General features: G+C 36.5%; 4 protein-coding genes, 1 long non-coding RNA gene and 1 other non-coding gene across 6 annotated transcripts; 3 read left to right on the forward strand and 3 right to left on the reverse strand.

Annotated features, from left to right (window-relative positions):
- Nucleotides 1–10,793: 10,793 nt before the first annotated feature.
- LOC145141569 (small nucleolar RNA R71) lies at nucleotides 10,794–10,900 on the reverse strand. The gene has a single exon (XR_013722764.1). It is a non-coding gene; the product is annotated as a small nucleolar RNA R71 (small nucleolar RNA).
- A 10,889-nt stretch (nucleotides 10,901–21,789) lies between these two features.
- Nucleotides 21,790–23,641, forward strand: LOC145140767 (co-chaperone protein p23-1-like). Its single transcript, XM_079074156.1, has 5 exons — nucleotides 21,790–21,969; nucleotides 22,701–22,887; nucleotides 22,978–23,137; nucleotides 23,226–23,263; nucleotides 23,347–23,641. Exons 1-5 carry the CDS (start codon nucleotides 21,965–21,967, stop codon nucleotides 23,497–23,499), a joined length of 543 nt encoding a protein of 180 aa, XP_078930282.1. The 5' UTR covers nucleotides 21,790–21,964; the 3' UTR covers nucleotides 23,500–23,641.
- Nucleotides 23,614–25,469, reverse strand: CPB (Subunits of heterodimeric actin filament capping protein Capz superfamily). Its single transcript, XM_079074155.1, has 7 exons — nucleotides 25,219–25,469; nucleotides 24,785–24,855; nucleotides 24,589–24,702; nucleotides 24,374–24,459; nucleotides 24,099–24,292; nucleotides 23,905–24,000; nucleotides 23,614–23,832 (listed from the first exon to the last, which is right to left on the reverse strand). The coding sequence occupies exons 1-7, from the start codon at nucleotides 25,345–25,347 to the stop codon at nucleotides 23,740–23,742; spliced, it is 783 nt and encodes a 260-aa protein (XP_078930281.1). The 5' UTR covers nucleotides 25,348–25,469; the 3' UTR covers nucleotides 23,614–23,739.
- Nucleotides 25,470–30,466: 4,997 nt separating this feature from the next.
- Nucleotides 30,467–31,127, forward strand: LOC145139415 (uncharacterized). Its single transcript, XM_079073245.1, has 2 exons — nucleotides 30,467–30,575; nucleotides 30,661–31,127. The coding sequence occupies exons 1-2, from the start codon at nucleotides 30,467–30,469 to the stop codon at nucleotides 31,125–31,127; spliced, it is 576 nt and encodes a 191-aa protein (XP_078929371.1).
- Nucleotides 31,128–34,550: 3,423 nt separating this feature from the next.
- LOC145135548 (WD repeat protein) lies at nucleotides 34,551–35,955 on the forward strand. Its single transcript, XM_079069808.1, has 2 exons — nucleotides 34,551–35,064; nucleotides 35,565–35,955. The coding sequence occupies exons 1-2, from the start codon at nucleotides 34,687–34,689 to the stop codon at nucleotides 35,784–35,786; spliced, it is 600 nt and encodes a 199-aa protein (XP_078925934.1). The 5' UTR covers nucleotides 34,551–34,686; the 3' UTR covers nucleotides 35,787–35,955.
- Nucleotides 35,956–42,736: 6,781 nt separating this feature from the next.
- On the reverse strand, nucleotides 42,737–43,860 carry LOC145138439 (uncharacterized). Its single transcript, XR_013721528.1, has 2 exons — nucleotides 43,291–43,860; nucleotides 42,737–42,815 (listed from the first exon to the last, which is right to left on the reverse strand). It is a non-coding gene; the product is annotated as an uncharacterized LOC145138439 (long non-coding RNA).
- Nucleotides 43,861–72,089: the final 28,229 nt, after the last annotated feature.

Below are 72,089 nucleotides of genomic sequence, written 5' to 3' on the forward strand. Positions count from 1 at the left end.
TTTTGTAACTCCATAAAAAACTTTGAATCAATTTTTTTAAAAACCTTTTCATATCCATAACTTATGGGGGTTTCAAAAAAAACTCTTTAGATCAAACTTTTAAAACTAATAAAATAATCATATCATTTTATCTTTTACTAAATTTGACCTAATTCAACTCATATAGCAAATGATTCAAATTTTACAAATAATTAGTTTTTCACAAAAACAAGTAATTATCTTAAAATTTGACAAACGTCATGTTTATTTTTCTTTTTTTTCCAACTTTGAAAATAAAACATTTGCATCAATATAACAGAAAACAACCCATGGCTCTGATACCACTGTTGGGTTTTGAGCATTCTAACACTCCTATGGTGTACATGCAACCCTATAAACCTTGGATCTATGTTTTCTCTATTATACATGCAAATATTAACTATTCCAAGGTTTCATCCTAACTAGCATATTATGAAGCACCTATACTACAGAGTTCTAGTTAGATGACATACCTTTTGATGTAGCTTGATGTCTTCAAGCTTTAAGAGCTTAGCCCCAATAGTGTGGAAGCCTCAAATGGAATCACAAATCACCAAAACACCTTGGAAGAACTTGAGAGAATATGTATGCACACTAAAATCGGCCCACTCTTATTTTCACACACTTGTGTCAATTTTATGAGCCAAGGAACCCTTTATATATTATGGAGGATTAGGGTTACATCCATGTAAACCCTAATACCCATGACCTTTCATTTACATAGGATCCATGGGTTAAAAGCTCCATGGACCATCCATGAAAGCTTAGCCCAACCTAAATGAACTTGGCCCATTCCATATATATAAGAGTCCATATTTAATTAGTTCTTTTTGATCACTTAATTAATTCTAAATTAATTCTTGATCAATACTAATTAAATAATATGATTCCATATTAATATATTAGAACTTATAATATATTAATATAAATCATAAATATACTATTCTCAAAAGACTATCCATATAAATTGTGCCCGTGAAGTGCAACCCAAATGGACCATGCCGGGTCGGGTCAAGTACATACCAAATATAGTTATGGACTTAGACATTAATCCAACACACAGTTCATCCTGCTCGTCGAGCAGGACGTCTACTTGGCGAGTCCATATTGCAGATGCCAGTATTTTGATGTTTTTAATTTTTCTGTGTTTTGTTTGTGGTTTTCGTGGTTTGGTTTTGCAGGAAATATGTCTAGGCGGCTATGGGGACCTCCCATGGTTAACTTTTCCGCGAATGACCTCCAAAATCTTCACTTGCTCGCGCGAAAAACAAACTGGAAACAATAAAACGAAAGGAGATTTATGTGCCCAACGCAATCGACTGGCATTGGGTGGGTCAAACCGGGTTGGAGGAAGAGTCGACTCCTTATCTGGTCAAGTCTTTCGAAAATGATGGGATGACAATAGTTTGTGACGGTTGGAGTCGGTTGTTCAAGATTCAAGAGCCAGTTTACCAAGAACTGTGTTGGGAGTTCTTTTCTACCATCTCCTTCAAAGGTGGTAGTGATTATTATAGTCCAAATGTTATTGCATTTTGTCTTGGAGGAGAAGTGCGCCAGTGTAGCATGGTGGAGCTCGCATGGAGATTGGGAATTTATGATCAAAATGTGATCATGTCTGAAAACTTTGAAACATTCCTGGAACATTGTCACAAGGACTTGCCTGAAGAAATGGTTGCATCTACTTGGTGGAATACAATTGCAAACCGGGTCTACATTCCATCGTCTGCTCAAGAGGGGAGTATCCGTTCCCCAATTCATCGTCTGATACATCATCTAATCGCAAGTACTATTAACATGCGAAAGGATGATGATAAGGTCCCTACTCTTGACATTTTATACATGTGGAACATTATCACTCCCGATGTTTTCTGCAATTTGCCATATTGTTTGGCAAAATATTTAGCAGAGGGGGCGGTTAAGGAGCAGATCACTTCCAAAATCAACGGGGGCATGTTTGTTACGAAGCTGGCGAGGTCGTATGGGATCTTGGATCAAGGGGAGGCAAGAATGTTGACAATGATTCCTTCTCCTCCTTTTACCACCACTTTATTCAGGAGGGCAAGGATCATTGATGATTATGGTGGGGGACACATTGGGATCCCGAATGCTGATGAGGTATTGATGCCGGAGGAACCGGGAAGGAGGGTAAGGCCAAGAAGGGAGCACGTCCGTGAAGACCCACCGGTCGACCTTGGAAGAAGCATGAACTACAACAACGAATCATTTGTTTATTTATTTGAACAAATGAATATCGCACCAAGGCCCGGACCCGAATTTCCCTATGTGCCAAGTTGGGAGGAGAGAGTGCAAGCAAGAGGGAACCAAGCTGGTGGAAGTGGAACCCGAGGAAACGAATAGGATGATGAAGATTGATGTTATGTTTTTAATTTGGATGTTTGAAAACTATTTTTATTTGTTTTTTGGGTTTTGAACTTTTAGGACGTTAAAGTAGGAGTTTGTTTTTATCACTTGTGTTTGCTCTTATTTTTTTCAGATTGAAGCTAGGATGCATGCAAGAGTCTCTAATATCAAGGCTGGATTAAGGGTCGAGTCTAGATGAGAATGTGCAAGTTTTGAGTTTAAGGTCGAGTCCGTTATCAAAGAGGGTTTAAGAGTGTTATTTATTGAAGAAAAATGAAGGAGAGACACTAAATTTCCATACCCAATCACATCAGAAACGGACTAAAAAACAGAAGATTTATTTATCACTCAGCGTTGTACTCGCCGAGTGCATAAGTTGGGCTCGGCGAGTCCTCTTACGATACCACGACTTTTCTGCTAAAAGACCTTCTGCTTGCCGAGCAGCCGTAGTTACTCGGCGAGTCACTCAATATTCCACTACCAACACTTGGATTTTGACTACATATGATACGGGTTTTGCTCATATTCTTTGAAGATTAATTCCTGAAGATTTTCGAGACTATTTTCCTGCATATTTGGAGCTGTACCACACGAGATTTGACACCCAAGACATGGATGAGCTGTTCCCATGTCTAAAGCCAATTGAAGATGGAGCTTTCAATGAAGAAAATCAACCTCGCGACTGCTATCCCATGGGAGTTTGTTCCAATTCTCTCTTTACTTTTATGTTCTTTATCATGCATAACATGCAATGGGGACATTGCATAAATTAAGTGTGGGGTAGGGGGTTGGTCACATTAGTTGAATTAGAATCTTAATCATAGGCTTAATTTTTTTAAATTTTTTTAAAAAGCAACTAGGCATCATGCTAGTGTTATGTTTGATGATTGCATGAAGATCCAAATGTTTAGTTGAGCCAATGTATGCTCTAGTGCATTTGTGCCCCCCTTTATTCTAGTGAAATCATGGGACAAAAACACAACCTCGCTTAGTTTGAGGGATGCAATATGTTTAACATCGTGTACCAGAAATGCATCCAGGAAAATTTTTATCTTTAATCAATAAAGGTTGAAGTTGAGCGCCCCTGCTTAAGCATGTAGGTATTGAGTGAAAAGAAAAAAAGTGAGTTACATGTGAAAAAAAAAAGAGAGAATTACAAGTAAAAGTTGTAAGAATTTTAGAGCAATCAAAGTGAAGATCAAAAGATCAAAAATTCCAAAGTTCAAAAGTGGAAGATACCAAAAATCATAAAGTGGTGAATTCAAAGAAATCAAGATCAAATATCAAAGAAGTGAAGAATTCCAAAAGAGCTCCATAGTGGTATCGAAAAAGTTGTAATTGTCTAGATTATGTATGCTTGGGTTGCTCAACCAAAAATACCTTGAGGCTAGGAGGTTTTCTGCGGATGGATTCGGAGGGATGCATAAAATGAACATTGTTCAAAAGAAGTGGGCGAGTGTTTATGAGGATTGTGAGTATTTAGAATTGAGGGGGGTCCTTAGGAAAAACTTTAGACACAAATGCATGCGTTGCGGTCTTGGCATAATGGCTGGGTTTAATTGGGATTGTCTTATGTAATATTAGTGTGCTAAAATTCAGTTTTGCTTGGGGGCAAGCAAAAGTCAAGTGTGGGGTATTTTGATATGTGCATATTTAGCTATATATTTAGTATAGATTTTTATTATTTATTGGCTAATTATTTGCAAATTATGGACAAAAGGTGCTTAATTGTGTTTAAATTGTATTTTCAGTCCAAAAGATATGCTCGGAAGCAAAAGGACGCAGGAGATGCATTTGGAAGCTCGGAAATTGAAGAAGGAAGAAAAAGAGCCAAAATCTTGAAGTACTCGGCGAGTAGGGACGTCTACTCGACGAGTGGGCACGCATGTTCACGAAGTAAAACACAAAGTCCTTACCATACACAGATTCTTCAAGGGGACTCAGCGAGTCGGTTTGCTACTCGACGAGTAGCCTCTGTTTTCTGAAAACTATAAATAGAGGTGAATTCCGAGTCCAAAACTCTCTCTGGCTTTTTGGAAGATTACTTGGCGACTAAGGATGTGACATCCCCAAATTTTCACGGCCAGAAAAGACCAATTTCGTTTATGCTTTTTAAAATAAAATCAGAGTAATCTTTCAAAAGGTGTTGCGGAATTTGTCCCCAAAACAAAATATAATAAATATTTACCAAAACATTTCTTAAAGAAATGTATTTTCGTTTTATTACAAAACTCGGGATGTCCACATCGATACAGACCAAAAGCATAAACAGAACATACATTCATTTACACTAGTGATTTACATCTCCTTTAATCTCTCTGTGCAAAGCAGCTTCGTATCGACACCTGTGATACAAATAAATTGAGTGGGTCAGGCTTGGGAGCCTGGTGAGCATATAGGGTTTTCAACCCACAATAATATAATTATTATTAATTTCAATCATCAAACAGTCAACCCAATTACCCATCCCCATTATCTTCTTTATTTCTTAAGGTTTTACCCTAAGAATCAACTATCCTTCATTCATTCATTCCTAAGGATTGACCTAAGGAATTGACACAAAATCCATTGCTACATAAGGCGCATCTGCCAACTTTATCCTTTAAGCGCCTCTGCCAGGATTACGACATTCACTATTAGGCCCCACTGCCTGGATTGCGACATACACTATTAGGCGCATTTGCCGACATTATCCTTTAAGCGCATCTGCCAAGATTACGACATTCACTATTTGGTGCATCTACCAATTTTATTCTTAGGCGCATCTGCTAGTATTTTGAGATTCTCTATTTGGTGCATCTGCCAATATTATTCTTAATTATCTTTCATACCTCATCATTTATCTACCCATGTTTTACCCAACATATTCGTAGATATATAATGCATATACAGTTTAACTTATTTAAAACCTGTACCAAACATTGCATTCAACACCCATCTCAAATAAACAAACAACTTATTTAACACATATCACGTATTTTATAGCCAAAACTTCATATTAAACACCCTTCTCAGATAAACAAACAATTTATTAACACATAGTACGTATTTCATAGCAAATACTTCATATTTATGTGTTAGAAGAAAGTAACTATACACTCACCTGATAAGACGGTGATCGGACAGCACCTCATGTATTAAAATAATAATCTTCGATGAAACCGGGATGTTTTCTCCAAAACCGGGCTTTACGCGGGCAGAGTTTCGGCTCGGAAACTTTACTTCTCGGGATCCTCGGGGCTTCAGGACTTGCTTCGGGTCTCGGGAATGATATTGGGGCTTCGGTGTGACATCCCCATTTTCACGACCATAAAAAAACGATTTTGTTTATGCTTTACAAAAATCAGAGTACTTCTTTTAACAAAAATGTTGCGGAATTTGTTCCCAGAAAACATGATAAATAGGTTATCAAAGCATTTCCGAGGAAATGTATTTTTATTCATTTTCAAAACATTGGAATGTCATTGTCAATACAGAAACATAAGCATAAACAGAACTTACATTATTTATACTAGTGATCTACATCTCTTTTAAATCTCTTAGTGTAAAGTAGCTTCGTATCGACACCTGTGATACAAATAAGCTTGAGTGGGTCAGGTTGGGAAACCTGGTGAGTACATAGGGTTTTCAACCCACAATAATATAATTATTATGTTTAAACAACAAACAATCAACCCCATTTACCCATCCCTATTATCTTCCTTACTCTCAAGGGTCTACCCTAAGAGTCATCTATTCGTTTATTCCGAAGTCCCTTGCTTCCAGGGTTATAAGGCCGGCACTAAGTCCATAGCTGCCAATGCACTAATTCCATAGCTGCAAAAGTTCCTTCATAGGGTACTAAATCTATAGCTATCAGTGTAGGTACTAAGTCCATAGCTACCAACGTTTATCTAACAGGTACTAAGTCCATAGCTACCAACACCTAACAAGTACTAAGTCCATAGCTACCTATGTTTACCTAATAGGTACTAAGTCCATAGCTACCATCGATTGTCCAATAGACACTAAGTTTATAGCTGCCAATGTTTACTCACATCATCTTTTATCTCTCATCATTCATCTACCCATGTTATACCCAACATATTTGTAGATATAAAATACATATACAGTTTAAATCATTTAAAACATGTATAAAATCGTTCATCCAGCATAGATAGCAAGTATACAGTTAATATGCACACACAACACGTAATTTATATAAAATACTTCATATCTATGTGTAAACTGAAAGTAACTATGCACTCACCTGATAAGGTGGTGATTCTGAATTCGGACAGCGCTTCGTTACTTCTTAAAACAATTTCCCTCGACAAAACCTAGTATCATTACCACTAGGGTTTAGCTTAATATTCACCGAGACTAATTAATAGTCTAGCTATTATTATTATTATATAAGCCTTAAACAACACTATATAACTCATAATAATAGCCCAAATAATTATTATAAGGTCCTAATAACATTACTATATTAAAACATAAGCTATACTAAAGATAGGTTAGGCGTAGCGCACTTACAACGGGTTTTTCTCAAAACCGGGCTTCGCTGGAGCAGCGTTTCTGAGCCGAAAGGCTCTTTTCTTGGGACTCCGGGAGCCTCGGGGCTTCCTTCGGGTGCTAGGGGGTTTACCTAGACTTTAGGGGGGTTTGGGGGCTAGAGAGAGAGTCTTGAGAGAGAAAGAATGGTTTGGAAAGGTGTGAAGAATGAGGGAACCCGACACCTCTATTTATAGGCTGGAAAATAGCTCTACTCGTCGAGTAGGTCCTCCTACTCGTCGAGTCCATGCCACATGTCACCTTCTGGTGGCTTGCCTTGGGGAGAAAGCCTTGGCCCATAATCAGCCACGTCACCCGATTTCGCACAGCACCCTGCCGACTTCTAAACCCCGTAACTTTAGCATACGAGCTCCGTTTTTGACGTTCTTTTTTTCCATGCGTAGGTAAAAACAAGATCTACAACTTTCATTTAGACTCCGTCGGGTAATTCTCAACCGATCTTGAATTTAACAGTAGGAGGAGATTAGACCGTTAAATGACCGCGAACAATTCGTAACTCCTTCATACGAACTCCGTTTTCGTATGTCTTTTTACCGTTGAGTTCCTATTAATGAGATCTTCAACTCTCATTTAGGTCGTGTAAGCCAAAAACCGCTCGAACTAAAATTCGAGTTTCGGGCCGTGCACTGCTATGCCAAATCTTAGAAAATTCATAACTTCCTCATACGAAGTCAGATTTGTGCGTTCTTTTTTTTGTATGTTCTCGGTTTAACGTATACTACAACTTTTGTTTAGATTACTAAGGCTAAAAACTCCTCTATTGAAAATTTACTATTTACGTCTCCCGGTGCCGTGCCGGTTTTGCCGAAAAACTTCGACGGGCCATAACTTCTTCGTTATAACTAGGATTTCGGCGTTCTTTATATGTACGAAACCTTTGTAACATATACTATCACTTGGCTAAGATTATTACTTCTTAATAATATCCCATCACAAACTCATTTTTGATGCTCATTGTCTCTAAATTGACTAGCCCGGATCTACGGGCGTTACATTCGGGGTATAAGTTGCACGCAAAACGAGGCAATAATGAGAGAGAGAGAAGAATTGAGCAACAAAACTCGGCAGCCCTTGAGTTCTATTTATAGGGGCTGAAACCCTGATTTACGATGGGCGTAAATCCTGATTACGCTGGGCGTAATGCCTCTACAAGCTGTACGCTGGGCGTACGAAGATCTACGTGGGGCGTAGTTCGGATAAGCTTTGGTATGCGTGCCTCGAACTTCAAAAATTCATAACTTTCGCATACGAGCTCCGTTTTTGACGTTCTTTATATCCACGCGTAGGTGAGATTATGCTCTACAACTTTCGTTTAGACTCCGTCGGCTAATTTTGACTTTATTATTTTTATATTATTTTTAGTAGGCCGGGACAGGAAAACTTCGTTATAAAATCATAACTTCTTCATCCGATGTCCGTTTTCGTCTGTCTTTTTACCGTTGGACTACTAACGATGAGATCTTCGATTCTCGTTTAGATTGTTTCGGCCAAATATCACTCGATCTTAATTTTGAGATTTGGGCTGTATACCGTTAAGTCGAAACTTAGAAAAATCATAACTTCCTTATACGAAGTCAGATTTAGACGTTCTTTTTATGCACGCTCTCGGTTTAACGTATTCTACGACTTTCGTTTAGACCACTAAGGCTAAATATCACTCTATCGTAAATTCACTATTTACGTCGCGTTGTGTCGTGCCGTTTCTGTCGCGAAACTTCGACAGGTCATAACTTCTTCGTTATAACTCGGATTTCGGCGTTCTTTATATGTACGAAATCCTTGTAACATATACTACAACTTGGTTAAGACTACTCCTTCTAAATAATATTCCATCAAAAAGTCATTTTTGACGCTTAACGTCTCTAAATTGACTAGCCCGGATCTACGGGCGTTACAAAGGAGACTGCTGGAGATCTGAGAAACGTGAGAAGAACCCTAATCCTCAATTCTAAGAAGATTAAGGCAACATAAGTATACTTTTCCACTTTATCTTTGAATAGAACCATGTTTGGATTGATTGAATTCGTTTTTAGGTTTTTATCTGCTGTAGCTATGAACTAATTTCGTTAGTTTCTGTTTAGGGTAGATAAGTTTGCTCCTATGGATTAATTTATGTTTGGATTGATTGTTATTTGGTGAATTTTTGTTAAATTAAGCTTGTTAAAGACCCTTATGCATTAACCACAACTATTTTCTGTTAATTGCTAAGTAATTAAGCTGCATGAACATCTCTTAATTGCTTATCTCATGTGATTTTTGTGAACACATTGTTATGTGCCTAGGAATAGTGAATGTGAAACTAGGATTAACTAGAGAATGGATAAATTAATGTGTGATCTTGTTTGATAAACCATCAACAAGGGGTTAATTGAATTACTAATTTAATTAGCTAATTACAAGTCTTATTTAATCCGAATAATTAAACTAGGAAATTCGTTAGTTTAGTCACTTGATCACTGCTTAAATTAATTTGTTTCTTAAGGATTGGTAATAGCGGATGTGAATCTAATCACTTTAGTCGGTGACCAATAACAATTAATCCATTGCATTGCCATAAAATTAACCATAGGAGTAAATGAATCGAACCTAAACAGAAACCCTTTTGATTATTGAATTTAGTTGATTTTTACTTGCTGCTAGTTAAGTGTTAGTTAAGTTTCAGTTAAGTTTCTAGTCTTGCAAAACTAGAGAAAACCCTTCCATTTTACTAAATTGTTTTAGATAATTCTAGTAGTTAGATTAATTTCCGTTCCCTGAGTTCGATACCCTACTTGCTAATTTATACCACCAATTGACAGGTCCACTGCCTTTTGTGTATCAAATTCATAATTAAAAGTAGGATAAAACCAGTGCATTTTTATACACATCAAGTTTTTGGCGGCGTTGCAGGGAAACTGTTTAAAAATTAATTCTAAATTCTAGTGTTATCGATCATTTGTGTGAGATTTATCTTGCACAAAGTTACTGTTTTAGTAATATAGTAATTAGGATAAGTTTTTAGTTTTTCTGTTTTTAGAGTTTTTGTTTAATTTTTGTTCTGTTTTAGCCTTGAACTCGCCGAGTGCAGTCGAAGCTACTCGACGAGTCAATCGCTGAATACATAGTTTCGTTTTTATTTTATTTTTGTTCTTTTTACGCGTGTTTCTTGCTTTGGCTGCAGGTATTACATGACCCGAGGATCCAACACACCTTTGGTTCCTCCATTTGAAGACCCGTAATCCGCACTTAGGAAAAACAAGGATAAAGTACTTGAAGACACTAACCCGCCAAAGAAATCACCGTTCAAGGACCTCAAATCAGTCTTTGGAAAGAAAAAGAACAAGAAAGCAGGTGAGTCTAGCAGTCAAAAGAGCGAAGGAAGCAACCTTGGAAATCTTGGAGACGATACATTCCACAAAGAAACCGAATTAGAGTACGAGTACAATTCAGAATATGAAGAAGGAAGCGACATAGAAGGCGAACGGGCTGCCAACATGGCTAACATCGATGAAGTTCCCATGGGTGAATGGAAGAAAAGGATTCGTGACGACACCGGCCCGGGACTTGTGCAACCCACGATTCCCGCAACTGCCACCTTTGAACTTAAGGGCCACATACTTGCTCAACTTAAAGAAATCCCATTCTACGGGAAGGATCATGAAGACACATACAAGCACCTAGACGAGGTCACCGATATAGCCGATTACTTTAATGTTCCGAATGTAGCTCGCGACACTGTTTTGCTTCGTATGCTACCAGTCACATTCAAGGGAGCCTAGAAAGATTGGCTGAAATCACTCCCTCCAGGTTCCATCACTACTTGGACTAAAATGAAAGAAGAATTCATAGATCAGTTTTGCCCTCCATCAAAGATAGCCAAATTGAAGAAAGTCATTGCCAATTTTGAACAACAAGCTGGGGAATCACTTTATGAAGCATGGGAAAGATACAAGGGTTTACTAAGGAATTGCCCACATCATGATCTAAACAGCCAACAAGAAGTCCCCATTTTCTATGATGGAGTAAATGTAACAACCAAGCAACTCCTTGACTCGCAAGGACCACTCACAAAGAAACCACCCCCAGTGATAAAGGCTTTAATTGAAGAATTCTCTAAGCACTCTAGAGAATATCAAAACCCAAGGAATGACATGACTAGAGGGGCGGTGAATTCTATTACGGATGACATGGCGGCAATGATGGCAAAATTGGAAAGCATGGACCGAAGAATGACTAAGATGGACCAATCCATCCATGCCATTAGAGTGGGATGTGAAAATTGTAGAGGACCCCACCTTACTAAAGATTGTGACCTTGATGAGAACGGGAACTGGAAAGTGCAAGTGTGCTATTTAAGTGGTGATAGGTATGATGACAATTAGCGAAAACCCAAGAAATAATGGCTACCATATGAAGAGTATAAAAAGACAAGGGAGGAAAAATATAAGCAAAAAGATAGAGGCTTTTATCAAAAGGAGGAACCGGTTTATGAAAAGAAATCAGATTTGGAAGATATGCTTACAAGATTCGTAGCCGCGTCCGAGAAAAGACATAGTGATACCGATGCTGCAATCAAAGATCAACAAAATATGTTGAGAGAACACCAAATTATGACGAAAGATCAACAAGCTCTGCTTAGAAATCAACAAGCATCCATTCTCAACATAGAAAAGCAGCTGGGCCAACTTGCACAACAAGTAAACGAGAGACGACCGGGTGGACTTCCTAGTAATACCGAAAGTAATCCAAAAGGTGCATATATAAATATCATGACGACTAGGAGTGAGAAGATTATAACTCATCTGGCCCCTATTCAACAAGAATATCCTAACCTGGTGCAAGAGGAGGAAGCAGAAAATGAAGAATCACAAATACCCGATCCGACTCGCCGAGTCGACCTTACGGACTCGACGAGTCCCCCAACCGAACAGAACAGAAACCCTCCTGTGAAGCCATATCAGCCTCCACTGCCATATCCAGCCCGAGCTAGACAAGAAAAGAATGAAGCTGACTACCAGAAGTTCCTGGAACACATAAAGGCTCTTCAAATTAATATGCCATTCATAGAGGCGGTTGCACAAATGCCCAAATATGCAAAATTTCTCAAGGAGCTTCTAACGAATAGAAAAAAGATGGAAGAAGTGAAGAAAGTGGTACTAAATGAGAACTGTTCAGCTGCCATGTTGAATAAGCTACCTAAGAAGAAGGGTGATCCAGGAAGCTTAACCTTGCCTTGTTAATTCGGGAACTTAGCTACCATTTATGCATTGGCAGATTTGGGGGCAAATGTCATGTCGTACTCATTCTTCAAGAAGTTAGATCCTTCGGAGCCAAGGCCCATTCAGATGGCAATTCACCTAGCAAATAAAACGATCATGTTCCCAAGGGGAATATGCGAAGATTTATTGGTGAAGGTTGATAAGTTCGTTTCCCCCGCGAACTTCATAGTATTAGACATGGAAATAACCGACATAAAAGGAATTAGCCCAGCTTATTGTTCTCACAAGATTAACTTAGAAGATGGAGCTAAAGCTGTAGTACAACGCCAAAGAAGACTTAACCCGAACATGCAAGAAGTTGTGAAAAAGGAGGTGGTTAAACTACTAGATGCCGGAATCATTTACTCAATCTCCGATAGCCCATGGGTGAGTCCGGTGCAAGTGGTACCAAAGAAAGGAGGAATGACAGTGGTGGCCAATGAAAATAACGAGTTAATTCCAACAAGAACAGTAACCGGGTGGCGTGTTTGCATTGACCACAGAAAATTAAATGATGCCACATGCAAGGATCACTTTCCATTGCCATTCATAGATCAAATGCTCGAAAGGCTCTCCGGTCATCTATATTATTGTTTTCTCGATGGCTTTTCGGGATATTTTCAAATTCCAATCGACCCACAAGACCAAGAGAAGACCACTTTTACGTGCCCGAGTGGAACATTCGCATATAGACGCATGCCTTTTGGGTTATGCAATGCACCGGCTACTTTCCAAAGGTGCATGATGGCCATTTTCCACGATATGATTGAGAAGTTTATGGAGGTTTTTATGGATGATTTCTCGGTGTTCGGGTCATCTTTTGACGATTGCTTATCTAATTTGGACTTGATGCTAGCTAGATGTGAGAAGACAAACCTTGTCCTTAATTGGGAAAAGTGTCATTTCATGGTGAAGGAAGGAATTGTATTGGGTCACAAAGTTTCAAAGAATGGGATAGAAGTGGATAGAGCAAAAGTGGACACAATAGCTAAGTTACCCCCTCCAACAAATTGAATTACTAATTTAATTAGCTAATTACAAGTCTTATTTAATCCGAATAATTAAACTAGGAAATTCATTAGTTTAGTCACTTGATCACTGCTTAAATTAATTTGTTTCCTAAGGATTTGTAATAGCGGATGTGAATCAAATCACTTTAGTCGGTAACCAATAACAATTAATCCATTGCATTGCCATAAAATTAACCATAGGAGTAAATGAATCGAACCTAAAAAGAAAACCCTTTTGATTATTGAATTTAGTTGATTTTTACTTGCTGTTAGTTAAGTGTTAGTTAAGTTTCAGTTAAGTTTCTAGTCTTGCAAAACTAGAGAAAACCCTTCCATTTTACTAAATTGTTTTAGATAATTCTAGTAGTTAGATTAATTTCTGTTCCCTGAGTTCGATACCCTGCTTGCTAATTTATACCACCAATTGACAGGTCCACTGCCTTTTGTGTATCAAATTCATAATTAAAAGTAGGATAAAACCCGTGTATTTTTATACACATCACAAAAGATGAAAAATGTGGTGACATGTGATGAGATGCACCAGAATCCAATATCCACAAGGATGAAGGAATACCTGACGTGTTGGATGAAGACATACCTGAATGAGAAATGGAAGCTGACATGGAAGCTGACGTGGCAGTTGAATTGGCAGCTATGAATTGTCTGAACTGCTCAACAATCTGTGGATCCACGGCTGATGGTGGTGTGAAATCTGTTTCATTCTCAACTGAAGGTGTAGCAATAACGTATTGTGGTGACCTAAAATATGGAAATGAGGGACGTGACTGTCTAGAAGACATGTTCTGTTGTGAAGCCTAAGACTGTGTAGGTGATCTCATTGTTGTTGCTGCTGGTTTCCCTTATTTGTCAGCAAAGGACAATTTGCCTTCCAATGGTTCTTCTTTCTACGGAAAGCACACTCATCAAATGCAACTTTAGGACGATTCTGGTTTGAAGAATGAGGTTGTTGTGGAACAGCAAAAACAACAGGAGTGGCTGTCTTGAGACCTTTGTCAGCATGGGACTTGATACGAGTTTCTTCAACAATAAACTCGTGAACAATTGAATCAACAGTGGGAAGAGGTGTGCGATGCAAGATTGATCCGCGCAAGCCTTCAAAATCTGAACGTAATGTCATCAAGAACTGAACCAAACGTTGCTCTTCCCTTCTATCAATATAAGGTTTAAAAGCCTTCAACACATCAGGTTCTGTTAGAGCCAACTGATCCCACAAATCCGACATAGCTGTATAAAATTCCTGGACATTGAGATTGTTCGGTTGGGGGGCTCGAATATCAAACTATAACTAATACTGCTTTGCAAAGTTAGACTGAGTATACAGCCTAGCCAGGTGATCCCAAACCTCCTTTGATGTGTCATACTTCGCCAATTGAATACCAATAGACTGGATAACAGAATTATTGATCCAAGTAATGATCTTGGAGTTATCAGTCTCCCATGAATCCAGTAAGGTTGCATAATTATTAGCCTTCTCGTCTGTTGGTTTCTTATTGTCACCTGTAACAATCCCCCACATAGTCTTGCCTCGCAATAAATTTTTCATAACATAACTCCAATAGACATAGTTTTTGCCATCGAGTTGAATACTATTGGACTGAAGAGAATCATATCTTGGGGTCATATTTCAATATCAGTCAAACAGTAAATACGAGTAGCAGTAGAAATAATCAAGATCTCGAAATCAACAAAACCAACAGACAAAACGAAACCCTCGAAACCGACGAAACGAACAAATCAAATCAAACTGAATACAAAAACGAGCAAAAAACCATACCCAAAATTGCGATGAACAGTAACGTGAACAATGCGATGAACAGTGTCGTTAACAGTACCGATGAACAGTAACTCGCCCCCCAAAACGAAAGTACAGACGATCAACCGAGCTCTGATACCATGTAAACGAAAGTACAAACTAACAAAATATAGAACGGTTAGGATTTCATATTATTATCAAATGAGAAGTACAAATACAATGAAAGGGAAAGACATAATATATAGAGAAGCTAATTAGGGTTTCCTAGCTAAAATGCCCAATCATAAAGCCCAATACAAGATAAAGCCCAAAATCTTATTAGGCTAACAGACACAATCAATTCTTGAAAAACTCCATGTGTAACAACTTTACCACCTATCCCAAACTTTATTGCGGTTGAAACACCAAATTTTGTGAGGGTCCCACGTATATCAGATGCCATTATAGATGAAGCATCCAACTCATGTTTTGGAATTAGTATCTTTACAGATGATTTCACCATTTCAACATCTGGTGGATTCTCAACCTTACAAAACAGCAGAATCAGTTTTAAACTGAGTTTTATGTTTTTTGTAGTTAAAAAGTATGAAAAAAAACTAATAGTTATTGTGATTGCCAACTGCAAACAGCCCCTAAGTTCTATTTATTTAGTAAATCACATAGGTTTTTGGTTTTAATTTGGAACAACTTAAAAACCAAAAACCTAAGGTAAAATACTAACTCACTTAATTAGTAGTATTTGGAACTTTGAAACTCACTTGATGAAGTTAGAAAGAAAAGCATGAAACATCAAAAGAACTAGAATTTGGAATGATAAATAAATATATACAATGACATAGTTAATAAGTATGAAGGATTGAAAATCTACTCTAATAAATGAATTTTTTTTGTCACCTGTCACATTTTCATTCAATTTGCTAAATGTCATTTTGTGGTTATTTTAAATTAATTTTTTTCCACATCTCATTTTATGAGTTTTTCTATTTTATAAAATTCTATATAATATTTTAATGTAATAATTACAATAAATGGATATCAATTTAATTAATGAACTTACCTTTTAATTTCAAAATTCCTAAAATTAAAAATTATTAGTTTCTTTTGTTTATTTATTTAAATTATTTATTTAAATTTAAAAGATAAAAATATTTTAATTATAATAATTCATTATTTTTTTTTATTTTCTTATAAATTCGAAGTTCTCAAATATTTAGACCTTTATATTTAACTTTTTTATAAATTAACCCATGTAATACATGGGTCTCATAACTAGTGTGTACAAATAAAATATTTTAAAAAGTGATATGACGTTTTAAGCATCATGTTCAAATTTTGATGGCAAATTGGATCCTAGTTCCCAGATAAGATTTTAGTGGATAATAAGAATAGAGAAAGTTAAAGTAATTCATTAATGGAACATGATAAGATTGCAAGAAATATAAGGCTGGAGGGAGTGGTGCTACCGAAACCGCACTCCCTTTACTGCTACATATGCGTCACCTCACTTTTTACCACACAAGTGTGGTTTCTTGCCACACCAAGGGAGTGGTGTCACACTTTTAGTTTCTAAAATTTTTGTTTTTTTAACTATTTTAATTTTATAAAACTTCTTTTTTAATAAAAAAAACATAATTTTTCATTACTTTAAAATTAAAAAAACATTACATTGAAAATTCAAAAAACATTACATTGCATTACGAAAAAAAACACACATGACATTAAAATAATCCTAGAAACTTAAAAAAACACAAATAAAATAACTAAAGCATACTACATAAAGTCGTTCTCCGAGAACTCGTCTTCCGAGTCATCCGGTGGATCCAAATTAAAGTTAATGTGTTGAATCTCGTAAATGTGTTCCACCAAGTCATTGTGAAGATTATGAAATGTTTCAGTGCAACGTATCTCTGCTCTCCTGTTCATATACTCTTCGCCACTAATTTCTATTGGTTGTGTCTCTGGTATGGTTTCTTCCTCGTCAAACGCACATATCGCTCTTCCTTCGTCTTCACTAATCATGTTATGCAATATGAGACATGTATACATGATTTCTTAAAGTTTTTCCTCGCCTAAATTAATTGCTAGTTTTTTCAATATGAACCACCGTTTCTTCAGAGCTCCAAAAGCACGCTCAACATCCTTCCTAGCTCTTTCTTGAGCTCTCTTGAATTTTTTTCCGTCTAGAACTATGTGGACATGTAAACGATTTAACAAACACAGCATACTCAGGATAGATTCCATCGACCAGATAATAACCATACTTATATGGCGTTTCACGCACTTCAAAAGAAGAATCTGGTACAAATCCATCATATATGTTGTTAAATATAGGTGAACGATTAAGAACGTTGATGTTGTTAATCGAACCAGGAGAACCAAAAAAAGCATGCCAAATCCACAGATCTTGTGATGCAACTGCTTCAAGTATGACCGTTGGGTGACCATATCACCTCGGGTAAATTGCCCATGATATGACGTAGGGCAATTTTCCCATGCCCAATGGAGACAATCTAAACTTCCTAGCATTCCAGGAAACCCATGCACACTAGCATGATGAGCTTGCAATTGTAAGATGTCATTACGTGTAGGCTTACGTAAATATTTTGGACCATAAAAATTAATCATAGTTTTGCAGAAATAGTGGAGACTGTCTCGTGCGGTCCTAGCCAGTGTTACAAAAATCGGATTACTCGGCCGAGTACTCGGAATCGGGCATCTACTGAGGCGAGTAGTGTCGACTCGGCCAAAAAAATCGGATATAGTCAAAGTCGGTCAAAACTCGGTCAACCTCGCTCCAACTCGGTATTACTCGGGATACTCGGTCAACAAGTCAAACTCGGTCAATAAATTCAAAGACGGTCAACGAGGGCAAAATTTGACAACCCAATAAAACTTATTTTTGACTTTTAAAAAAATAACCCTAAAACCCAAAAAACAAGCGGCATTCCCAAATTGGTTCCCCCATCTTTTCTACGACCTGATCCTCTCTCGTCTTTCTCTTCTACTGGCGAATCGTGATACCAGGGCACCAGGCTACCAGCGAATAGCGATACCAGGCAATGAATATCGATGTTGTGTTCCTGACTTCCTCTCTTCCTGAGTCGTGATTGATTTCTTCCTGAGTCGTGAATCGCGATCGAGGTTCTTTCTCTCCTACTCTCACTGTATGTCGCTGTGTTGATGATTTGATTTCTTCTTCAAGAACTCGTTTTTTTTGTATTTAAGTTTGTATATCTATCCCTGTTTCTCATTTTTCCTGTTTCTTCAAGAACTCGATTTTGGATTTCTATATCTCTACTTTTACAATGTTAATCTATCTCGATGTGGATTTCCGATTTCTTCATCAAGAACTCCCACAATGTCCTACTGTTAATGTATTTCATCTATCTCGTTGTGTATTAGTGTATTACATCAAGAACTCTGTCCCTGTTTCTCATTTTTACCTTAAGATTTTCGGTTTGTGTGTATCAGTGTACTTATTTCGTGATTTCTTTACTGTTATGGTGTGTATGTATTTAGTATTTTAGTGTATTTCGTGATTTCTTTTCAAGTGGCAGGTGATATGTTATATGTATTTGATTGTCTCTGTTTCAGAATTCAGATTTCACAGTTTGTATGTATTTTTTTTCCTGTTTTCTGTGTACAAGACTTATATTAGTTGTATATTATTCTGTTTTATCACTTTCTGTGTAATAGAATAATAGAGTGATCAATGTATCATAGTATGTAATATGATTGTATGTTATTTTGTTTTATCACTTTGTTTGACAATATGATATTATTCTGTTTTCTGAAACAATGCGTGTGTTTTAGACTCACTAACTCACTTTGTGTTAGATAGATTTCTAACTCCACAACAACCCCGTCTACGAGATCAACTGCAGCTCAAGAGAATCTTAAACGCAAATCAATGATCCTGGATGGGAATATGCATTGTGTGTGAATCCTAAGAAACTGGAGCGAGTGAAATGCGTTTTATGTAATAAAGAGATGGACGGGGGAATCAATAGACTAAAACAACATATTGAACAAATTAAGGGAAATGTTTCTTCATGCCCAAAGGCCACAAAAAATGACCAAATAAAATGTAGAGATGCTCTTCTTGATAACCGAAATAAAAAGAAGGGGAAGGTAGATGAAAATTAGTCTTTAAGAGCACAAGTGAATATTAGAAGTAGTGAGAATGAAACCATTACCATCGATGATGATTTGATGGAAGATTCATTTGGCTCTATGAAGGCTAAACGTTCTTTTGGGCCTATGGATCGGTTTCCAAACACTATCAACCCCCAATATGTTTCAAACATGGGAAAGAGCAAACAAGAAAATATGTCAAATGCTATTCGTAAGGAACACATGATTCGTGTGAAAGAATATATTTGTAGATGGGCCTATGAATGTGCCATTCCTTTTCATGCCTTTGAAAAGGATAGCTTCAAAATTATGTTGGAGGCGGTTGGCATCAACGAACAAATCGGAGCTACATCAACGAACAAATCGAAGCTACATTGGAAGAATTTGTGTCGGGGGATGAGGAAGAATTAAATGAAGATGTTGAATATGAATCGGATGGAGTTAACATCAACGAACAAATCGGAGCTACATTGGAAGAGGAAGATTAAATGATTAATCTAAATATATAATATTAAAGAATGGTGTCTATTTTTGAAACAATTTAACATTTAAAAATGTATCTTTTGTTGATATTTCACCTAATTTTGTAATGAATTTACATTAACTAATATTTTAAATTATGATCTTTGACATGTATAATTTCCTTTAAAATATTTTTCTACATGATTTACCGTATCCAAGTACTCCCCGAGTAATCCGAGTACTCGCTACTCCCCCCTCGGCCGAGTAGGTACCGAGTAGCGAGTTCTCCAACCTTGGTCCTAGCAGACATCCTAAAACTCTCGTCTACCGCATCAGGCGTAATGTCATATGCTAACTGACGAAGTGCAACCGTGCATTTTTGTAAGGGAGTGAAACTGGGTGTACCTCTAGCATCGTAGCGTTGTTGAAAAAAACTGAAATCCCTCGTTACATCTTCAACTATACGTTCGTATAAACGTTTGAACATTCTGAAGCGCCTACGAAAATAGTACCTTGATAAGTGGCATTCTCTTGAAAATAGTCTTGTACCAAACGTTGGTTGGCTTCTTCACGATTTCTAAAAATATATCTTCGTGTTCTCCGTTGAGAACTTTCAGGTGCGTTATTGCATAAAACATCATATGTTTGTTCCGCCATTTGAGCACACGCAACAGCGGCATCAAAAATAACTTGAAATTCTTCAGAAGATGAAGAAGATGACATTTTTGAGAGAGATTGACGAATTTTTTTAATAAATTAGAGAGAGAAGGGTGTTTTTTGTTTGAAAAAAAAATGAAGTGTATGTAGTATTTTATAGGAAAGAAAGAAAAAAGTACAGAAAAAAAAATTAAACGGTCAAATTTTTGACCGTTCAAAGATTCCCTCCTCAACCAATCAAATTGCACGGCGAGAAATGGCCACACTGTGGCTTAAACCGCAGGAGACCGCGGTCAGCGGGCGGTGTGCGCGGCTGAGGTGGCAAAACCGCGGCCACTCCCTGCAGCCTAAGTAGGTATCAAAGCAAGGAATGTTTCCGACACCCTTGGTATAAATAGGAAAGTGATTATCTTATTGGTCGGAAATGAAAATAAAGAATTCAAGTATGAATGACAATAAGGGAGTGATGAGATAAACTTATGGATTGGATCATTGGAAATTAGAATGCCTCATAGCCAGATGAGAATTGAACTAGTTTAAGAAAATTGGATAAATGGACAAAAATTGAAGATTTTTTAAAGAAAATTAAAATTCCATTAAACCAAATTAAAAGTAAACTACGAAAAATGAAAATAAAAATTACATTAAAAAACTTTAAAAACATAAAATTAAAAATAACGTTATGCTTAAATTAAAAATTACATTAAAACCTACAAACTATAAATCATTGTACTTGTCTTTCATCTTGCGTTGGAGCATGCTGAAAAGTTCGAGAGTTGATCGAGGGGAAGATCCGGATGAAGCGGTGTTTTTCTCATTTTCAAATCGTTGATTGACTAACCCAAATACGATCGGTTGACCCGACTAATACCTCAACATATAAAAAAGATTTTCTTCGAGTGTCCGAGTAGGTTTCAATTGTAAGGTGTTCAAAATATTCAGAATCGCAAAACTGAAGCTAATATATATCCCAAATTCAGTGGTTTGTAGGAATTGTTGGCTTAAGGGGGAGAGACGTAACAACAATGAAGATTAATGTACATGATTTGCGGGTGAAGACGATTTAGATATGGTCAAGATGTACTTATCCTTTAGCCAGACATTTGGTATAAAAATATATTATATGTTTTTTTGCATTATTACACTTTATTAGCAAACTAACAGATACTACCATTAACGTATTTGATGATATGAACAGTTGGTATAAAACACTCTAAAATAAAATTAATCTAGACTCGATTCTCATTTGATTCAATTTTAAAATGTTATCATATTTTTTTAAAATTGTTGTATAAAATTCATCAGTAACGACACCTATCGAGATTTCATCAATATTTAATATTGATATCAAGTTACAACTATAGAGGGAGTCTTCTATAGTAATGAGATTTGATAAAAATAATAAATCATTGGTATATATCTAAAAAATTAAGTTAATAAATATGATATGAAACACATAAATGAAAAGTATAAATGAATGAGGCATAAATATAAGCATTGTATAATAATAATATAATAAAAAGATATTTTACGGCTGCTAAAAAGTTTATATCTATATTTTTGTAACAAAAGTGATCAAGTTTTCGGTTAGAGAGTCGGAAGCATCTAGATGCCACGGCCTTATTCTATCCGCACCCTAGCTATAAATACTCGAGTGAATCATTTGCAGTTTCCATATCTAATCGCCAAGTGCAGATCAACGATTGCTTGTAAAGGATTATCGTTACAGTTAGGAACCGCGAAAATCAATCAAAATGAGGTATGAATTCTGTCCGCTTTCTGTTTTCCTTTTTAAATTACTATAAACTGCTAAATGATGCACTCGATTTGATGAATAAATTTCGTTAGAATTGATTTCTTCTCTCCGCATTAAGTGAAACGAAACTGTAGAATTACTCTGAATTTGATGATTCGATTCATCAAGCGATCGCACATTAGTGTAAATTGAGCAGGTTGTTATGGATTGACGATTTTTCGGTGATTTTTTTTTTCAAATTTAGTTTGGTTCAGCAATCTACGTAGATCCGTCGATAAATTGATGTGTGTATGTTACGGTTTTTCATGATATTATTCGTAACTAACGGACTGGAGGAATTCGACCAGTCATGATCATACATGCACGCTTGTTTATAGTAACGGATTTTTTTAATTCTGTTATTAAAGATATAGTAGCAGTTTATAATTCTGGTGTGATTTTAAAGTTCTATTGTTAACTTCGTATGTGTTATTCTGTTCCAATCGCTAAGCCACTCATGTTTGCTTCCGATTACGATTTTCGTAGCTCTATTGATAATTTTGGAGAAGTAATAATATATGTCTCCAATTTTAGGGTCTTAGTACCATTACAACTTGTGTTCTTTTGTTCTGATCGGATCTGCAGTGTTCATAGTTGTAATCCATGCAAGCTCGTTTACAAAAAAAAAAAAAAAAAATGGTAATTTGTAAGTTATTAGCCTTTATAATCTGGTTCTGTTTCTATGTGTTTATTAGCCGACATCCTACCTTGAAGTGGGCCCAGAGGGCTGATGTGCTTTTCATCACCATTGACCTGCCTGATGCCAAAAATGTGAAGCTTAAGTTGGAGCCTGAGGGTAAATTCTACTTCTCTGCAACTGCTGGAGCTGAGAATTTACCTTATGAAATTGACATCAACCTTCATGACAAGGTGGACGTGGATGTAAGTGAATAAGTGTTTTACTTTTACAAATTACATGTTTTATCTGTTTAAACCAAAAGCAAAATGATAATTAATCGAATAAAATTACAGAAAAGCAAGGCAAGCGTTGGACCAAGAACTATTGTTTACCTTATAAAGAAGGAAGAAAGCAAATGGTGGAACAGGCTTTTGAAGGAAGAGGGAAAAACTCCAATGTTTGTGAAATGTGATTGGGACAAATGGCTAGATGAAGATGAACAGGAGGATAAGGGTTAGTCATAACTTTCTATTTTGTGTTATTTTTCATTTCTCTAACTAAATTCCAAATATTCTAATGTTGTCTTTGATTATATATACAGTTGGAGGTGATATGGACTTTGGTGACATTGATTTCTCCGTAAGTATACCAAAAACAACTGATTCATTTCAATTTCTTTCAAGAGTCTTAACATTTTGATGATTATATCATTTGTGATGCAGAAACTTAACATGGGAGGTGGTGGAGAGTTTGATGAAGATGATAGTGACACAGAAGAAGAAATCAACAAGGAAGAAGAAGAAGAAGCAATTGAGAAGAAGATGGAAACTGCAACTGCACTACCTGTTAGCAATGGAGTTGAGGCAACAGCTTGAGCTATTATCATAGGATTTGGTTAGCATTTTAATCCAACTGTTTTGGTTTAAATTTGATGCATTACTTCTAGTAGTGTTATTCACTCACTCTATCTAGCAAATTACCTTGAAACATAAATGAAGATTGTACAATCTTTTACTACTTGCAATGATGAAAAAAAAATCCAAACAAAATGTTTAAATGAAGAACAACCAGAAAGTAACAATTTAAACATCTCAAACAGAATCTACATTAACTTTTCATGGCTTTATATTCTCTGGTAGTGCCATGGATGGTAGGTCAGGAGAAGGGCGCAAAGTGCATACCATCTCCTTTGTTTTCCCAAAATACACCTGAAATTGTCATCATGATTAGTATCATGAACCATGGTTGGGTTTAATTGATGGGCAAAATTGGAATTTTACCTGGTCAAGTTGATTCCTGAGCTTTCCTTCCAACTCTTCTATCATCTTACCCATATTGCATAGATGACCATCTTCAACAGGAAGGTCTGCTTTCATCTATTCAACAAAAGATTAAAAGAAATAAGAACATACTTCACGCATTTTACCAATATAGACAATTTACTTTATTTTTTAACCTATAATAACAATATTACCTGTCTCCTTATTGATCCTGACAAATTGAATGTTCCAGATTCATCACTATTTGTAGTGAGTGAGAGCATTATGGTACTTGTTAAACAGTAGTTAGCATTTCCTTCCTGTTCTGGGCCCACCTGGATAACATGTATAGCTTCCCAACCACCTTCGTTCAGATACCCTCTTTTACCATGTGCATCTTTTGATCCATCTGAGTAGGTAGTAACAAATTTTGCATAATAGTTCATGTGAGATGAAAGATGGAGTAATTAATTTGAACAAAATTTGGAACCTTTTTTAATTAAAAAGCATGCGACAAAGCCTTGTTTGTCATCTTCTTCCCACAAATAGACTGATGAAATACCACCTTCGTAATACCTGACAATAGATTAGACACAAATATGTAAAGTTGGGTAAAAGGAATAAACAATGATTTAAGGGATTAGATTTTTAAAAAGGTGAGGTGAGTAGTGAGTAGTGAGTAGTGAGTAGAGTAAAGGACCTCACTGGTCACGATATATAGTAAAAATGTCATTTGCTTCGATTTCAAGTTTCCTCAATTCAGCAGATGGAAGCATCCCGTCTTCCAATGAAGGATGGTATTTGTTTGACCAAGGTGACCTGCATAGTTAATAAGATGTGAGATTCAAAACTCAAAAGGGAGTAGCAAACAAAATATGATGATTGATGAGGAATAGGATACCTGTAAGAATCAGCATCTCTGTTGTACTCGCATAAGATGAACTCTTTCTCATTTTCCCCATCACGTAGGACCTGTTTTGCATAGTAACAAGACCGATTGAGATTGATTGACTACATACATCCATCATCCATGAACATTCTTATATTAGTTTAATTATTATGTTAAAAATGAGATTGGGTGCACATCGGCAAGTGTTCTATTTAGTCTCTGTAATTGCACTGTTTATTATCCTCTCTATAAAGAAGTCAACGCGAACAACTCGGGCGGGGCGCCACCAACTCTAATCTAACCCACCCAAAATGCTATAACTTAAAAGAATGAAAAAACACAGAATAGCAGATTTACGCATGCAAATCCACCGGAGATCGGGACAGATCATCAATGGAATGAACACAGAAAGTTAGGGTTTAAATGAATTTGTCAACAAACCAAACCTTAAGAGGCTGATCAACTTGAGAGAGTAGATCGGAGGAGTGGCCGGGCAAGAGGCTGAGGAGGGCGGTGAGAGCCGTCTCTGTGTGTTTTGGAGGCATCCTTCTCATCAATCCCATTGCTGCTTCCATTAGAACCGAGGACAACTCAACTCAACAAAATTAATCGTTTTGATCTAAAACTCAAACTTTCCCTCTCAGGACAGGGTAGGATCAGGACAAAGAATAAAAATAGGTTGGTGTGTATAATCTGGCTATCATTTGAATTTTTAATTGGGTACTTATTTGTAAATTATCAAATGGTCCCTGGCTACTCCTCCTTCACTTTTTACTCCTTTAATATATATATATATATATATATATATATATATATATATATATATATATATATATATATATATATATATATATATATATTTTTCTTTTTCGAAAATAAAATATTTTTATTACAAATTTGGTTATATAATATATAACTCCGCATATATTTATCATTTTTGTTATAAGATTCAATAAAAAGCATCTAATCTAAGTTTGAATACATTATTAAAAATTACAGAAATAATTGTTGAGACTTGATACACTTTTTTTTTTTTTTTTTAAATAGATTTTTCAAATGTTTTCATCGTGAATTTGTAATGGCCGAAAAAACACACAATGATAGGATTGTAGTCTCTAGATTAGCTATATTCAATATACAATATGGTTTCTATGCGAAGAAAACTTGTTTTTAACAATTCTTTTTTCCATCATATAGTAGTGTCCTTTTGGTATTCTATGAAAAGTATAGTGTCCAGTTTATAAGAAAATTTATGAAGTTGTTGAATGCTAGTGTTTGTTACTTCTTCTATATGTATCATGTGTCATAGAGAATTTAGTGTATGGTGTTTGGTGATGATTGGAAACCAAACCCACTACATGATGATGTTGATTGCTTGCTTGCTTTCAAAGAGATCCAACCTTCAATCTAATTTTTATTTTGTTCATACTATTTTCAACTAATACAGTTGCATAAAATATAATTGACTTTACATAGGGTTTTTTTTTAATTATTATTATATACTTGCAAAATATACTTTAAAACTCTTCTCTCGTATGTTCATGTTTCCCCATTAAATTAAAATAGTTGAACAGAGTATAAAATTGTGCATTCCCGTCGACTTGAAGTCTATATATAATAGTTCTAATTTTGTGTATTTAGTAAATTATAAACTCTATTCGGATCATTTTACTAGTGTTAACTTTTTTCTTCTGACAAATTATTAAAGTTCTATTACATTAATCATGTGCTATCAATTATTTTGGGAAAAAGTAGCATAAATTCGAAATTGCAATTATAGCCAACACATGAAATTGTCAACCAAACATGTTCTATGATTCCACTTTAGTCTTGCTAAACAAAAAAGGATCCAAAAACACTTCTTCGCCAATTTTGTAGTACCGTTTAATTTTCACGTTTAGTTTCAATTTACTTATATAAAATAAATAACATAAACTGTTCGTATGTTTTATAAAAAATTGTAAGTTTGGTTTATGATTTTAAAATATTTGAAGATTTTCCACTTTTGTTGCATAATGATTAATGATAGGAATATATAGAGTTACATCTTACAGAAGTGCCCTTATGCTATACAAACATATATAAATGGCACATAAGTGTATAAATCTAACACCTTCGTACTTGGAATATGAGGATCTCGAATGTTCGAACTATCTCTAAAATCTAAGAATAGTTGCATTGATAGACCTCAGGGCTGTCCCAAAACGATTTGAGGTCCGAAGCAAAATAATAAATGGGGCCTTGCACGATAGATATATAGATATAATATTTTTTTTTGGTAAATGACGGTAGCACCTCGCAAAATTTTATTAATCAGAAAAAAAAATTACAATTGCAAGCTGGGGACTCAACACATATAAAAAGGAAAAAAGCTTCGGGACAAAACAAATAAGTCAAACAACCTAAAATTATTAATACAATGCAACAAAATAAAAAGGTTATAACATGCTTTGAACCCTATTACATACACATAACAAAGAAAAATTACAAAAATTTACATTTACAAGCTTTTTTTAGAAGCAAAGTTATCATAAATAGTATCAAGGTCAATTTTGTCCAACATGTCTTTTTTGATGCATAACATAGTCAAACAATTCAATCTTTCTTGTGACATAGAAATCTCAAATAGCTTTTCAATAACTTTAATTTGAAAAATTTCTTCCCATTGATGCTATAGTAACATTCATAATTAATAATATTCGATATGCAATGAAAACATTTGGATAATAATCTTTAATTTTAACAAACTCTAGAATTTCAACAGTGGACATAAAACGTTTGACAAAGTCATTTGCAATATTTTAAGTTCAGAAACCAAATAGTTTGAATCTACATCACACAAGTTATTATGAGAAAACTGTTTTGTGAAATGAGTACAACTTTTTTTAAGTTCAATGTCTCCAATGGCTTTAACTTTTTTGAATCATATAAATCCAAAAATATTTTCAAAAACCGCTAATTGCTCAAAGATACTCTTTAATGAAACAATTGTCACATCAACAACAACCACAAAATATTCAATTCTAAATGATTCTTCAGATACCTGTAATTCTTGTGTATTATTATTTTCATCTAATTGTCTCTTTCTAGTAATTTAACGTCTTCTTGAAAATGTAGGTTCGACATCCATATCAATTGTTATGGTTTCATTATCTAAACTAAGGGCAAATCTTTCATTTCTATATTTCTCAAAAAACGACATTATACTTTTTAATTGATTTTTTTTTTTGAAACGACAAACGTTTTAACTAGAAGTCTACTTACAATATTTCAGTGAGTATCCCGCGTTCAAGCTCCTTTATAGGGCAAACTCAATCCTCATAGGGATTTCCAAGGAAAAATTCTCCACGTGTGGTATCACAAAAGGTAATTTAAAGGAATCGAACTCCCAACCTCATGCCCTACATGTGTATAAAACTCATCAACCTAGCTAGGCTGGATATCACTTGCTTTTAATTGATTAATGATGACATCAATACACATAGATTTGGTTTGAAACTTTTTACTTTCCATATTAATAACAAATAAAATGTCATACCAAATGACTATTCCAAGTAGAAATTCATAACTTTCTATGGCACTAACTAACCTTTATGCTTTACTTTTTGATTTAGCAAATATACTCCTAAAAAATTACTATTATTGTCTTGATTAAACTTCTCGTTAGACCCCCAAAAAGCCAAATTGTATTTGGATAAATAATTCACGACAACACTTAGGGACTGTTTGAAACTCGTCTGACCGGTCTGAGTCAACGATTTCAGCTGACTCGGTCAGACAGGAATCTGTTTGATGTGGGCTGATTCGGTCAGCATGTCTGGCTGAATTGGCTGAGTTGGTCAGCTTCCAAGACCCATCTGACTGGCAAAAAAGACCTCACTACCCCCGATCTATTCTTCCCTATCGTGACCTAAAAGAAAAACGGCAACGACATCTTCCAGGTTCTTGTCGGCAGCTTGCAAGATCGCCATCCCAATCACCGATCTATACTTCCCCTTACGTCCGTCCACACAGATACGTTGTTTCCCTCCTCTGTTCAAATCGAAGTTCGATTTTGACTTTATTTAGTCAAAACTCCATCTTCTTGGCCGATGATTGAGCCCCTTACTGTTGCTAATTGAATTAATGGGTCGGTCCCCTCTAAATACTAGAATGGTAATGCTTTAATTGAATTAATGTTAGGTTACAGCCCCTTATCATGAATCGTCCCTATATGTGTATATGTGCTTCAAATATTCAAATAAAAAAACCACTATGCTTGGTATGTTATGTAATATGTCAAACTTTCATTAAGAATCTTTCCCCTTTTCCCATACATAATCTGAATCCTTTTTGTTGTAATGTTATGAAAACTGAAATTGTGTATGAATAATCTCTGAAATCTGAAATTGTGTGTAATGTATGTAATAGATTATGAAATCAGATTTTTTTTCTTTGTATAAGCTATTAAATCTGATTTTTTTTGCTTGTATAAGCTATGAAATCAGATTTTTTTTTGTATGATGTTATTGTCTAATGTTATGAAATCTCAAATTGTATATGTATAAGCTATGAAATCAGAATTTTTTTCTATGTATAAGCTATGTAATTGGTAGAAAATTGTTGACTTTGATTTAGCTATTACTATTTAGGATTATGTTGATCTCATTGGTAGAAAATTGTTTTATGTTTAGATATTTATGTTAGCTTGTTATTTATGTTTTAGGATGTTGGTTTGGAACGAAAGTGAGGACAAAACTTTTCTTGATGCATGTATTCATGAATTAACCACTAATGGTCGTGAGGGTTCTGGGCTTAAGGCTAGTTCATGGAAGATAGTACGCGAAAAATTGATGAACGAACACGGTAAAGAGGTTGATCAGAAGCAAATGAGAAACCACTTTGACTACTACAAATCAAAGTATGTTGCTTGGGTGAAACTGAAAAACAAAACCGGCAATATATATGACCCTATAAAAAATAAATTTAACCTGACCGATGAACAATGGAAGGAAGAGGGGAAGGTAATATTTTTATAACAAATACTATTATAATTATTTTTATAAAAAATACTAATATTTATAAAAATTGTAAACAACTGAACAAGTTCGTGTTGTCATTGAAAACTAAACCCCTGTTGTTTCCTGGTCTTTGCACCCAACTATTTGAAGGGTCGACCTCAACCGGCTTTCTTTTACTTGTGTTTTATTGGTTGAGGTCAAACCGACGCAGGCTAATCAGAATTCATAGAATTAGAGATAACAATTCAAGCGGGTATGCGTATACGCAAGATTTGATGTATGGAGACCCTACACAATGTTTCGATATGATGCGTCTTACACAAGAGGCATTTGCTTTATTATGCAACCACTTTACCCAAAAAAATTGGTTGCAAGCTAGTAGGACAATAAACATTGAAGAGAAGATGGCTATATTCTTACATGTTATAGGACATAATGAACGTTTTCGCGCGGTTAAGGGAAGATTTCAACACTCCACACAAACGATTCATCAATGTTTTCATGAGGTCCTAACATCAATGATGTGTTTTGCAAAAGAAATTATAGTACCAACAACTCCTAATCCAACAAGACATAACTCGGAACTACATAGACGGTTAAAAAATATTTTTTCCGGAGCAATAGGTGCACTCGTTATAGAGGAAGAGGAAAAGGAGAATGTTTTCAAAATGTAATAGGAATTTGTGATTTTGATATGATATTCACCTTTGTTTGGGCTGGATGGGAGAGTATAGCACATGATTCAAGAGTTTTGAAAGAAGTTGCATTCAATTCGACTTCTGGATTTCCATTTCCTCCACCAGGTTTGTAATCTTTATATAATTTTTATTATCTATCTTCTTTATATAATATGTGTCATTATATAATATGTGTCACATTCATTTGCAGATAAATATTACCTTTGTGATGCCGCATATACAAACACTCGTGGGTTTATGGCTCCATACCGCAATACTAGGTATTGCTTAGCCGATTTTCGAAGAGGCAGACCTTTAACTAGAGAAGAAAGGTTCAATTATGCTCATGCACAACTTAGAAATGTTATTGAGCGTGCTTATGGTGTTTTGAAGGCGAGATTCCCAATCTTAAAACAAATGGCTCTTTATCCTTTTATAGTGCAAAGAGACATAGTCATTGTTTGTGTCGCGGTCCATAATTTTATAAGGAAATACAATATAGAAGATGACTTGTTTAGAAATTTTGAGGAGGACACTACGGTTACTCCTGACGTCCAAAGTGGGGGAATTGATAGAGAAAACATACAAGGCATAGAATGGGGTCCAGAAGCCGTTGAATATATGCGTGTTTTCCGTGATCAGATTGCAAATCAACTACTTTCACCTACTTTACGTTAAATTATTATGTTATTTTGAATTTCATTATGTTTTTATTTGGATATTAAATGATTTATGTTTAATTTACATTTTGTATGACATTTTTTATTTGTGTGTAATTTACATTTTGTATGACAATATGTATGTTTTTATAATTATTCAGCAACTTAATCCATCACTATATATAACAGAAGGGTAAAATAGTCATTTTTCATCACTCAGCACATTCAGTCAGATGTACAATCAAACAACAAGATTTCTTACTCAGTCAGGATTTCTTACCCAAACAGACCTTTCCCAGTCAGCACTTTCTCAGTCAACAATTATCAAACGGGGCCTTCTCTTATTCAAACTTGTCTCCAATGTTTTTTTTCTATTATATATTTTTGTTGTAAGTTCTTATCAATAGTTTCATTCTTACCCAATCTTACTCTTAAGTCGTTCCAAAATCGCAAACATAAAATATGTTGAGCACTATTTTTATATTCATAAAGTCTTTCGAAAAGGTGTTTCCAATTATTAAATATATTATTTGCCAATGAAATTTGATTTATTATTATTAATAGGTTTAAACAATTTACAACAAAAACAATAAACTTTATTTACTTGTTTAGAATAAATTAACCATTTACGATCTTAGTTGTTTCACCATTACTTCGATTTCTAGTATAAGCACTATAAAAAAAATGTCTAGATAAACAATCGTTAGGAAACACAAGATTTAAATCTCTAGTTGGTCCTGTTCAACTAAAAATTCCTATAATTTATTGTCAATATTATACCAATTACTTGGATCATAAATATTTAATCGGATTCTTGTTGTTGTCTTTTTCCTCCCAGCGCCCTAGATGTAGATCGCATCTTCTTCCTCAATTTAGACCGGCAAAAACCTGATTTTTGTAAAGACATTTGATCCCTACCCTTTTTGTACTCGACCCTTGGCTATTATGATGCATTTTCCGCTCTCGTTTGAGCCATATAATCGAGAGAAACAATGTAGAAAAAAGAAGCTATCGGTTAGGTTTTTTTATTTACTTTTTAAAGAGACTTCTAATCTTGTTTCTCCGAGTCTCTGACCACCACAGGTATGAATTGACATTCCCTAACTCATAGTTTGTCTATCCTCCTTTCCCCGCCAATGTGGAGGCCGAGTTGCCTCCGGCAGCCCCAAAACTGTCGGAAAACGCAAAGTTGCGGGATTCCCCTATTCTAAAATGTTTATGTCGAGTATGTTGAGTTATGGACCTTATTAGATACTGTTAAAGTTGCATTATAGTACCTTTAACATCTGAGATCTAGTTTTGACAACTAGAATAAAGAATATCACCTGAAAATATATTAAAATCTCCATGTGAACTCATATTTCAGGATTTTCCTAAAATGTATGATTTTGGTTCTTTTTCTGAGCTTATGGATCTGTTTTAGACCTTATTGAAGGTTGCTAGGACTAGTTATTGTCATCCTTAACTTCTTTAGTCTTGTGTTGAAGTCTTGAACCAAGAAAAAACACATTTTACTTGAGTTTTGTCCCATAGAAGCCGAAAAGCTACACTTTTTGAATGATTTTGGTTTATGAAATCTAATTTTGAACTAGGTTTTGTTGTTAATACATAAATCACATCATGTATTACAAGTTTGGTTGGGTGTGTATGTGTTTAAAAGAAGAAGTAAGTCCACAATTTAGGGTTATGTGTGTGTTTAGTGTGTGTAAACCTAAGAATATGTTTGGAATCATACATACCCTAATATTTGCACAAATGATGAATAAAATATGGAGAAAATGTGAATAAAAGGTGTGTGTACAACATAATAGTACAAGAAGGATTCTGGAAGTAAAAGTATAAATAAAGTACAATATACATATTATCAGGAAATAATCTAAGTAGAGTTATTGGTATGGGATGTAGGTGTTCGGAGAGGGAGAAGTTCATCTAGCTCACATCAATAGTGTTGTTAAAATTTTGCTTGTTGTATTCGGGTGAGTCTTCTTACTATACTCTAGGACACTAGGTGTCATTGTATACTCGTTTTCTTTGTGACTCTTGCATGAAAGTTTATATTTTGTTAGGCGAGGCCCATTTATATATATTGTTAGGCAAGACCCGCTTATATGTTTGTTGGGCGAGGGTTGTTTACATGTTTGTTGGTCGAGGCTCGTTATGGTATCTGATATATTGGGAAACTCGCTAAGCTTTGTTCTTACAGTTTTAAGTTTAAATGTTTTAGGTACTTCTGGCAGTAAAGGGAAGGGCGTGACTTGATTGTATCGCATCCATTGGAGATTCCACATTTTATGATTTTGTGTTTATTACTCTGATATCTGGTTTTGGGATTTGAACTTATATGTTAACTATCTTTTATTAGGTTTGAAACTTGAGATGGTTTTTATTATGTTTTAAAAAGATAAATTTGCCTTTGAAAATTTGGATGTTTCATTTACTCTATAGTCTGAAACTTATTTTTGAGTCTTTTACTTTAAATTAGAGAATTCCACATGAAGCCATACATAACTTTAACTTCTCTAAATTCACTACCTTGGTGAGCATATCTTCATGGATTCTTTGCACCAAGGATTTTCATTATTTTGAGCATACCTTCGCAAATCACTTATCTGATAAAATGGTTTCTCATTTGGATATGCGTCATTTGTGAATGGAATACCATATTCTTTGCGAGATTAATGTCCGGGTACCAAACTTCGTAACCATGTGTTCCTCAGTGAAAAGCGGCTACGAATGACCAGTAACATATTATATTGACGGCTACGGTTGGTAACTCGACGACTAAGATTTAACTGGTTAGAACCATGTTTAAGGGTTGTTTGCTACTTGTTGATTGAGTAAATGTCTGACTGACTGAGCCATATCCAACTTTTTACCAGACCCAATCAGAAGCATATTAGAGGTTATAAGGCCAAATTAGATGCTTCTAATTATGATATCAAATGATTTGAAGCTTACAAGTCAAGAGACTACTTTGAAGCTTACGAGACACTGCTTTGAAACTTACAAGTTATACGTTTCTTCTTAGCACACCAATTAAAAAATATATCAAAGAAAACCCTATGTACTATACATAATTAGGGGTGTTTGGGAGAGCTTATTTGAAATGATAAGTGATTTTTAACTTATTAGCTTATTAGCTTATAGTGATATCAAAACAGAGTTTTAGAAAGAATGTTTGGATTAGCTTATACGATGTTAAAACGTTGTAAGTTGATAAACACTTTTTATTGTTTAACAAAATGACCAGAAAAGGCTTTGATACGATTATAATTCATAAAGAGTTTTGATAAGTAAGTTATCAAAAATGATTTGATTCATAAATCATAATGCTATAAACTATTTTTAAAAAGTTTTAAAACACTTATTTTAATTTATACCTATTTAAAATAGATAATAAATTCTTAGCCAAACTTACGGGTGCTCCCATTTTGGAGATTTTTGAAGATTTGTGGAGTGTGATCCTCACGTGACGAAAGCGGCTACCTCCTAGGGGTTCTTTTTACTGTACATAATCATTCCTCAATTACTGCTTCTTTAGTCCTCCTCGCTTGCCTGCCCAAGGCACAACCACAACAATGGTGGAAATTGAAGATGCCGATGACACGCCGAAGACCGCAACCGCCACCATCACGGAAGAAGAATCACGTCCGCTGTTAAATAGTTCAGAGTCAAAGCCGCGTTCTAAATCGGTAAGGACTAAGGTCCCTGAGGTGGAGGTACATCTTTTCCGGCGCGGAGAGGGTCCGATCGATGTCTTTAAATCGAGTTTAGGTGGATGGGATCAAGATCAGCTCGAAGTTGGAGATATATTAGACAAGTATGGATTTAAATCGGTGTATGCGTATAATACACAATCCGGTAGGGGTGTTCCGATCCGGTTTAACGCTAGAAACGGTCGATCTATGCTACCGTACAAGGATGGATCCGTAATTTTCATTGACGGAGAGCCCAAGGTACTCGATACTTCTTTTCCCCTCTGTTTTACCCTCAGTTATCGATGTTCACTGTATCACTAAGTTCTAATACATCTTGCTGCTGAATTTTCTAATTTATGCTTCTTCCAAACGTATAATTTCGGAATTGTGAGACGAAATACTGTTGTTATCAAACCCAATTTTGGTACTATATTCCAACAAAATCTTAAATTTGACCTTAAAACTGATTCTACGACCTTAGAATATCATAACATCATTGGCTTCAAAACAGGTGATAGGGATAGATGTTTGCCTGTAGACTTTAGTGTGATTTAGAAGAAAATTAGGGCATCACAAGAAGGTAAATTAGAGGCATGAAGGGGGTTTTGATCCTATACTTGTTAATTATTTGTTCTTGGTATCAATTTGATTCTAAACGCCATTTTATAACACTTGGTGAAGTAATGGTGTTATTATTTATCATCGTGTGTAGATTACTTATTTTGTAGATTATAATGACTATGATTTACTTATTTCAGGACTCGTTAATAAAGCCAATCACCAGGATCCTAGTAGGGGTTGCAATATTAACTGCAATGATAATTTTGGTGATGAAGGAGACACCTGAATGGGTTAAAAAGTTGAAGTTTGCAGGAATCAACTTCAACTTCAACTTCCCTCCATGGGTTCTCGCATGTGTTGTGATTGTTTTCACACGTTTGAGGAAAAGAACCAGAAATTTCTTCACAAAACGCGCTTAACATTTTCTGCTTTCTTCATTCAAATCACACATTTCATAAGATACTTCTCTCATAAATTTTGTGGTTTTGCTGCTCTGCTTTAAAGAATCCATGTTTTGATCATGATTTTTGTACCAATATTTTTTTGGATGCTATTATGTTTTATCTATAAATGTCTCTGATCGTATTATACCTTTCTCTACTTTCTACTAATTTCTTAACATTTGCTCGACTCTTAACTTCTAAGAAAACATTTGAAAGCCATTGTTGTATTAAAATGATCAAAGAAAATCTTTACATGAAAAAGATATAATGTAGAAAAGGATTATGTGATCAAAGAAAAATTTGAATGGATTTGATCGGATTATTAATATATAGCTTTTCTTGTGTTCTGTTGACTTTGATCCCTTGCGTTTTTGAACAACTTTAGACAAGTGTTTTTTCTTATTACTAAAAAAGGCTTGCATAGAATCATAATAATGTTTCTTGACAAAATTGCAAGAATGGTCCCTGTGGTTAGGTCGAAATTGCCACTTTGGGCCAAACAGGTTTGGACTAGCACTTATGGTCCAAAGATTTTCATTTTCTTGCCACTTTGGTCCAATTTATTTTAAACTTTTTTTAATGACGATTTTGCCCTTGGTTTTGTTTTTTCAGTTATTTATTTATTTATTTATATAGTTTAATATTTAAAAGAAAAACAAAAAAAGAAAATACCTCTCTCTCTCTATCTCTCTCTCCTACCTATATTCCTCACATCTTTTTGCTAGAATCCTCCAAAACCACCGGTCATCGCCGCCACACCCATGACCACCGATCAACTCCACCACCACCATTGATCAACGTCGACAACAACACCTGTGAGCACCTCCACTAACACCCTAGATCATATGAAAGTCGGATCAAGCTACAGATCTAGACTGAGAAGGCTACAACCACCACTACCAGTCAAAATGTATCAAAAGTGTTTGTTGATCTGAAAACAAAAGAAGGGTGGCGGCGACGATATAACGAATGAACTACGAAGAACATATATCTCCAGCGATGACGGGCGACGATACGACCGTTGGAGCTTCTCCAAACGAAGCTAGGTTTTTAATGAAAGGGGTCAGACGGAGCTAGGGTTTGCAAACCCTAAACTGGTGAAGGTGAGAGCAAGGCAGCGACGACGTAGTAGTTGTCTGCGGTGGCTTCCTACGCTCGAGGTGGAGATCTGGTAAGATAGGGTGTTCAACGGATCTTCACCTTCAAACAACCACGGATCCGACAATGTTGCAGATCTGGTAGGACGACGCTGATCTACACTATTACAACGAACACAACGACGTTGAAAACCCTTGGGGGGTTTTGATGCCTTTCCAATCTTCGTCTTTGAAGCCCTTCCCTGCCGCTGCAAACCCTAGCAACTCGACGAAGACGATGGTTGAGCCGCTGCAAACTCTGAAGTTAGGGTTTATTGGCGGCTTGGGTTTTCATTTCTTGGTGGCTAAGTCGATTTGTCGGAGCTGGGATAGTCAATTTGTCGGAGCCGAGAACAACGGAACAGTGGGTGAAGGGATGGGTGTTTGGTGGTGCTACACGACCGGAGGGAGGCGGGGAGGGGCTGTGAAGGTGGTGGTCGGCAGCCTCCTTTCTTCGTCGGAGGAAGAGATGGTGAGAAATGATCGGGTCAACTGTTTTTTTGTTAAGAGAGAGAGAGAGAGGTATTTTTTTTGTTTTTCTTTTAAATATTAAACTATATAAATAAATAAATAAAAATGAAAAAGCAAAAACCAAGGGCAAAATCGTCATTACAAAAAAGTTTAAAGTAAATTGGACCAAAGTGGCAAGAAAATGAAAACATTTGGACCATTAGTGCTAGTCCAAACCTGTTTGGCCCAAAGTGGCAATTTCGACCTAACTACAGAGACCATTCTTGCAATTTTGTCATGTTTCTTTCAAGGTTTCTACCAATTCCACAAACAAATGATAAGCTATTTGAATAGAATATTGTAATTAACTATTTGCACCTTGAGATGCAAGAGCAAAAATTCTATTTAGTTTAAAAAAAAGGGGAAGACGTTATAAAAGTTCTTATAATCAATTTAGTTTTTATATGTTTTTTTTTCAATGAAGTGTCAAAAACCGAAAATTGTATTAAGGGACTGTTTGACAGGATCTGAATTTTTAAGAGGGTCTGAATTTTTAAGATCTAAATTTTAAGATGTTGTTTGGTTGGAGCATCTGAATTATTGTGCTGAATGGTAAAAATGACCATTTTACCCTTATTTACTATTTTTGTTGAATTCAACATTTTTGTTTTATAAAATAACTGAATCCACATAATAGCAACCAACTTTACCAAGGATTCTCAATAATAGCAACCAACATTTTCTTGCACAAAAAAGAAACACCAAGATTGCTCCATATGTTACAACAACTTTATCCGCAAACATAAGAAGTTAAACAGGAAATAATGAAAATAAACAAAGATTACATTTGCATTTGGACTTTTCAAATAAAACATTCAATCCTAACAATTGCATTTGCTTGTCAAATAAAAATAATCAATCTCAACAATTGCATTTCCATTTGCATTTGTGTTTCAAAGGGTACCCTTCTGCAACTCCCTTCTCTAATCTCCATAAAAGGTGGTTTTCTTCTTCCGTTTATGTATTAGCCTCCACCATAGGTGCTGTAATTGCAATTTTGTAAAGGTAGAGCAATCGGGGATTTTTGTGCCATTACCAGCCGTTGTTGTTTCTATGTGAAGATGAGCTTCAATAGAAGAAGATTCAGGACCTTTCACTTACAATGAGTGGACCAATGAAACAAGGTCCTAAGTTACCCTGCTTCCTAAATTAGGATTCATGCTAGACTTATATATGTTTGTGATAATTGTTGAAAATATGTTGTTTGCATCTTGTGTATGGTTGTGCCTTGGTATCAGTTGATATGGTGATATTCATGCTATATGATAATTGTAAATTGCATGTGGATATGATGTTTCATGAATTGGTAGTTATATGCTAAAGTATGGTGACATCTTAATGAACTTCATTACATGATAATTGCTCGTCTAAGCTATATGAGCAACATGATTATTTTGGTGTATGCATGCTTTTGCGGGGTGTAATGGTGACATGGGTAGAACCTTGCAAGTCTAATAGGTTGAAAGAGCTTAAGCCTTATCGGTTGTTAGTTGCACGAACTTTCTAGATGGTTGTGTGACACGTGGTTCGTGTGCACCTCGGTGTACGGGAACTGGAGTGGTGTTGGCTTTATGGTATGGTCGGATCAAACATCACGTGGGAATCAAAAGGTGTATCAGTAGAATTGACACTGTTTGTACCAATCCTGAACGATACCGTAAAGTACTTGTACTTTGCAGGTCGGAGTAGCGAAAGTGGAAGTCTTGGGGTTGGTGTATTCGGGTGGAAGTCATGAGCCACTTAGAGCACTAAACTGGCTGAGCACACGAATAGTAAACGAGATTAAGTTGTTGGGTAGACCGTCCCTAAGGAACCCCAAAGTAGTTAATCGGTTGAATTAAAAATTACGTATAATAAACGGTGAATTAAATTATATGTAATAATCGGTTGAGTTAAGTTGAAAACTATATGATTAAAATAAATTATGTTATAATATTACTTGTTTTTCTTGACTATCCATTTTTTCTGACCGTGACAGCCGCTTTGCTTCGCAGTTTTGGAATAAACTCCAAGAGGGATTGGACACGAGAGTTCATTTGAGCACGGCCTATCATCCGCATACGGATGGCCAAAGAGAGAGAACCATCCAAACGCTTGAAGATATGTTGCGGGCATGTGCGATTGGGTATGGTGGTTGTTTGGATAAATACTTACCTTTGGTGGAGTTTACCTACAACAACACTTACCATGCTAGCATTAACATGGCACCCTATGAGTTGGCTTGAGCCCGGGGAGAAACAATTCGCGAGCTCGGAGATCGTTCAAATTACAAAGGATAAGGTGAAAATAGCTAGAGATCGCTTGGCAGTGGCTTGAGAAAGACAAAAGAAGTATTCAGACAAGAAGCATCGACCGAAGACCTTCGAGGTGCGAGAAAAGGTGATGTTGAAAGTCTCACCTTGGAAGGTTATCATTTGATTTGGGAAGCGGGGTAAGTTAGGACCTCGTTTCATTGGTCCACTCATTGTGTTGGAGAGGATCGGAGATCAGGCTTACAGGTTGAAGCTACCACCGGAACCGGAGGGAATAAATGATGTGTTCCAGGTTTGTTATCTCCGAAAATGCTTAGTGGAAGAGCCGAGTGTCTTATCGTTGGACGAGCTGGGGCACAAGTCGATGTGTTCGACGGGGACGTCGAACTCTATAATGAGGGGTGAAGGTGGGTTGCACCTGATCCCACATCGGCTTGGAAGGAGAACTAAGCACTCCTTATAAGGGGTATGAATACCTTCCTTGTCACAACGCGTTTTAAAGCCGTGAGGGCAGCATATCCCATAAGAACTCTGCAGTTAAGTGTGCCCAGGCGAGAGCAATTCAGGGATGGGTGACCCCCTGGGAAGTTTTTGTGGCGGGAGCCCAAAGCGGACAATATTGTGATACGTGCCAGAGGGGGATGTTACAAATGGTATCAGAGATAGGACACGGGTCGATGTGTTCGACAGGGACGTCGAACCCTATAATGGGGGGTGAAGGTGGGCTGCACCTGATCCCACATCGGCTTGGATGGAGAACGAAACATTTCCTTATAAGGGGTGGGGATCCCTTCCTTTTCACAACACGTTTTAAAGTCGCGAGGGTAGCAGATCCCATAAGAACTCTGCAGTTAAGCGTGCCCGGGCGAGAGCAATTCAGGGTGGGTGACCCCCTGGGAAGTTTTCACGCTGGGAGCCCAAAGTGAACAATATTATGATACGTGCTAGAGGGGGATGTTATAGAGTGGGAGGGAGAAGGGGCGTGTGCTAGAGGGGGATGTTACAGAGTGGGAGGGAGAAGGGGCGTGTGACAGTGCTCTAACTCTTAATTTTCCAATTAAGAGGCTACCAAATAAGGCCTAAGTTTGACCCTTTTACCAGGTCAACAGGACGTCTTACCTTCAAGAATTATATCTTTGGTTCAGGTATTATGTTTTATTACAAATTTGGTCCAAAATTTATACTTTTTGCTTAGATTTCAAACTTTAGTTCCAATTTCATCCTAATATAAGTTTTTTTTATTATTTTTTTTTACATTTAAAAAAATCGAATATGTTTTGTTTGTTGTATAAAATTATATTTATACAAAAAAAAAACAAAATTTTTTACGTAAAAGACACCTATGAAATATGTGTTTGTATGTGTGTGTGTCTATATATATATATATATATATATATATATATATATATATATATATATATATATATATATATATATATATATATATATATATATATATATATATACACTAGACGAATGCCCGCGCGTTGCGCAAAAACACCTATATAGTTGAAGCCTTTACAAATATATGTTTTTTTAAATGACTTGTACCCGTGAGTTACATATGAATAAAATTGAATATAATATATGGTTTAATGCTATTTAAAGTTGTTGTTATTGTTAATTAATTTTTAAAAATTTATTTGCTTAATGTTTTAATTTCTATCATTATAATTATTTAAAACATCAAACATTGTTTTTTGATTTTAAAGGTAATAATATAATCATTTATATAGAGTTATTTTTAACTATTGTTATTGTAAGTTATTTTAAGCTACTTATTTGAAAACTTTTAACGATTATAAAAATATCTTTAGAAAATAATTTAGTTAAATTGATATTACAATTTAGTTTTTGCATTTATCACTACAATTTATCATTTTTAACTATTTAGAAAATATTCTTTGATTTTTTAAGTGGAACTGAAATTTATATTTAAGTTGACACTGTAATGATATATTTAAATTAACAATTTAAGTATTTTGTCCAAACTGTTCAAAAGTTGTGGGTTTAAACTGATAATAGTTTACATAAAACAACATTTTAAATCTAATAAATTAAGTATAATATATTAAAAGTTAAAGACGTAACTTTATAAGTAGAAGTAAATATATTATTTTAAAATTGAAATTTAGTTTAGTTATGATTACACTTTATGTTTGATATATTAATTTAACATTATTAATCAACTTATAATCATTATTAGAAAGACACTACAGTTCATCACTTTTAACTATTTACAAAATATTTTTTGGGTTGTTTAAGTTAAACTAAAATTTATATTTAAGTTGACCCTGTAATGTTATATTTAAATTAATAATTTAAGCATTTTATACAAATTATTCCAAACTTGTATCTTTAAAATGATAATGGTTTACATCCAATAATATATTAAAACTAATAAATTAAGTATAATATGTTAAAAGTTAAAAAACATAACTTTATAAGTAGAAGTAAAGATGTTATTTTAATATTGAAATTTAGTTTATATATGATTACACTTTAGGTTTGATATTTATTTAACCTTATTAACCAACTTATAATTATTATTATAAAGAAATTGAAAAGTCATGGGAGTTTCAAATGAATGTGGTGAAAGAAAAAATGCATGAGAGTTTCAAATGCAAGGTTCAAGGAAAAATGTTAGCTTTATAAAATATATATATATATATATATAACAAATAAACATAATGAATCATTAGATGATTCAAAAGTTAGATGATTCACAAGAAAAAATTCCGAAAAAAATATCTTCATGATTTATTTTTAAGGAAATCAAGAAAAAATTCACTTTTATGACAATTTTAGTGAATATCAACAAAATTATTGTAAAAATGAATCATCGAAATGTTTTTTCGGTTCCGGTTCGGTTCCAATATTTTAGTAACTGTTGACACCTGTTCCGATTTCAACATTCTAGGAACCGTCGGTTCCGGTTCAGGTTCCGGGTATGCTCTATCCTACTCGAAACCTTCTTACCATCTAAAAACTGATTATGATTGCAGCAAAACAAGCGAAGTCAAGAACACACAGTACAAATCGTATTTAATAGATTTACTCAGGTCATCCAATGCATAATCAACAGAGTTTTTTTGAGTTAGTTCCTCCTGAACAAAAGAACCACATATCAAAAAAGGAACTGAGAATCACAATCTATTACGACTTTTATTGGCTGGAATGAATGGGATTCAATAGCCAACTAAACCATAAAAAACTCTGTAAAGCTAGAATTAAAAAGAGCAGAAAAGAAAACGAATTAAGATGAAAATTAAACAACTCAAACTCTTGTTCTACAATAGTCAATCCGGATTTTAAGAATTCCCATCGATTAAAAAAAACTTATTCAATCCAGTAATTAAAAAATGTTATTGATTTTTCCGTCAATTTGAATCTTTTTTACACCTAAACGAATCTTAAGAGAAATCCAAATGGATAGTTGACATATCGTCATGAACCCATAGGAGGCAGTGCTCCGGTTGAAATTAAAACCTCAAGCAACCATATCATTTTATGAAAAAAAAATGGAGTAATCGAAATAAAGAAAGATACAGGCCGTTCAAACAAATTAGGGCAAAAGCACACCTGAAATCGTGAAATGCAATATTCGATTCAAATGAAATTAGGGAAAATCGTGAAATCACAACTTTCCCTTCAAATCTTCTCCCGATCTTTGATTTCTCCATTTTTGTTTATGCTTGTTTGCTTTCTTTGTAGTTCGGTACTAATCTAAAACCGAAACCCTGAATCTTGCTCGTGCAGGATCTTGATGGTGGTGATGCGGTAGTTTTTACACAAACAAAGACATAGAAAAGGTGGAAGGGTTTCGGTGTTGCATTTCCTTGGTACGATGTTGCTACTATGGTGGTTCGTCATGGTGGAAAGGACACCGACGGTGGGAGTTTTGCTGACAGATTGTGATTCACGGTGGAAAAAGGGGAGCAACCGAGTAGACCCCAACTTTGGGTGGTTTAAGACGAAAGGAGTAAAAGCGGAGTCTAAGGTGGTGGTAATGTCGATGGGGCATGGTGACCGAAGCAGGTTGAAGTCACCGGTCTTGCTGGTGGGTTTGGGAGAGGAGGAAGCAGTGATTACGTTTCAAAGAGTAGTCAGGGAGAGAGAATACAAACATAGTGTGGATTGCAAACCGTCCAAATATCTAAAATTACAACCGCTGCACTTAACATCCCGTTAACTAATTACTATATTACCCTTAATATTTAAAATACGTTTTTAATTAACTATAAATGGCTTATCATTCTAAAAATACATGTGTAATCTCCTGAATGGTTCTTTTCATTTTCACAACATATTTAGATTTTCACAGGAACCTACTTTTATATATATATATATATATATATATATATATATATATATATATATATATATATATATATATATATATATATATATATATATATACTCACAATGACAATAAGTCAACAATGCCTTTACCCTTACAACAATTGTACAATGTTTATTGAAATCAGGATTTAGTTGTCGATGAGAGAGTTAGGATGGACAAATATATAGATTACATACGAACCACTTCAATGCTAGTAGATACACATACTACACGTTTAATGCCTAAGGTGTTTCATGAGCATACCGCTCGGATATGTGTTGTTTTTGATGGTACCTTGGTTTATTGGAAATTCTTAGGTACTATGTGTTTTATATAAAAATATTGTGTGACAAAATTCTACAAAATTACATTGATAATATTTTTAGTCATTAACATCAATTCAAGAACTATTAGACAAGAAATATATTTATATTCTATAGGGTTTAAAGTGTAACAATGTATATATATATATATATATATATATATATATATATATATATATATATATATATATATTACCTGTAATCGTGACTTTCATAATATACAAACAAATATAATTACCAATTCTATTTTGGTATCAGAGCCAACCTTAAAAACACATTACGACAGCCACATCCCAGCCGATCCTCCTTCTTGTCGATCTACAAACAATTCGACAACAACCTTCTCTCGCTTTCATTGTCAGACATGACACCTATTACTGTTTTCACTTCAACTGAGAAAACATCTCACACAAGTTTGACTTCACTCAGTCGCCTACAAACTACGGGTATTGGAAAACAATGATACAACCGTTCTTGATTACAAACGATCTATTTGGCTATGTTGACGGCACAACCCTATGTCCTCAGGCCAGCATCGTTTCAACCACTTCATCCGGCAAAGATGGATCAGAAGTATCCGTTACTTCTCAAACCAATCCAGAATATGCAGCTTGGGTCAACAATGTGAAACATCCCAAAATTACAGACCAAAAATTTCGTTTGAAACACATTATCAAAAACTATAATCATCCATAATAAAAAAAAACCAAGTGTCATGTATCTCAAAATCTCATATCAAATACTGTATCAAAACCAAATGAGAAAATATCAGAGTCTCAATCAATCCCAGGCTGAACAAATGGTGTGTGCACTGCAGTCTTCCCGAGCTCCTCTTTTGAAAACTGAGTACCTAAAACCAAAACTGAAAACTGTAAGCACGAAGCTTAGTGAGTCTCCCCAATCTACCACATACCATCTACACATAACATGCAACTAGGAGATACGGGCCTCGCCCACACTCCGCTAACTGGAAGATACAGGCCCCGCCCACACTCCGCTATCTAGGAGATACGGGCCTCGCCCACACTCCACCGTCTAAGAGATACGAGCCTCGCCCACACTCCACTGTCTAGGAGATACGGGCCTCGCCCATGCTCAGCTACTTCGAAATACGGGCCTCGCCCACACTCGGCTATGATGAGATACGGGCCTCGCCCACACTCAGCTAGTCATAAAGGTACATACAAGTACTACATAAACAACAAGTATCACTAAGCATATACATCTGTACCATATCAGTCATCTATGAGATACGGGCCCAGCCCACACTCACATTCCCAACAACACATACATGTATCACACAGACAACAAGTATAGCAATCCAATAATCTGCCTGTTATCTATACTCAGATAATAATGAGATACGGGCCCCGCCCACACTCAGCTATTATCACATCTCATATACGGGTCGGCCTTGGTGCCTTAGACCCGTTCCTACTGGAAGAGGACTCACCTCACACTGCTGAAGTCCCGCTGACAGAACCATAGCTGCTCGATGACAGATTCCTGATCTGTCAATATCAAAATAACACCCAATTAATGATTGGGTTCCAACTCATAGTCATAAGTCCACGCTTGGGGGTAAAAGACTACTTTACCCGTAACTTGGCTTGATTCAAGCCCAAGGCCCAATCCAAAGGCCCAAAATTCCAAATATAGCTTAAAGCCCAACATATGGCCCAATTTTTCATATTAGGCCCAAACCTCTACATGGACTTCCCTTAAAGCCCAATTGTTCAGTCCAGTCCAACATGTCTTATTCTAGGGGCCCAATATCATACAACCATCTAGGCCCCAAACTATGGCCCAACTATGGCCCAATTTTCCAAATTGGGCCCAAACCTTCCTATGGGCCTTACCCTAAAGCCCATTAAATTGTTCTAGTCCATTTGCTTGTTCTTGGATGGCCCAACACAAAGCCCAAGTGAAATTAGGGTTTCACATAAAATGATGATTAGGGTTAAGTGTTTCTTACTTAACCCATTAAGGACTTAATCTATTAAGTCCTTTACTCTACTAGATAAGTACTATGAAGTGATTGGGCTTAATACACAATCCAATCTCAATGGCCCAAGAGTGGTTCCAATAAGTCTAAGGCCCAAATACTCACAATTAGGGTTTTCTAGACCCTAATTAGGGTTTCCACCCAATCATGGCCCAATAGGCCAAAAATTAACCTTTAAGCCCATTAGGGTTTTGCTAGGTCCGTTAGGGTTTTGCTAGTGGGGCACCACCCACTACCACTTTGGGTAGTGGTGGTCAATGGCGGCTCACGGCGGCGGCAGCGGCCACCATTTTCAACGGTGGTGGCTCGAAATCTTGACGCAAAATCGCATATCCCACTTCGCACATAATGTACACATACACACAGCCACCCTACACAATGGCTGGTGGCGGAAGGAGGCGGCAACATGGTGGTAGAAACGAAATAGAGGCGGCAGCCACCATGGTTGGCTGCCATGGTGGTGCGCCTTACTTCTAGCCAACGTCCTTCGTAAGTCCCAACAACATCACACAAAAAAAATACATGGAAATGGCCACTTTCAGCCACCCATTTGGTGGCTGACGCCGCTGAGGTTGACAAAAATGGCGACCAAGTCCGGCAGCAAAAGAAAACGCACACGAGACGAACTTACCGAGATTTTTCCGGCAACGTATCGACGTGAAGACGGAAAACGAAGGGGGAAGAATAATGGCGTGCTGCATCGTTACTGGAAGGAGGCAGCAGCGTTCACTGTTTCGTTCGTGGGTCTCGGCGGCTCTTCCGACTGCCCATGATGTCCCCGGCAGTAGGTGTCGCGCTGGCGGTGTTCGACGGCCTTGAAGCGGCGGCGTCGGACCTGTGATGCAACGGCGGCTGAGGGCTCTAAGGATGGTGGCGGCGGCTGAAACTCCTTTAGGTTTATGGTTAGCAGACGATCTCATACAGGAGGGAATAAGCCATCGCGTTCCTTCCGCGTCCATACCAAACTCGTGTCCCCTTTTCCAAGTTTGGCCCCTCCTCTACAAGTCTTTTTCAGTTTAAGACCAAAACTTACCTAACAACCTCCTGCCCTCAGAAATATTTACAAATTAAATCTAATACTTACCAAATAGCCCCTTAGCCTCCATAATCTTTTCAATGAAGTCCCAACAATTATCATTTAGTCCCTGCCTTCCATAATACTTTATAACTAATCCGGAAATTATATTTTTAACCCCCGACTTCTAAAATTGTAACCATTAGCCATTCGAGACCATCCTTGATATATAATTATTTATTTTAGGGCTACCATTCGTTCATAAATTTCATCTATTTAATTATTTAATAAACTAGGTGTTACACAATGATGCCCATGTCCGAATGTTGATATTGTCTACAATCTCTGAAGCATCATTCCAACATGTTCAGGGCACTACATCACATGATCTTTGGTTGTCTCTTGAGCGTGCTTATGCCCCTCATACCTCCTCACGAGAATACACACTAAAGACACAACTTTTAAAAATTGCAATGAAAGGTGATGAATCTTCCTCAGCCTATTTAACTCGTGCTCAAGAATATTCTAGTGCTTTAGCCAACATTGGTGAACCTATTAAAGAAAAAGACCTTGTCATGCTTGTTATTTCTGGTCTAAGGGACGGATATAATGGCCTGAAATCCACGCTTCTTGCATGACAATCTCCTAATGCCTTTACTGAACTTCATGGTCTTTTGGCTGATCATGATTTTATGATCAAAAAGTTACCCACTAAAGTCTCATCGGCTCAAGCTTTCTTGGCTACTACAACTTCTCGTACATCTACCCAATCAGGAACAACTATTCCCACTGATACCCTTCATGATGTCCAACAGCTTGCACAACAGTTAGGATTCCAACTTCAGCCACTCGCCAATACACACCCTGCACAGGCTAATTACACACAACGATCAGGAAACACTCGCCAATTCAACAACATGTCTGGTCGTGGGAGAGGTTTCTCTAACAATCGGCAACACGGAGGAAGCACCAGATCTCAATTCACTTGGGCGTCAAATCAAAATACAGTATATGGAACTTGCAACAGGTGCGGTATTGGACACGTTCCATCCCAATGTCCAAACCGTGACCCAACTACCATACGCCCCAGATCACAACCTTCTGCAAATTTTGCAGATTTTCGATAACAAACAGCTGGTTCTTGGCTAGCAGACATTGGTTCTAGTCATCATGTCACTCCATAACTTTCTAGCTTTGATCAATATGAAGCTTATCATGGTGACGATCACATCCACGTTGGCAACGGTAATTGCTTACCCATTCTCCATATTGGTTCTTCAAAACATCACTCTCCCAATAATTCTTTCTCTCTTACAAACTTACTCCATGTTCCTAAAATTAAACAAAATCTTCTTTCTGTTCAAAAATTTTGTCAAGACAACAATGTCTATTTTGAATTTCACTCTTCCTATTTTACTATGAAGGACAAGAAAACTCACACCATCCTCCTCATGGGTCCAAGTAATGATGGTCTTTACTCCCTTCGACTTCTAAGGCTACAACTAGTTTCTAAAGTTGCTTTCTCAAGTACCCGTTCCACTTCAACCACTTGGCATTAACGCGTGGGACATCCTCATTCTCAGTTGTTGAAGTCAATGCTTTCCAAATATCGTTTACCCTTACTAGATACTTTTAATTCTTCTAGTTGTGAGTCTTGTTCCATAGGAAAGTCATCAAAACTTCACTTGTTACCTTCTACTTATAAAAGTTCGAATGTTTTGGATTTATTATTTTGTGATGTTTGGGGTCCTGCCCCTGTTACCTCGTTCGATGTCCACCGTTATTTCTTATTATGTGTTGATCATTTCTCTAAATTTATGTGGATCTTTCCCTTAAAGACTAAAGTTGATGTTTATGATACTTTTAAAGCTTTTATGGTCAGTGTTGAACGACAATTTCAAACCCAAATCAAGTCCGTTCAGACTGACTAGGGGGGGTGAGTTTCGTAATCTTTCGCAGTTCTTCTCAAAACTTGGCATAACTCATCGACTCTCATGTCCTCACACCAGTGAACAAAACGGTCTTGTCAAGCGACCTCACCGTCATGTTGTTGAAACCGGCCTCACATTGCTCGCTCAGTCACATGTTCCACAACATTTTTGGCATTTTGCCTTTGATACGGCTGTCTATCTCATTAGTTGTATGCCATCTCGGACAAACTCTAACACTTCACCTTTCGAACATATCTTCAAACACACCCCTGACTTCTCTTTCCTACAGGTTTTTGGTTGTCGTTGTTACCCACATCTTCGTCCATACAACAAACATAAAATGGATTTTAGATCAACCGCTTGTGTTTTTCTAGGCTATAGTACATCCCACCATGGGTATCGATGTTATGATCCTGATTCTGAACGGATCTACATTGCTCGACATGTGCGCTTCGATGAACAATCCTTCTCGTATCATGTCGTCTCTTCTCCAACTACAACCACACCATCATATAACCCGTATATCTTGTCCTACCCCAACCCACCTCCTACATTACCACATCAGTCGGCTTCACCAACCCCAACACCGGCTTCACCGATACCAATGCCGACTTCCCCAACTCTGGCCACACAACCATCTACTTCACCATCCTCTGCTGCGTCATCACCACCTTCACCACCACCGCCACCACAACTTCCACCTCTCTTTTACACCTATCATCGACAACCTACACCATCTACCCAACCCCAACCAGAAACATCTATACTCGTTCCACCTCCTCTGCGCCCTTGCCCACCAAACCTGATACATAATCCTAAACAGGTTTCTAAATTTTCTGCAACTTCATTTCACACCTGTTCCACTTCACTCAACATCGAACCAACTACCTTCAAAGTTGCTAATGCTGACTCAAAATGGCGAACTGCCATGAACGAAGAATACTCTGCTCTTGTTCGTAATGGACCTGGACATTGGTGTCACGTGTTTCGAATTCAAATGTCATTGATTCCAAATGGGTTTACAAGATCAAACGAAATCAAACAGGGGAAGTGACACGATATAAAGCACGCTTAGTTGCAAAGGGATTTTGACAACAACATGGGATCGATTACCAAGAAACTTTTAGTCCGGTAGTCAAATCTACTACCATCCGGGTCATCTTATCATTGGTTTTTACACAAAAATGGCCTTTACGCCAACTTGATATCCAAAATGCCTTCTTACATGGGGATCTCCATGAAACCGTTTATCTTCGACAACCCAAGGGATTCGTTGATCCTTCTAAGCCTGACCATGTGTGTATTAATCACAAATCTCTGTATGGCTTGAAATAAGCACCACGTGCGTGGTTTCACCGGTTGTCTATGGTCCTACATGTTCTTGGTTTTCAAACCTCCAAAACTGATCCATTATTGTTCATATATTCCTCACAGGGTGTTCTACTATACATGTTTGTCTATGTAGACGACATCATTTTGACAGGAAACAATCCCAACCACATCGAGAGTGTTATTAAAACTCTTAGTCAAACCTTTGCACTTTAGGATATGGGACCTTTATCATACTATTAGACTAGGAAATTCATTATTGTAAACTATGTGGTACCAAAGTGTAAATTGTGTATCTATATATACATATTATTAATGCAATATACGGAGAGAGTTTTATGGCCAAATTCCATTATGGTATCAGAGAGCTAATTACCCTAGCCGCACTATTTTTTTCCCCTTTCTCCTAAAACCTTCAATCGCACATTCTCCCTGTCGCATCTCCTTCTTCTTCTTGTTCTTCTTTTCTTTTTCTTTTTTTTTCCATCGGCAACCTTCAGTACCTGTCGATTTTCTCCTCCTATTCTCATCAATTAATGGCTTCATTACATCCTGCTATTACTGTCACAAACATCAGGAATTTCATCCCAATTATTCTGGAGATGGATGACGGTCAATACACATCATGGGTTGAATTATTCAAGATTCACTGTCGTGCACACAAAGTCATTCATCATATTCTACCACAAGAAGCTTCTCCCTCTAAACCTGCAACAGACAAAGATAAGGAAAACGTAGATGCTGTGGCCCTTCACAAACGCCTGGATTCCATTGTCCTCTAATGGATTTACAGTACGATTTCAAAAGATTTGTTAATTACCATTCTAAAACCTGATTCCACAGCAGAACAAGCCTGGAAATCGTTGGAAAACATCTTCATTGACAGTAAACCTTCAAGGGCGTTGTACCTAGAAAACAAGTTCAGCAATATCAAATTGGAATCCTTCTCTAATGTTTCTGCTTATTGTCAAGAACTCAAAACCTTGTCTGATCAACTCACCAATGTTGATGCCCCGGTTTCTAATGATCGTCTAGTTCTTCAATTAATCAACGGGCTTGGAGACAAATTTGAAAGCCTTGCTACTATACTCCAACAATCTACACCTCTACCAGATTTCTACACTGCCCGATCAAAACTAATCCTGGAAGAAACCCGCAAGAATCATAATTTCAGCACCATCCTAACCGCAACCACCTCCAAGGCATCGACTGATACAGCAACAGCCGCCTTGAATACTCAGACAACAGCCACCACTGACCGACAACACCATCCACTGCCAACCGAACAACAGTACCGTAGTAGTAGTGTGTGCGGTCAGTTCCAACAGTTTGACTATGGTGGCAGGGGGCGGCACAATAGTAGTGTGCGCGGTCAGTTCTCAATCATATACCCCGACCAACATTGACCAGGCGATGCATACTATGACATTAAACCCGGACCAGAACTGGTATCTCGATTCCGGCGCTACCAACCACATGTCGAATACAACAGGTAACATTTCCAATTATTTCAATAACGGTATACAAAACAATATCGTCGTTGGCAACGGTTCTCAAATACCCATCCATGGAACCGGTAACACAACCCTACAACCACCTTACCCTCCTTTAAAACTTAATAATATCCTTCATGCACCTAAACTGATCAAAAACCTACTTTCAGTTCGACGTTTAACAACTGATAACCCCATTTCTATTGAATTTGATCGTTTTGGTTTTCTTGTGAAGGACTACCAGACGCGGATTCCTATCCTTCGATGTGACAGTACTGGAGAACTCTATCCCCTCCCACTACCTTCTGCTCAAGTCACACCACCTTCTACCTTTGCTGCTTTGACACAAGATCTTTGGCATAAGCGTTTGGGTCACCCTAGTTCATCTTTATTGAGAGTCTTAAATAAACGCAATTTCATTTCTGTTAAGACTTTTTCAGACAAACATTTATGTCAATCGTGTGTTTTTGGTAAACATATCAAATTACCGTTTTACGATTCTGTTTCTGTTACGTGTTTACCGTTTGATATTATACATAGTGATTTATGGACCTCCCCAGTTCCTAGTTCAGGGGGTCACCGTTATTATATCCTATTTCTCGACGATTATACAAACTATCTATGAACTTACCCACTCACAAACAAGTCACATGTCTACTCCACTTTCTTAAATTTCTACAAGCTCATTAACACACAGTTTGAACGAGAAATTAAAAGTTTTCAGTGCGATAATGGAACTGAGTACAACAATAAGTCGTTTCATGATTTCTGTACTCAACACGGGATGGTTTTCAGGTTCTCTTGCCCTCACACATCCTCTCAAAATGGGAAAGCTGAACGAAAAATTCGATCAATAAACAACATTATTCGTATCCTTCTTACCCATGCCTCTCTACCACCAACTTTCTGGCATCATGCCCTACAAATGGCCACCTACATTCTCAACATCCTACCATCCAAAACCAAAAACAACTCCACCGCAACCCTACTTCTCTACAACAAACATCCCACATACACCACCTAAGAACGTTTGGTTGTCTTTGTTATCCTCTTATTCCCTCTACTTCTATTCACAAACTTGAAAATCGATAAACACCGTGTGTATTTCTCGGGTACCCCTCCAACCATAGGGGGTATAAATGTTATGAACTCTCCACCAAAAAGATAATTATTTCTCGTCACGTTCTCTTTGATGAAAATGTTTTCCCATTTGCCAACCTTCACTCCTCGCCACCTTCCTATGACTTCCTTCACTTAAACCAATCCAGTGATCTTCATCCATGTATCTGGGAATCCGTCACCACTACCTCACCAACCCAAACGCCTCCTCCCATTCCTCCAATACCACTAACCGAAACCATCACCCCACCACAATCACCTGCTCATGCTCACGCTCAACCAACATCCACCCTCAAAACCTACACCCGTCGAAATAAACCAACAGAACCTCACCCCACCCCCTAACTGAAACCCAACTGCCCCTACCATCACAACCAACACCATCATCCACCGAGCCTGTCCCTAATCCACCACCACCACCTACCCGTACCATGTGCACACATAGCATGACCGGCTCATCCAAACCCAAACAAATGTTTACTCTCCATACTTCTGCACCTTTCGAGCCACTCCCCCACACCACGACTGAAGCCCTTAACAATCCCATTTGGAACCGTGCCATGACTGATGAGTTTAATGCCCTTATTGATAATAATACATGGGAATTGGTACCGATGCGTCCAAACATGAACATTATCAGTTGCATGTGGATTTTCAAACATAAAACCAAATCTGACGGATCACTTGAGCGCTACAAAGCGCGTTTGGTTTGTGATGGCAGGTCACAACAGGTTGGAGTTGATTGCGACGAGACGTTCAGTCCAGTTGTTAAACCGGCGACCATTCGAACAGTCCTCAACATTGCGTTATCTCACCAATGGGAAATTAATCAACTGGATGTTAAAAATGATGGGTTTTAGGTAAAACAAATAAACCAGAAAACAATTCCTAAGTTCACATGCAACCTACTTTGGATCTATGTTTTAACTATTGAACATACAACTTTGAATTGCAAAACAAGAACCCTAGAGGAGGAGGCTATTTTCGAAAATAGTAAACTAGGGTTTAGGAGTTACATACCTTTCAATTGTTATAGCAAACAATTGATAATTCCCTTGATCTTGATCTTGATCTTCTTGGAAGCTTAGCACCACAAGTGTAATGCCTCTAATGGAATCACACCCAAGAACTAGCAAGAAGGAAACTTGGAGGAGAGAGGGTAGAGAGAGTATGAAATTTCGGCCTAGGGTTTCTTCCTAGAAGTGGTGACCGATTTTAAGAGCTGGGAGGCTCCTTATATAGCTGAGGGATCTAGGGTTTTGGGAAAACCCTAATGCTCCTTTGCTTAGGGCCTAAGCAAACCCAAGGGCCTTATCCAAAGCCCCCTTGGACGAAATCCTTAGGGTTTCCCCTAAAGATTTCGTCCACCTCCTTCCAAGGAGGTTCTGGAGCCTTCCAGTCAACTATCTGATAATTGCAAACTAGTCCCTGCACTTTATAATTAATACTTTTAACCCCAAAATTAATTCTGATTTATTTCTGGCTAACTATTAATTAAACATAATGATTTCTAATTAATATATTAATCTTTTAACATATTAATAAATCATTTATATTAATTTATTAATCTTATAAATTAATATCTCTCCTTTCATAATTTCCTTGTCTAGTTGCTAGGTTGAGGGCAACCCAAAAGGACTGTGCCGACTGAAAAAGTGTTGGATTAGGTGTCTAAGCCCATAACTATAACTGGTATGTACTTGAATTGATAGCAGCACAGTCCTTTTGGGTTGCCCTTAACCTAGCAACTGGACAAGGAAATTAAGACTGTCATGAACTAGATTGTAGATTGTCTGAGGATAAACATGGCAATAGAATTGCTGCAATGTTCATGAGTACTCAGAAATTGAGATTTGAGTATTGTATAAACCCTCAACCTAAGCCCATAACTATAATTGGTATGTACTTGAATTGATAGCAGCACAGTCCTTTTGGGTTGCCCTCAACCTAGCAACTAGACAAGGAAATTATGAAAGGAGAGATATTAATTTATAAGATTAATAAATTAATATAAATGATTTATTAATATGTTAAAAGATTAATATATTAATTAGAAATCATTATGTTTAATTAATAGTTAGCCAGAAATAAATCAGAATTAATTTTGGGGTTAAAAGTATTAATTATAAAGTGCAGGGACTAGTTTGCGATTATCAGATAGTTGACTGGAAGGCTCCAGAACCTCCTTGGAAGGAGGTGGACGAAATCTATAGGGGAAACCCTAAGGATTTCGTCCAAGGGGGCTTTGGATAAGGCCCTTGGGTTTGCTTAGGCCCTAAGCAAAGGAGCATTAGGGTTTTCCCAAAACCCTAGATCCCTCAGCTATATAAGGAGCCTCCCAGCTCTCAAAATCGGTCACCACTTCTGGGAAGAAACCCTAGGCCGAAATTACATACTCTCTCTACCCTCTCTCCTCCAAGTTTCCTTCTTGCTAGTTCTTGGGTGTGATTCCATTAGAGGCATTACACTTGTGGTGCTAAGCTTCCAAGAAGATCAAGATCAAGATAAAGGGAATTATCAATTGTTTGCTATAACAATTGAAAGGTATGTAACTCCTAAACCCTAGTTTACTATTTTCGAAAATAGCCTCCTCCTCTAGGGTTCTTGTTTTGCAATTCAAAGTTGTATGTTCAATAGTTAAAACATAGATCCAAAGTAGGTTGCATGTGAACTTAGGAATTGTTTTCTGGTTTATTTGTTTTACCTAAAACTCATCAGTGGTATCAGAGCCATTGTTTTGTCTTAAATTGAATTGCTATAATTGTTGAATTGCAAATTAGGGTTTATAGCTATTAAACCCTAAAGGCCAAATTTTCGTTTTAGGGTTTTGGATCAAAGGGTTTTCGAAAACCCTAGCCTCCAAAGAACCCTAATCGAAATTAGGGTTAGGGTTTTGGAAACCCTAGCCTCCTCCCCTTAAATTTCGAAATATGCTAGCCTTTTTTTAGGGTTTCCTTGTTTTGGATAATAGTTGCCTTATTGGATAATTGAGATAAATAAGGAAATTATCCTATCCCCATATTTTCGAAATCTAGAAGGGATATGGATTAGGATTAAATTAATTGTTTAATTTAATTAGATAATCCATACAAGATTTAATAAATTAATTAAAAGTTAATTAATAGATAAATATTAAATCTAGTTATTTGGTTTATTTAAATTTAAATTAATAGTTTAAATTTTGAAATTTATATAAACCTTAAAGTTTTAAAAAGTTTAAAACACACCTTATATATGTATTATAATTAAAAGTTAAATATTATATATGTATAAGAATATGGTCAATCAAATCGCTAGTATGCCTCATTCACGAAGCTAGTCTATAAGGGGGGTATAAGGAAACTGCCTATAAAATGGTAGTTGAATGGGTGTCCACTCTCACCCACCGCTTCCTTGATTAGTGGAGGGTCGTTAGCAGAACGGATTTGATAGGACAACTACTTCTCATTAAAGGTATAATGCTATTAAAGAAAGTACTAGAACATTATTTTTCAAAATCCCAACTCTAGTTACTTTAGGAAAAATGTGAAAAGTATGCTAATCCATGAAATTGCACATTATGCTTTATTGGTCGTTAGTGGAGCGTGTGTGGTTAACCAGCACACTAAAAGGCACTAATAAAGAGTAGTAATGGGTATCTCATAATTGTCATTTTGATGGAGCGTGTGTGGTTTACCAGCACATCAATAGTTAATGATAAAGACAATGAGGTTACCAAGCACATTTGCATGGTTATTCACATCTTGTTTGTGATCCTCGGCATCCCAGTCACAAATAGAAGAGCATAATCTGAGATTAAAACATGCCATTGAATAGTTTCGATGTATCTCAAAAGAATTAGGAATTTCACTTCGTTTGTTTCGTCTAATGGTGGAATTGGTGAATCGTCATTCACCTACCTTTATGAAATTTACTCTTGGATCTCGGCATCCCATTTCTAAGTTGTGAATCTTCATAGTTGGATCCTAACCTTGATATTATATCTTTGGGTTATTTTATTAAGGTATCTTGAAATCTAACTAAAACTTTCCTTCTTTTCAGATGTCTACTCCTGGAAACACTTCTGCTTCATCCTCCTCCAACCAAAACTTCTCTTTGCTCAATATCTGCTCCAAAGTCGTTATGGATGGCTCTAACTATAACGATTGGATGCGCAACATCAAGATGGCTCTTCGTTTTGAGAACAAAGAATATGTTCTTGAAAAGGAGCTCAAAGAACTTGATGAGTCTGAAGCTACTCCTGAAGAACTTGCTGCCTACAAGAAACATTATGATGATGCTACCAAAGTGGCATGCATCATGGTAGCAACTATGTCCCCAGAACGGCAGAGGTACTGTGAGGACTACTGGCCTTACGAGATGAACAAGGACCTTATGGAAAAGTACCATAAGCGAGCTCGTCAAGAAAAGTTTGAAGTAGTCAAGTCACTCATGGCTTGCAAGATGAAAGAAGGGGAATCGGTTGTGTCACATGTGCAAAGAATGCAACGCTACATAGAGCGTTTGGTCAAGCTCAACATTCACTTTGATGAGGAATTGGCCATTGACATGGTCTTGAACTCACTACCTGATTGTTATGGTCAGTTTATTCTAACTTACCATTTGAACAATACTGAGCAGACTCTGGCCCAATTGCATAACTTGTTGCAGACAGCTGAAGCAGGGATGAAGGGTAAAAGTATACCCTCCACACCTGCAAGTGCCTCTGTCTTGGCTATTGGACAGGGAAAGGGGAAAAAGAGGAAAGGTCCTCCCAAGAAAAACTGGAAGAGCAAGGCTCAAGCTGGGTCATCTAGCAATGGCCCAAAGGCTAAGCCCAATGGTTCCACTCCCCATGTTTCTGATCCAAAAGAGGCCGTTTGCTTTTACTGCAATCAAAAGGGGCACTGGAAGAGATCTTGCCCACAATATCTGCAAGATATCAAGGATGGCAAAGTGAAGCCATCTTCGGCAGGTATTTACACTATTTCTGCTAATAACTCATTATCTTCTCGTTCATGGGTCCTTGATACAGGATGTGGTTTTCATATCTGTTCTAATATGCAGGGGCTAAAGGAAAGTGAGGAGATAGAGCGAGGAAGGATAAACTTGATCATGGGAAACAGAAAGTCTTCACCAGTAACCAAGATCAGAGTTTATCAGCTTTTGCTTAGTAATGATGTTAGATTAGATTTGATAAATTGTTGCTATTCGTCTGAGATGACGAGAAACATTATTTCATTTCATGCATTGTTCAGACAAGGTTTTAAATATTCTTTTAATGATTTGAATGGTTCAATTTCTGTTTATAAGAATGGTGTTTTTATGTTTGAAGCTTTACCTTGTGATGGTGTGTATGAAACAGTGACTTGTGTTGATAGCTTAGGAAATAGTGTACTTAATATTAACTTGTCTAATAGTATAGACAAGGCATGCTTGTGGCATTGTCGTCTTGGACACATTAACAAGAAACGCATAGCCCAACTCCAAAAGGATGGAGTGTTGGAATCATTTGACCTAAAATCAGATGATATGTGTGAATCTTGTCTTTTGGGAAAGATGACAAAATCATCATTCACAGGGTCTTGTGAAAGAGGTGAAGGTCTGTTGGATCTCATACACACAGATGTGTGTGGGCCCTTCAGATCAACTACAAGAGATGCTAATCGATTCTATGTGACTTTCACTGACGATTATAGCAGATATGGTTATATCTACTTGATCAAGCATAAGTCAGAAACCTTTGAAAACTTCAAAGAGTTTAAGCATGAGGTCGAAAATCAATTGGGCAGGAAGATAAAGATACTTAGATCCGATAGAGGCGGGGAGTATCTTAGTATCGAGTTCAACGACTATCTGAAAGAATGTGGGATAGTCTCACAATTGACTCCTCCTAGGACACCTCAGTTAAATGGTGTAGCTGAGAGGTGTAATCGAACCTTGTTAGACATGGTTCGTTCTATGATGAGTCGTGCTTCGCTTCCTATTCACTTATGGGGGTATGCCTTAGAGACAGCCGCCCACATCCTCAATCTTGTCCCTACAAAGAAGGTTGCCAAAACACCTCACGAAATGTGGACGAGGAAAGTTCCCTCGTTGGAACATATTAAAGTCTGGGGTTGTGAAGCTTTCGTAAGACGAGAGACTCACGACAAGCTAGCAGCTAGAAGTGAGAAATGTGTTTTCATTGGTTACCCAAAGCAGTCTTTTGGATATTTGTTCTACAGGCCTAGTGAAAACGTGGTCTTTGTAGCACGAAGAGGAGTCTTTCTAGAAAGGGAGCTCATATTCAAAGAGGACAGTGGGAGCACCATTGAACTTGAAGAAATTCAAGAGTTAGCCAATGAAGGAACCTTAGATGACACTAGCACTTAACCAGAGGAAACAGTTCCTGTTGAACCAATTGATAACTCATTACCTCTTCGAAGGTCCACTAGGGCGAGTGTGCCACCTGAGTTGTATGGTTTTCATATTACTTCAGATGGTGACACATTCATAAGTGACAGAACACTAGTTAACTTAGATGAACCAGTCACTTATAAGGAAGCAATGGCAGGCCCAAAGGCTTCCAAGTGGAAAGAGGCAATGGACAGCGAGATTAAGTCCATGTATGACAACCAAGTTTGGAATTTGGTTGATAGTGCACCAGGTCGTAAGACAGTTGGGTGCAAATGGATCTTCAAGAAGAAGACAGACATGGATGGGAATGTGCATACATTCAAGGCTCGACTGGTTGCAAAAGGTTTCACTCAAACCCCAAGGGTTGACTATGATGAGACCTTTTTGCCAGTAGCTAAGATTAAATCTATTAGGATATTGCTCGCCATAGCTGCCTTTCATGACTATGAAATCTGGCAGATGGATGTCAAGACTGCTTTCCTTAACGGGAAGTTGGCTGAGGATGTTTACATGAATCAGCCAGAGGGTTTTGTTGATGCAAAGTTTCCCAATAGGGTGTGCAAGCTTGAGAAATCCATTTATGGATTGAAACAAGCATCTCGCAGCTGGAATCTTTGCTTCCATGAGAAAGTCAAAGAGTTTGTTTTCTCTAGAAGTGAAGATGAGTTTTGTGTGTATATCAAGGCTAGTGGGAGTATAGTAACTTTTCTGGTGTTATATGTTGATGACATATTACTCATTGGTAACGACGTTCCAACCTTGAAAGAAGTTAAGTCTTGGCTTGGAAAGTGTTTTGCCATGAAAGACCTTGGAGAAGCTGCCTATATTCTTGGGATTAGAATATTGAGAGATAGAAAGAAGAGACTAATTGGACTTAGTCAGAGCACATACTTGGATAAGGTACTAAAGAGGTTTAGTATGGAAAATTCCAAGAAGGGAGAGCTACCTATCCAGAGCAATACCAAATTGAGTAAGACTCAATGCCCGAGTACAGATGAGGAAATAGATGACATGAGTCGTGTACCTTATGCTTCCGCTGTCGGATCGATCATGTACGCTATGACATGTACTCGCCCTGATGTGGCATTTGCTTTGAGCATGGTCAGTCGTTATCAGGGAAACCCAGGTAGAGCTCATTGGATAGCGGTTAAGAATATACTCAAGTATTTGCGAAGGACAAAGGACTGGGTCCTTGTGCTTGGTGGCAATGATACTTTGAGAGTAGATGGTTACAGTGACGCCAGCTTTCAGACGGATAGAGATAACTTCCGTTCTCAGTCAGGCTGGGTATTTTTACTGAATGGAGGAGCAGTTACTTGGAAGAGTTCCAAGCAAGATACGGTGGCTGATTCTACTTGTAAATCAGAGTACATAGCAGCGAGTGAAGCGTCGAAAGAAGCAGCTTGGTTGAGGAACTTCATCGGAGATCTCGGAGTTGTTCCAACCATCCAGGAGCCTATGGAACTGTTCTGCGATAATGAAGGAGCGGTTGCCTTGACAAAGGAACCGAGAGATCATGGTAAAACCAGACATATCGACAGAAAGTACCATTTCATCAGACATAGAGTAGAAGAAGGCCATCTTATAGTAAAGAGGGTGTCATCTGAAGATAACCCAGCAAATCCCCCCACAAAGGGTCTGAGTAGGGCTAAGCATATTCAGCATGCTCGGAGCATAGGACTGAAAGATGATATTAGTTTTAGTAGTTAGATTAGTTTTGTTCTGAAACTTGTAACAAAGTAAATGTAATTGACTTTTGGTGATTAAATAATAAAGTATTATTTATAAGTTTGGTTACTGCCTTTTGTCGATTGGTTGTTATTGTGTTTCATATTTTGCATGTTTTACTTCCCGAATAATTTAGTTATTCAAACTCCACAGTCGCTCGTACTTTTGGAAGTAAGTAGTGAATTAAGACTGTCATGAACTAGATTGTAGATTGTCTGAGGATAGACATGGCAATAGAATTGCTGCAATGTTCATGAGTACTCAGAAATTGAGATTTGAGTATTGGATAAACCCTCGCTCAGAGTATCACTTCATGGAATTCATCACGAGTAATACTGAGACGATAATATCTTATAATCTTGAAACGAAGATATATGAGTTGTAATTTACAAAGTCGGTTATACATTGGTGATACGAAACCGCATCAGTAACTTGGTGTTATAAAACGTATTGACATGTATAATTTGATGAGTAAAAGATACAAGCATATGAGTCAACGTTTATTCGTTCCTTTTGCCCTAACCGGAAAAGCGATATCTGTGGGCCCCTCGATGATTTGGTGTTGACTTCTGTGTTGGGCCCAGCCAGGACTAAATTGATGTGTTCAATTAGAAGTCCTACATCATCACAAATCAGAAATCGGGAAACATAGATTCTGGACAAAGAAATTGATTACATTCCATGTCTTATGTCTAGGGATATCTAGCAGAACGAAGGATTATATGATCACTTATCTTAGGATACGTAACTGACTGGGTCAGAGTTCGACAGCAGCTTTTGGAAGCTACAATTTGCTGGTCAAATTTAGAAGGCATACTAGCAATTATAGTTACAGACTTATCCAAGTGGGAGACTGTTGGATTAGGTGTCTAAGCCCATAACTATAATTGGTATGTACTTGAATTGATAGCAGCACAGTCCTTTTGGGTTGCCCTCAACCTAGCAACTGGACAAGGAAATTATGAAAGGAGAGATATTAATTTATAAGATTAATAAATTAATATAAATGAATTATTAATATGTTAAAAGATTAATATATTAATTAGAAATCATTATGTTTAATTAATAGTTAGCCAGAAATAAATCAGAATTAATTTTGGGGTTAAAAGTATTAATTATAAAGTGCAGGGACTAGTTTGTAATTATCAGATAGTTGACTGGAAGGCTCCAGAACCTCCTTGGAAGGAGGTGGACGAAATCTATAGGGGAAACCCTAAGGATTTCGTCTAAGGGGGCTTTGGATAAGGCCCTTGGGTTTGCTTAGGCCCTAAGCAAAGGAGCATTAGGGTTTTCCCAAAACCCTAGATCCCTCAGCTATATAAGGAGCCTCCCAGCTCTCAAAATCGGTCACCACTTCTGGGAAGAAACCCTAGGCCAAAATTACATACTCTCTCTGCCCTCTTTCCTCCAAGTTTCCTTCTTGCTAGTTCTTGGGTGTGATTCCATTAGAGGCATTACACTTGTGGTGCTAAGCTTCCAAGAAGATCAAGATCAAGATCAAGGGAATTATCAACTGTTTGCTATAACAATTGAAAGGTATGTAACTCCTAAACCCTAGTTTACTATTTTCGAAAATAGCCTCCTCCTCTAGGGTTCTTGTTTTGCAATTCAAAGTTGTATGTTCAATAGTTAAAACATAGATCCAAAGTAGGTTGCATGTGAACTTAGGAATTGTTTTCTGGTTTATTTGTTTTACCTAAAACCCATCAAAAAGTCCCTATATGGGTTGAAACAGGCACTTCGTGCATGGTACCAAAGATTCACAGATTATGTCACCACACTCGGATTTCGACATAGTGCTTGTGATCATTCCTTGTTCATCTACAACCATGGCAGGGATACAACATATCTTCTTTTATATGTTGATGATATAGTTCTTACCACATCATCACCGGCTCTAAAACAACATCTTATGACTCGTCTATCCAATGAGTTTTCCATGAAGGACTTGGGCCACCTTAGCTATTTCTTGGGAATTTCAGTCAAGCGGGACCCAAAAGGTTTATTTTTATCACAACAGAAATATGCCGTCGATATTCTTTTACGGGCAAATATGGCCCAATGTAATCCGGTACATACTCCTGTCGACACAGACGGGAAGCTCAGTAGCACCACAGGGGAATTGATTGCTGATCCCACTATTTATCGCAGTCTTGATAGTGCCTTACAGTATCTCACGTTCACACGTCCATATATTTCATACGCTGTACAACAAATTTGCATGCATATGCATGCTCCACGGACGTCACACATGAATGCTCTAAAACGCATTCTAAGATACATTAAAGGTACAATTGACATGGGATTATACTTGCATCGTAACACGACCTCCACTCTTACTGCTTATACCGATGCTGATTGGGCCGGTTGTCCAGACACACGACGATCTACTTCTGGCTATTGTGTGTTTCTGGGTGACAACTTACTATCATGGTCATCCAAGCGTCAAACGACTGTCTCCCGTTCTAGTGCTGAGGCAGAGTATAGAGGCGTCGCTAACGTTGTTGCAGAGGTTTGTTGGCTTAGAAACCTCCTTCTTGAACTTGGTCACCACCCGACACGCACGTCTCTAGTTTATTGTGACAACGTCAGCTCCATTTACATGTCGGGAAATCCAATTCAACATCAACGAACCAAACACATTGAAATTGATATACATTCGTACGAGAGAAGGTTCAACGCGGTCATATCAGGGTTTTACATGTCGCATCTCGCTACCAAATAGCTGATATATTCACCAAAGGGATACCACGAGTACTTTTTAACGACTTCAGATCCAGTCTAAGCATCCGTCATCCTCCTCCTTAGACTGAAGGGGTATATTAGACTAGGAAATTCATTATTGTAAACTATGTGGTACCAAAGTGTAAATTGTGTATCTATATATACATATTATTAATGCAATATACGGAGAGAGTTTTTTGGCCAAATTCCATTACATACTTTCTGGGGATTGAAATTGTCAAACAAGGACTAGATCTTCTTCTATATCAGAAAAAGTATATTCTTGAATTATTGGAACGAGCTGGCTTATCCAATGCTAAACCTGTTCCAACGCCCCTCACCACCTCAGCAAACCTGTCTCTTGGTGATAGTCCCCAGTTTGATGATCCGGTTAAATATCGTCAAATGGTTGGAGCACTACAGTATGTCACCTTATCACGTCCTGATCTCACCTTTGCAGTTAATAAAGTCTGCTAGTTCATGCATTCCCCAACTCAAAATCATTGGTCTGCAGTTAAACAGATTCTTCGCTATTTGCAAGGTACTATCTCATATGGTTTACTGATTAAACATGACTCTGCTCCCACTCTACATGCATACACGGATTCCAGCTTTACTCCCTTGCGTGTCTATTCTGATGCGGATTGGGCTGGTTGCCCGGATGACCGCCGATCCACCGGGGGATATGCCATTTATCTTGGTTCTAATCTTGTTTCGTGGTGTGCTCGAAAATAAAAGACTGTCTCGCGGTCATCCACAGAATCTGAATACAAAGCTATGGCTGATACAGTTGTAGAACTCACTTGGCTTCAAACATTATTGCGTGAACTCCATGTTACTACTAGTTCAGCTCCAGTTTTGTGGTGTGACAATTTAGGAGCCACATATTTATCAGCAAACCCTGTCTTCCATGCACGTACAAAACATGTTGAAGTTGACTTTCACTTTGTTCGAGAGAAGGTTGCACGACGACAGCTGACGGTTCAATATATCTCCACAGACGACCAGATTGCAGATGTGTTTACAAAACCCCTGCCCTCAAATCGATTTCTTTTCTTACATGACAAGCTACAGGTCACTACTCGGCCTTAGCTTGAGGGGGGATATTAGACAAGAATATATATATATATATATATATATATATATATATATATATATATATATATATATATATATATATATATATATATAGGGTTTAAAGTGTAACAATGTGTGTATATATATTGCCTGTAATCATATACAAGCAAATACAATTACCAATTCTATTTAGAACTTATAATATTTAGGTCACACAAATTACTAACTTTACAAAAAATTACAGTTGGACAATTATAAATGGATATGTGTATGTTTACATTACACACTATTTATCATCAATTTGATCTATTTCGTTAAATATGTAGGTATGGTGATCATGGTATTTTAAGCATCTTTTAAGTATACAATTAAATTCGATTTGGTTCGATATTTATGCATCAGTTAGACTGATTTATTAAAAGGAAATATGATAAAATAAATAACAACACACCTAAATAATATGTGATAAGGTTGTGCACAAAATACCTGAAGTAGGAACCAAAGAGAATGTGGGCTAATGGTATCATTTGTGTTATGAATATGTTCCTCATCTAATATCTTGAGGTTTAAGTCGCATGGTGTATAAAATATATTGATTTATGAATATGATTTGTGGGTGTTTGAGTTAGCCATTCTATAAAGAATACCAAAATGGAATATGGTTGACGGTTCTATTTAAAAGACAACTTATTAGAAATTATTACTCCATTAATGAGGCTAGTGTATCTTTGAGAAATTACAAATGATTATTTAATATTGTCAAAGTAATTATATAAAAAATTAGAGTTTAGTTGAGGCTCTAATCCTTTAGGTGTAATAGTGGATGATCACGCAAATATAAAGACATATAACCATTTTTTATATTATTTTTATCCTTGTCATTAAAGATTGCTTGAAGAATTACTAATTATTTTTGTTGAGGATGAGCATCATACACCGATTATAACTTGTCATTGAAATTCCACATAAAAAAGTCGATACAATTAAATTACGGACACATGTATGTTTTGTTTTCTTAACGACTTTATTTTATGGCTGGACCTTTCCAAGAGATGGAGCTATGCATTTGAAGAATAAATTTAAACCTGTGTTATACATAGGTTCATGATCGCTCACTACGGCTACTCGCTTTGCGAGGATAGAGGGTACGTATGGCTCACTCTTTGAGTGATATACTAAGATATCTAAGTACATCAAATATCATATCCCTACCAACTCCCAAAAGACACCCCATGACTAGAGCACTGAAACTCTTATATGGAGACACTAGTGTCTTATTGGTAGGCCACACACAAATTGATTAAACTTGTTGCACATTATTTTAATAATTTAATGTGTAGTGTGATTAAGCTAACGGTATAAGATATTGTTCAAAACTTTTTGAGATCAATGGTTCAAGTATGTAGATTTAAAAGTAGTTTAAGAGCGGAGTAGATTTACGGTTAAAAAAAAATTATTAATGATACGTGGTTCTTTTACATCCATGTTTAACATTTAATTTCTTAATTTCTATGATAAACTGTACATCCATGTTCAACATTTAATTTCTTAATTTATATGATAAACTGACGCTTGTAATCATGGATAACTTATTGTTTAATTAGGAGGACAAATCATCGACCAACTTTCATCACTCCGCAACATGTATAAATTCACACGCGTGCCATATGCTTTCAATTTATCACGAATGGATGTGGCTTTCCTCACGTGAATTGCAATGTCCATACGCCAGTAGGATTGCAATGGACCGTGGATTGAGCGTGGTGGTTATGCCTCCCAATATAGGTTGCTATCACATATCTTGAATCATTTCGATCCCGCTCTACTCTTTTTTTGACCCTGCAGCCTGCCGTGGAGCATTTGTAGTAGTTCCTGTTTATCAGGTCATGTTAACAATAACTCTAGATATTTTGTTATTAACTTGTAGGAAATTAAAAGAATAGGATTCAATAAGAGTAAGCTCAATGATAGGAAATTACTTTGTGCGTAACCCAACATTGGCACTCAAATATTCTTAAAGAAGAATCCTAATGTGCCGACATAGAATAAGTTTTTACAAATCAAAATGGACTCGTTTGATCAAAAGGGTTTTTTGAGTTTAAAAATCAAGTCATTTTTCCTTTCTTATAAACCGTCAACCATTTGTTATTTCTGTAGAACTATTACCATTGCTGTAGAAAATTCTAAAATATATACAGCTTGTCGTAAATAAGCTAGCAGCCCCTCTGTACTATGTCTTCCAAGTAATTTTCTAGGTTTTTCTATGGATATATATATTGATCATAACGCTTACATTGTCAAGCAATAATGATACATCAGTTCACTACCAAGAATAATACAAGATAAATCACATATCGGTACTTTAATTACAATGTAAAACCAAGATGGCCACATTACTATGCTTTTTCTATTCCTATACACTTTCATATTTCTTAATATTTTTAAAATAGATAGATAATGATTTAACCAAACAAAAACCTATGGTCTAAAACCTCATCCATGGACTGAAAATGACACTCTTGTATTCGAACAAATTTTATTGCCTGCCATGCACGACATAATTTTTTTTAATACCACGTCCTCTCGTTTGTTTATCATATCGTGTTATTCTTTCAGAATTGATATTATGTCTTTTTTATTGAGATTTATTGCAAGTTGGCTATATTTTGATTAACGTTGTTTAAAATCAATTAATTATCAAAATGTTTACTTTAGTTTCTAATAATTATCTATAATCACTTGCACATTCTTTTGGAGCGTAAAATAATCAATGGTTACAGGTTCGAGTTGTTACAAAATGACAGTGAGTTATGAAAACATTAACATTCATCCTCAAATTGCATTTTATCTTATTTTCAATTTTAGGTTTTGGTAAAGGATGATTCTATTCATACCCTCTCTTATATAAGATAGTAGGATAGGATTGTGTGGTAAATATTGAGATGAAGAGTCTAATCCAAATGAAGAAGAATTTCAAAGGGCTAATCATTTCGAAAACCATTGTTTAGGCTCCGTCTTATAAAAAAAGGTCTCAACTTCGGCCTTGAGTGAAGTTCAAAGTTAGTCTCAATGAAGATTGGAGATTTCTAGAAGAATCAAAGTCTAAGCAAAAGTGCAATCTTAACTAGAAGTTATGAAGTAGAATCTCAGCTTTGATATTGTTCGTACAATCTTAGAGAACAACTTGTGACTTTATGAGAGCCTATTAATGGTCCGTTGGACCATCCTCCAAATCTAGGTCAATGCTACCATAGATACATCTCATTTATTGTAACTCTAGGTCAATTCTACTATAAATACATATCATTTATTGTAACTCTACGCTAGCCTATATTGTTAGGTACTAAAGATATGCAACTAAGATTTTATAAAGAATGGTTTGTTGGTAGTTTCCCCATTGTTGGTCTTGACTTTGGAGCTAGTGTTGACCGGAGTGGCAACGAGTTTGTAATGTTACATATTTCTACATTGTATTATATCCTATGTGTACTTTTGTTGGGTAATGAACATAGTCTTTAAGGTATAATTTACTGAAATTCCCAAGAAGTAAGCTAAAGGGCTTGAATTCCTCATCTCAAATTCATTCTCTAGTGTATTGGTGCTCTAGGTTTTAAAAGTTATAGATGAAGTAGTGAAAACTGTAAGATATACGTGGATTCACGTATTCAAAATAGAAAGTGGAGACTTCAACATATATAAAGACATAAAGGCATGTGTCACACCAATGTAGGATACACAAACACTTGCCTTCAATGTCTGAAGCTTGATGAGGATAAACATGGATGTGTTGAGCCATGATGGTGCATGACACCGAATCTGGTACCATGTAAACATATTTGGAGTCCAAGATTGTCTCTCCAAACGAGCCCTTATGGAGAGAAGCGAGACTCTAATATATATAGAGACATAAGGGATTATGTCGTGCTGATGTGGGATGTACTAACAATACTAATGCACCAGATCCCATCTAAACTCTAAGGGTCCCATCATACTAGCACTAATGCACCATCCCATCAGAACTCTACAGTTAAACATGCTTGGGCAAGAGTAGTACTAGGATGGGATACCGCTAAGAATTCAACGTGTCGACCAAGTATATGATACAGTAACATAAGTGAAGTCCAATATTGTCTCTCTAAAAGAGCCCTTATGGAGAGAAAGGACACTCCAACATATATATGGACATAAGGGATCTTGTCGCACTGATATGGGATACACTAACACTCCCCAAAAGAGACAGAGGCTCGATGAGTCAAACAAGGATGTGTCAGCCCATGGGGGTGTGTGATACCGACTCTATACCGTGTAAGATATATATGGAGTCTTGTAATAACTCTAAAAAAGAGTCCTTATAGAGAGCGGGGAGACTCTAACATATATAGAGACGTAATGAAGCGTGTTGCACCAATATGGTATACACTTATAACAAGAACATCGTTGTCAATATATAGAATAATGCAAGGAATGTATTTATCATGGTTGTCGGTAAAGAAGGATATGTCACTTTTACTACATGTAAAAGGTGAATTAGATGATTGGAAAATTACTATTACCAAGCCTACTAGAATTCATATCCATGTAACACGAGTTTTCTAGTAGTTGGAGTTGTATAATATGGTAGGGAGCCTTGATTTTGGTGGGTATCATAGAAGTACCATACGTACATGCAGTGTTGATGGTGAAACATGTATGTAGAGATAGGTGTCGCTAAAGCTAATGGTTTGGGTAAGGATCAAGGATACTCGACTATTGGTTCAATGGTGTCATAAATAATGATCATGATATGAGCTCCATGGGCATTACAGACATGATCTAGATATCAGGGTAGTCTACAAGTTAGGGGGGGGGGGGGCGTGGGGGTATGAGGACCGACCATGTTCATGGTTGTTTCTACATTTAGGAATTGCATAGCCACTACGATATCCACCATGTTGGTTGACACAATAATTAGTGTTGGGAGAGTCATGGTGGGGAGGAGGTTTGGGAGACGAGTTTTTTGTTATCAGTTCATTAAAGGGAAGTGTATGTTTAGTGTGAGATTCTTGTAACTATGTTATATTTTTCCAAAATCAGTTTAGAGTGGACTTTATGTAAGCTGGAAAGTGAACCAAACTATTGCATGACATAAGTGATTGGGTCAAAATTTGGGTTTCTTATATTTGTGAGTTTGTCTGGTGGGGGTTTTAGTTAAGTATATTAATCTTACATATTAGAGAAAGATTTGAGATGAGGGTGTTGAATTGTTCTTCTATATAAAACATATAAGTAATTTTGTCTCTTTGAAAAGTTCTTAGATAGAGGCCCATGTTTCACGATAGTTTAAGCTAACTTTATGGAAATTGTATTATTGATCCATTATTTGACAATGGTATCATGGAACTTCCAGTAGGTTGAAGGGTGTCGTTATCGGTATCGTCTAGGACATGGTAGACACAAAAATATATAGGGAAAAGTTCCACCATAAAGTATAATGGTCCTCATTTTGATCATGAAGAAGGGGTATTGAGTTTTAACATTGTTGAAAATGAACATGTCATGTGAAGTGGCCTTATTGGTGTATGTTCTAATTTTATTGGGTTCTACAATGGTCGTTGACAATAAGTAGGGGAGAAAAGAACACATACATATGAAAGGATGAAAAAGTAGATGAAAACAAGAAGAGAGCTATATTGTAATAAGCTAACTTTTTGATGGGTTCTACCATGGTTATGAGTGACTAAATTTATATTATGTCAAATATCTTAGTAGTTTCATCAAACACTATATTGCAATAAGTTATCTTATACACGTGATACCTATCTCATGTAACATTTACATAGTGTTTTCTTGGAACTAGGCATTTCATATAGTTGGATGATTTAAAATAATATATTTATATCTTATAAAAGAGGTTATTCAAAATGACTAAAAACTATTCCTTTTCGATTATGATAACTTTTTACATACCAATTATTGTTTTAAAGTAAGATAAATTTGATTTTATGTAACTTTTATAGTTAAAATTGATTTTTAATATTATTTGTAACTGTTATAACTGAATTAACTTAAAACCATTTATTTAGATATTTTTTCACTAATTATATAAACATACTTAAAATATTTAAGCATTTAATTATTTTAAAAATAGCTTTAAACATATTTTAGTTGATTTGAAAACCTTGCCATCATATTTAACATCAAGATCAAGCTTAAAAGTGACGAATCAAAGTATATAGTAGGTTGCAAATTGAAAGATGTTGCATTAAAATATGATGTTTTATTTTATATTGTTAAAATTTAGGTTAACTATTTTGTACAATCTTAAACAAAAATATCGGATTTCAATTGATCTAATATAACTATAATTAAAGTATTATTATTTGAAAATCATATTTAGTTTTATTAATGCACTACTCATAAACCAAACAAATATCTAAAATTGTTATGCAAAAACTAAAAATATACAAATAAGTAGTTTGTGAATTAATTGAAAATAATATTAATTTGAAGCATTGGCTAGTCCGTTGAATTTAAGAACCCCATGAAAAGTGAAAATAGACTCTAATTATAATAATTTTTATATATAAGGAAAATTCATTAATCTTAATATAAGTTGATAATTGTTATAAAAATAATCAAAACAAAACAACTTAACGAAAATACAATATATAATCTTAAATAATTAGAGGTAGCATGAGGAAAACACAAAAAATACATCGATGAATAGTTGGAATTGTGATCGTTGATTACCTGATTCCAAATTTACCGACCAAGAGTACGAGTTTAATCAAAATAATGGTCTCAATTAACAATTGCTTAGGCCCTGTTTGATGTGTGTTTGACCGAGTCAAGTCAGACATTTTTGGCTGACTCGGTCATCTAAAGTTGTTTGGTAAACCTTTTGACTCGGATATTGAAGTCTAACACGATAAGAAAGA

The sequence above is a fragment of the Lactuca virosa genome, chromosome 9 (assembly GCF_052849685.1).
Source record: "Lactuca virosa cultivar CGN04683 chromosome 9, Lactuca_virosa_CGN04683_v6, whole genome shotgun sequence".
NCBI lineage: Eukaryota > Viridiplantae > Streptophyta > Magnoliopsida > Asterales > Asteraceae > Lactuca > Lactuca virosa.

Bases quoted from the DNA above. Each gene is read 5' to 3' on its own strand.
- LOC145135548 (XM_079069808.1), top strand. From the start codon at position 34,687: ATGGTGGAAATTGAAGATGCCGATGACACGCCGAAGACCGCAACCGCC. The intron at 35,065-35,564 runs GTACTCGATACT...TACTTATTTCAG, and splicing joins TCATTGACGGAGAGCCCAAG to GACTCGTTAATAAAGCCAAT.
- LOC145139415 (XM_079073245.1), top strand. From the start codon at position 30,467: ATGATATTCACCTTTGTTTGGGCTGGATGGGAGAGTATAGCACATGAT. The intron at 30,576-30,660 runs GTTTGTAATCTT...ATTCATTTGCAG, and splicing joins ATTTCCATTTCCTCCACCAG to ATAAATATTACCTTTGTGAT.
- LOC145140767 (XM_079074156.1), top strand. The intron at 23,138-23,225 runs GTTAGTCATAAC...TTATATATACAG, and splicing joins AGATGAACAGGAGGATAAGG to TTGGAGGTGATATGGACTTT. The intron at 23,264-23,346 runs GTAAGTATACCA...TTTGTGATGCAG, and splicing joins TTGGTGACATTGATTTCTCC to AAACTTAACATGGGAGGTGG.
- CPB (XM_079074155.1), bottom strand. From the start codon at position 25,347: ATGGAAGCAGCAATGGGATTGATGAGAAGGATGCCTCCAAAACACACA. The intron at 24,856-25,218 runs GTTTGGTTTGTT...TATGCAAAACAG, and splicing joins AAGTTGATCAGCCTCTTAAG to GTCCTACGTGATGGGGAAAA. The intron at 24,703-24,784 runs GTATCCTATTCC...TTAACTATGCAG, and splicing joins AGAGATGCTGATTCTTACAG to GTCACCTTGGTCAAACAAAT.